Source organism: Capsicum annuum, chromosome 3 (assembly GCF_002878395.1).
Source record: "Capsicum annuum cultivar UCD-10X-F1 chromosome 3, UCD10Xv1.1, whole genome shotgun sequence".
NCBI lineage: Eukaryota > Viridiplantae > Streptophyta > Magnoliopsida > Solanales > Solanaceae > Capsicum > Capsicum annuum.
Window position 1 is genome coordinate 246,204,165 of NC_061113.1, and position 62,947 is coordinate 246,267,111.

Genomic DNA, 62,947 nt, shown 5'->3' on the forward strand with positions numbered 1-62,947 from the left:
AATCATAATAAGAAGGCAATAAGAGCCTACCACATACCACTTCATGAAACCTTATGAGAGGTTCATGTACTTGAAAATAATGAAGTGATGAGATCTCAAAATGTTATGTCGCATTGTGAACCGATACAAAATGATATATCATCAATATCTTTGACACAATATTGGCGCAATATTGTGAAAGATTACGAGGATCTGAATTCTACGTTTATTTAAGCATGTTGACGTAGAAACATTTATCAAATGACATGAAAGGATGTATTTTAGTAAGCTTAAAACTTATTTGATTTGCAATCCAGCACTTGAAGATGTCACTCATGAAATGTTGAATATTGTCATTTGACAAAACTTATGTGAAAACTTTTAAGGATTCAAACTGCTTGAAACATATAAAAGTTTCTGGGAAACTTATTTATAATCCTTATGTTGTATAAGCTTATTGCTTGAACATCATTGGAAATCTTGGAGAGTTTTCAAAGCAATAGATTATTTGCTGAAATTCGAAATATATCGAATTGGATTGGTTATAATGTACCAAATCTTAGTGCAATTGATACACTCATGTACCTTGCAAATACTACAAGGCTTATAGCTTTTTCAGTCAATTTGTTAGCAAGGTATATTTCTGCTCCTACTATGAGACATCAAAATGGGATAAAACACATGAGCTTGTTTTATTCTAAAGATTGCAGTCCCGGTCTTATTGGTCATGCTGATGTTGGGTACTTATCTGACCCGCATAAAGCTCGGTCTCAAATAGGCTATGTGTTCATATGTGGTGGTATTGTCATATCTTGGAGATATACAAAGCAGTCTATCGTAGCCACTTCATCAAATCATGCTGAGATAATGGCTATTCATGAAGCAAGCCGAGAATGTGTATGGTTGAGGTCCATGATACATCTCATTCGAAAAAAATATGGCGTGAAATATGACAATCTACCCACAATTTTATATAGAGATAATTCAGCATACATAGCATATCTTAAGGGAGGATTCATAAATGGAGATAGAACGAAACACATTTTGCCAAATCTTTTCTACATACATGAGCTACAAAAGAATAATGATATTAATGTGCAATAAATTCGTTCAACTGACAATGTGACTGATTTATTCACCAAATCTTCTCCAATTGCAACTTTCAAGAAGATGCTGCACAAGATCGAGATGCAAAGGTCAAGGATGTTCTCATTAAGGGGAGTTAATACGCGTTGTACTCTTTTTTCCTTATGAGGTTTTGTCCCATTGGGTTTCCCTTGTAAGGTTTTTAATGAGGCAGCCGAAATGCGTATTATTAAAGATGTGTACTCTTTTTCCTTCACTAGATTTTTTTTTCCTACTGGGTTTTTTCTAGTAAGGTTTTAACGAGGTACATTATCTACCAATTAGACATTCAAGGGGAAGTGTTATAAATTTATTTATCTATTAGGATTTGAAGCATTATCTTCTTTTACTCAGACTAGGAGTAAATTTCCCCTATAAATAAAGGGTTTTGTTCATTGTATTTACAATCTGATGATCTCTCATGAGGTAATAAGAATTACTCTCTCTATTCTCTCTACTCTTCTTCTTTATTCTTTTTTATTTTATAACATATTTTAAAATTTTTGTACAATTATCATTATTGTTCTAACACTCTACACCATCCATCAAATTTGGAATCAATTCTTGCATGATGACAAAGTAGATCTGTTTTTAGTGAGATTAAAGGTGATGGATAATGATGCCATCTACTTATGACATTTGTGATGGCTTTCACTTTTCATGAGCATGGGGAATATATCTTGTTTTTCTTGCTGAGTGGATGTTATTATCTGCACATCCCTTCGTTACAGAAGAAGCAATTTGCAGTGATAGTGGACGCATGGTCCACTCCACGGTCACGCCCACTATTGCTACAGCTTATGTTATCTGATTTGTCCGCAGGATGGAGATCCAACAAGAAACTCTAATCTTGCTGGTTGACTATAATTTGGGCGGATATAGGCCTTTGGGCGGTGAGAGTTTCCGAGAACTCAAGTAACTTGTGCTGATTTCATATTGATATTGAGAAATCTATTAAATATATAAGAAATAAGTGTTCCTAGTCTTGGAAGACATAGTTATATACACCTGTTGCTAGTTGAAGGTAGCTGATATCCCGTGAAATTAGTCGAGATGTACGCAAACTGACTCAGACACCATGATTATTTAAAAAAAGTGTTTAGAACCTATAACAAAATAATCTCTTGGTTTACTGGCAGAAATGGAACTCACCTAAGTTTTACTGCCCTCTCTTGTGAGGATTTGAATCCCCTTGAGCACGTATAAAGGAAAAATGAGGCGAGAATGCCTCTCAAATCTCTAATTAATTAAAAGGGACGAGTAGATTCTGTAATATTAGTGCGTCAAGTACTTCAAATAACTGCATTAGTTGTCCCGACAACTATTCAATTGTCCAACAACTTTGCACAGTTATCGATTGAACAACTTCTATAGTAGTTAAAATAACTTCAATAATTGTTGTGACGACTTTTGCAGTTGTTGGGGCGAAAGTACAAAAAAAAAATTGTCATTTTTACCTAATTTTTAGAACTTGAAGACTCTCACTTAATTGATAAACTTATTTGTTACTTTTAATTGCAAATCTCATAAATAAACTTCAAATCCTGAATTAGCCTCTAATTTATTGAGTGAAATGATAGACAGGAGGGGGCAACTGGTAAAGCTCTTGTTAACTAAGACAGAACAGTGAATTATTGATTATTACTTCTCATTGTGCCAGCACAAAGAACTAATTTTCGTGATGTCAATTACTAGTTACTAGAGAATATACTACAAGTGGATGGTCCTGCTATAATGTAGTTGCTTAGATTACCCATAAACTATGTTATAGTACTTTGTGCTCTTCAGATGATTAAAAAATTCAGTGAAGTGTGACATTTGCAACAAAATGTGTCACTCTGCATATCTAAAAGTGCCTCGACAGAACACTCTATAGTGGAAACTCGGATGAATAATACTAGGAATTTGGAAAGTAGATGACCAATAACTATGAAGTACATATGCCAGGTGGTTGCTGAAGACAGCATTTGGAGATGTGCTTGTAGAGTAACACTGGTGATTGCTTTTGTTGTACAGTTTGAGCACTTTCATGGTTTGATGTTCTGGTGTCTTACGCGTGGATGAACCACACTAATCCACCCAAATTGGTGGTTAAGTTCTATTGCAGTGACTATATAGTATGGGAGGTCCTACGAAAAGATAGCTTTAAGGTCAGGATGATTCAAAAAAAAAAAAAAAAACTTAACAGTTAACACTTCTCATTCTCACTACTTTTTCAATCTGAATACAAACAAAAGAAAAAGGTAACCTGAGAGGCAGTAGTTTACCATGCAGTGGATGTCAGTTGTTTGAGTCTGCTTATCTACACAACTCATAAAGCTTTTTGATAGCATCCAACTTTGTCAGTTCGGCTATTCGATCTATGATTTTATCATTCATGGACGTCCGTGAGATCTATTCACTTAGCAATACCTTAGGATGACATAGGCTTAAAACTGAATGTCGAGTTCATACGACGAAAAACTTACGCGTGGGAAGAAATGGGTGACAAGAACAACTAGAGAGCATAGCTGAGAGTTGTATGTTGCGTCCGAAAAATGATAAATCGCTTTTTTATGATTTTATTTTTACTATTTTTCCTGTCCTTGGAAAAACCCAAGGAAATCATGTGGTCATGTATTAAGAACAGACAAATGGGAATTAGCTAAGTACATTGAACCAATTTCTAAACCAAGGGCAAAGATAAAGCTTCTAGTTTTAGCTACTCTTTAGTCTGATTGTCATAATTGTTGAAGTCAAATCAAGCATATATGTTTTATACTGGATTTCCACAAACCTCTGCTGATATTCTTTTCTCTATCTTGGTCCAAATGGTACCGTTTTGGATGGGGAAAAAGTTCTGTGGTATACTGGAATTTTTGTGTGTAGAAAAGATTTTTATGGGATATCTGAAGTAGATGGCGGTTGATTAAGGAATACATTGTACAAAAGGATGATTATTAATAAACGGCATATAATACATAATCATGGCCTTTAACTTGACATCTATGTCCTCCAACATTGAGTTTGCACAAATAGGCACTTAAAGTTGTATAAAGTTGAACAAGTAGATACACACATCCTTCGTGTCACCTACATGTCAATCCCACATAGATGTCACGTGGTACACATATGTCTACTTATTCAACTTTATACAACTATAAGTGTCTATTTGTACACACCCAAAGTTGGAGGGCATAAATTTCAGCTGAGGCGAGGTTAGAGGACATGTTTATGTTTTATGCCTTAATAAATCCAAAAGTGAATTAGTTGTACCATACCTAATACAATCTTGCCAGAGAAACTCCTACTCCCACAAATCTTTTTTGCATATCAAGAGAATGTTTGAGTCATCTAACATATGAAAAAAAGATCATTGTGAGGAATATTGAGTGTGGAAAAGATCACCAGCAGGAAATTAAAATCAAATGGTAGTAAGGACAACCAATTGGCATGCATTTTTAGAACATCATAGTATGGTCCAAAACCACTTTAAAAAGAAACTAAATGATTCAATATAGTTCGTTTTCTTAGGTTGGTCCAAAGGGAAAAAAATAGTGGAGAAAGGCATGTTTCACTATAGAAATAAAAAGCAAAGTTCTCTTTATTTTTAAAACAAAAGGCAGATAGAATGTGACATATCCAGTAAGCCAGCAAATGTTGACAAATATAAATAAATAAATAAAAAAGAACCAAACCTTTTTCCTAACTTTATGTCTTCTATTCTATAGCGATGACCTTTACTTCTTTACATCATATTCGGCCAATTCCGTAAGCATTTTTATGATTTGTTTCCTTCTTCCATATCTAACTCCCCTTTATTTAAGTCCACATTGTTTATTCCCAGTCCGGCCATTTTCCTTTTGCCCTTTTTGGACCGTTACGTTAGAGATGGGTAACTGAGAGTAAAATTCACTCCTTGCATAGTAGTAGCATTATTGAGAAAGAGATGTCTTGGGAAATCGAAGAGATCGGAGAAGATAGCAAGAGTGAAATAGTGAGCAACAACAAAGATGCAGGAGTGATCAATGACGTTTATGTAGCTGTTGGCAAGAATGACTTGCATGTTCTTCAATGGGCACTTGAGCATGCCATCTCTCCGGGAATTCGCGTTTGTCTTGTCCATGTTTTTCCTCCCATTACATACATCCCTTCACCAGGTAACTTTTATTGGTCAATTTTAGTTTGTAAATTTGATGCCTCTTCCATATCAGTGGCACATATATAGGAAAATAGTGGTATTCCTCCATATCCTGATTAGTGCGTAGGCCTTCACAGCAAACAGAATGAAAATGTCAAGTTAGGATAATCAATAAATCAAGCAAAATAGGTAATTCAAGACTATGAACTGTGTTTTCTGTCAGAAATCGGGCAGAAATAAAGCAAACCACAAGCAGAAAGAAAACAAGAACACACAGATTTACGTGGAAATCCTTGCGGGAAAAACCCTTTCGATAATACTGGTACAAAATATATCCTACATGTGTCACTATTGTGGGAGTCTCGTCGATGGGAAGATGATGTGCAAAGTATTAGCTCTCGTTTGACCATAGATTTTGAAGTTGAAACTTGAAATATTGAGTTTTTGAAGCTGTATTTGGACATGCGTTTTACTTGGAAGAGTTCTCCGAGTGGTATTCCGAAAAGCTGAATCACTTGAAAATATTTGAAGATCAGAATTTCTAAATCTAATCAACTTTCATAGTCAAACAGTTATTTAAAGAGAAATTTTCAAAATCTATCTACTAACGCTAGCTTAATATCAGTTCTCAGAATTATTGATGAATATGCCTAATTTCTCTCAATGTGAGCCAACAAAAAATCTGGTGGCCCTAACCTTGTAGTAGCTAACGACAAAACTAAAAGCTGCCTACCTTGACAAGAAACTTAGGTTATGTCACAATGTATCTGGTCTTTTGTCAATTAAGAGGTTGGTTGAGGTAAACCAATACTAACTTGCTTCCACATTGCGTCATCTGTATTCCAAGTTTCCAACTACGATTCTTGAACAAATTTTAGCAAAGTAAAAGACAAAAATAAGAAAGGGCATGCTTATCAGCGGTGAGATTCAAAATATAAAGAAGTAAATACGCCAAAATAATTTTAACCCTATATATACGTTATGCTTTTTTTGATCTCGTTGGTTGGAATGAAACCCTTGCGCCCCTAGCTCCACCCCTGCTGCTTACCACCTAGTTAACAATTTGAATTTTGTATTGGGAGTTGGCAAGTTATCAAGTAGCCAATTGAGCAAAGAGCAGGTGCAATCCTACGTCAATGAAGAGAGCAACAGGCGGAAAAATCTCATGGAAAAATACATCCGTCTATGCAATGATGCCAAAGTGAGTACACATTAGTTGCTAAATTCCCAAGAGATAGAATTCTTATTGACATGTTGTTAACTGGGTGGCTGCAGGTACCAGTAGATACTGTACTTGTGGAGAGCAAATCACCAGCCAAAGCATTGCTTGATCTAATTACTGTTGTCAATGTTACCAGCATCGTTATTGGAACTAAGCGATCACTTTCCACTATGTAAACATTGCTCGCTCTCCGTTGAACACCCTTCGTTGGAAAATAATAATGTGCATATAGAAAGTTACTTTTTGTTGATCTATACTAAATCTTGAACAGTCTTAGCGAGGACTAAGAGTTGTATTATATTTATGACTTTCGTTTCAGACGAGTGATGAAGGGACAGGGAGTAGGAGATTATGTTCAAAAGAATGCACCGGCTTTCTGTCGGGTTAACGTCGTTGGTGAAGAAGGCAAGAAGATTAGGAAGGGTCAAGTGCTTCGGCTAAAAGAGAATGGCAATCCTCCGTCTCTTGTGCATAGCCGGAATCAACCGGAGATTTCTAAACAATCCAGCAGGAATTTATTTGAATGGATTTGTTTTTCTCCCAAATTCCATGGAGACGTAGGAAGGAAATAAAACAAGAGTTAGCACCCCGTTGTAAGAGGCGGATTCAAGATTTGAATATCAATATTTGTACATATTTAATAGACTCTTATGGATGCAGAGTTCAGCTGAATCCATAGCTAATGCTATTTGTCCGCCCCTGCATAGCGGTACTTCAGATTTTCTAAGTTAATGATGTTATTATGGCTGTTCGTAAAATGAATTTAGACAGCACAAATGGGACAGGTTCAAGTTGATCTCTTATCTTAAACTTTTAGATTAAATATCTGATAATCTCTATGTTAGCTACCTTCTTTCTGATGCCAAGCTTCCTTTTTGTTAGTCTCCAGCTTAGAATTAAAGGTTGAAAGACGAGAACAAATTAAATTACATAACAGCCATGCATGTAAATAAACTCTACAGCGCGTAGAAAACAATACTCCAAATGCTCAACAACATATGAATTGATTGTATTAATAAGCTGAATAGGGAATTACAATAACGAGATCTCTTGATGGAGAGTGAAGAGATAGGGTAGGGAATGAAAAGCCATAGAAGAACGGGAGGTGAAAAATGAATTTAAGTCAGTTTATACTTTGACTTGTTATGACAAGTTATCTAATTTTTCTTTTTAAATTTTTACGTAAATAACTGGTTGCCTGCAATAGCAGGTCTAAACTCTCTGAAAAATATAGATTTGTCTGAGCACAATTTATCACGTGTTTTCTTACCGACTGGGGTCCCAAGTAAATCCCTTGTTGGGCTTACTAATTCCTTGGCCTTTTTGCATTTTAGTTCCTGGCCCAACAACTCGGCCAGATTCTATCCAAATAACTGGCCCATAAGAATGATGTGAGTTATCCATATTCGCAACAAAGAAAGTCTCTTAAATTCCACTATAATGAACCGTAAGTATATTGTAAAAAAAAAAAAAAAAAAAAGAGACCAAGTTGTAGATTGCACTCCTACCACAAATCTACAACGAATCATAAGTATCATAAGTAGATTGCACCTTTATCATAAGTTGTAGATTGCAACCCCTAATCTTTATCATAAGTAGATTGTAATATAAAATAGAGACCATGTTAGAAAAGGGCTTCAGCCATTCATATTTATTATTAGACTCTGGGTTGAACGTTTGTCCCTTACTATTGTACAATATATAATTGTAAAAAGAAAAATTATATATCAAACTTATATTAAACCTATTTTTTCATGAAAAATCTTTTGTTATTTTTCATCAAAAAAGCACATATTGTTTTGTTAAAAGAAACTTTGTGTCTTCACAATAAATGAAAGTATAATAAAGGATAAACAAATAATACATTATTTTTATTAATAGAAAGTACATGTCTTTAAAATTATATAAAAATATAATAAAGGATATCATTTGATGCCTACCTTTTTAAGTTGGTGAATGCACTAGTTTATAGGATGAGAGATTGTTTTAATTAGATCCTTAGCTCGAGAAATAATAATAATTAAAAAAAAATAACAAATTTATAGTAAAACATACTTGTTTGAGATGACCAAATGTTATAAAAAACAAAACAAATCAATATATTTAATTGGCACAATATGTAGAGTTGGGAGTAAGACTTACATACACTCCATGCTTTTAGACTCATGAAATATATTAATATATTATTGTTCGTAGTAGTATATTTGCCTATGAATAAAAGAATTTTTTAATACACTGAGAAAAGAATTTCATACACACAGAGAACTGAAAGTGAAAAAAAAAATTGAGTGTGAAAAAATACGATAAGAAACATGTAAATTTACGAGGGTGAACGACAACTCCTTTAATTATTTGTCCAATAAATTCACGGAATAATGTGATTTTTTTGTGTCATTCTATTTAATAAATATATTATATTACTCGTACTTTTTTTTGGTTATAACTATTATTATTTTTGATAATAAAATTGTAATTATACAAAGGGAAAATAAGTTGGATGACAAAATTATAGTAATTTTTTTAAAACCTCATAACCGTAAAATTTATGACTTGATTATTACACAGAAGTCCTAATACAATTCATACTTTGAATTTAGTTAGAAAATATATGCATATTAGCAAGTACATATATGAACGCAACAAAATTTAGAGTTGTCACGATACGGTAAACTTAAAATACCAAAAGGAGAAAAATATAAGTGGAAATTTTCTAGATTGTTTTGGGAAATTTGAGTAATCTGGCCTAATTTGATGGAAACACTTCTTATAATCAGACAGTCATGAAAACCACATTTAGTATGACTTATCTTTTCAGTCAAAGAATAAGTTATTTGGATTAGCTCAATTCTCCAATAGAAACTTTCCCAAATATTATCACCAAACTACTGAAGTGCCATTCACTTCATTGTGATTTTTATTTTTATTTTTATTTTTAAAAATTTTCATTTGATATCTGATATTCATATTAAAATTAGATCATCGTAGATAACTTTTTAAATAACATTTCTAATAAGATTTTTTCTCTTTACATCAACGACGGTGACCGCAACTGTATTCGTACTTCTCTTCTACTACTGGTAGGTAGCAGAACAGAATGTTCTCAAGAGGAATTGTCACACAAACGCATACACATACGTATAAAGTAGAGGTTGAAATTAGCACATCACATGGTTATATTCCCAAACAGTTGTCTGCTCTCTACATTTGCCAACACTCTGCATTTGCAACTAGACAACCACTTTTGATTATTTATATCTTCAACATTTGTCACAGGGACATCTATTATATAGATATATAGAGAGAGAGAGAGTTCCTATTTGGTCAATTAAAATCGAGAATTAAATTATCACATATGGCGGCCTCTTGTATTTCAAACAACGCGACTGACTGAACGAATTGAAATGTGCCAGAAAGTCTTAAAAAGTGGTTCAGATTTATATCGTAATCAAATTTATACGCACATAATACAGTATATTCAGAGGCGGAGGCAGAATTTCAAGTAAGGGGTTCAATATTTAAAGAAAATTAAATCGAAGAGGATTCAATACCTACTATAACTATATAAAAAAAATAATTTTAATCATATATAAATAATATATTTTTCCATCAAAGAAGATTCGGATAAGGCTAGCTCAGCCTCTTAGTGTATTAATGCAATAATGGTTGATGACACTTCTCACCAAAGAATAGAGATTTCGCTTTTGTTGCAGTGAATAGTATAATGGAACCAGAAAGCAATGTGACAGTTTGAAAAAAAATTGAAATTATTTTATCATGCACAACAATCAATCAAAGGTGGTTTTTTATACAGGAAAAAGGTCAAAACTACTATTCCTAGAATAGCTTTGTCATATGCTTCGATTGGAATGAAAGTGTCTTCGCAGGTAATCAAGTAATTTAAAAAGTATCCTTCCACATGTTAAGTAGCTCAAAAAATACTCTTCTCATAAATGATCCTCTGGAATAAGGAAAAAAGTTAATTTTGTAATTTGTCGTTAGACAATGCAAAATAGTATTGATCGGACATGAATTTAAGAAAGAAAGATAAACTTTTAAAATTTGTGGGTTGAAAAACTCAACGTCACAATTTAAAATGGTATTGATCTGACATGAATTTAAGAAAAAAAGTTAAATTTTAAAATTTGTGAGTTGAGAAACTCAAACACCACAGGCCTTCTTTTCGCTCTATTACGAAATAAAAATAATGGTTAAAAATTTAAGTGTCAACTGATTCTATTGAAAATCGAATTGATTATCAAATATCAATTCTGAAAGAATGAACTAGAGTTACCTTCTCTTTTCCATAAAAATCATGCAAGAAAATTTACAGAGTTAATTCCTCATATTATCATAGAACTATTGACAATATCTTACAAAAGTCACTTTTGTATTTTTTATGACAAAAATGTCATTAAACTATTACTTTGTCTCTCATATTGTCATTCTAACATATTAAACTCACTTAATTTTCTTAAATGATATTTTAAATTCAATTTCATTGACACATTTATTAAAATATACTTACAACTCAATACATAACCAAAAATGATCTTAGTATAAAGACAGTAAAATCTATTCAATTTTATAATAAAAACAATAAAATTCACCAAAATAAAATAGATTTTATATAAAGACAAATTATACATGGTGAAAATAATTTTTAAAATTAAAAAGAATATATGAGATTTTATAGGACCCTTTTTTAAAAAAAAAAAATTTAAGGAGTTTCTCTCTCCGTTTTATATTATTTATCCACTTTTCTCAACGCGTCTCATAAAATATTATAAATAAGAAGGATAGCTTACTAATTTACCTTGTAATGTTTTTAATACATTCTATTAGCGTCTTCATAAATACTATATTAACAATATAAGAATTTTTTCGGGAATTTCATTTTATTTATATTTTCAAATGAATTAATACAAGGATAATAATAATAATTTAATTTCAGTCCTATAAATTGATAAGTAACTTAAAATATATGGAACAAAAAGATTAGTTAATACTCTCCTTATTCTTAGATAAGTGAAAAAAAGTAAAATATAAATTAAGATAATTTAATATATATGTTTTAAAAATTTTATATCTATTTTAAAAATTTATTAAATGTATACATATTAATAAAAAAATCAGAATTCATAAACTTTAAATTCTGATTTCATAAGTAAAACATGTAAAGATAAAAGTCTATAAAAAACATGAAATGGAGAGAGTACACTTTTCTTTTAAATGGTCCTATAAAATTTCAAATATTTAGAAAAAAAGAAATCAACATCTCAATATGTCTAATTTTTGTTTATTTAAAATGTATATTTTATTTTGGTGGATTTTATTGTTTTTTATATTAGACCCATTTTTTGTTATGTACTTGGGGTGGTATAATCTAATGAATTGTCATTAAATTTAAATTTAATTATGTGAGTTTAGTAGCTTAAAATATTAGAATAACAATCTGAGAGATAAAATAATAATTCAGTGACATTTTTGTCATAAAAAAAAAAAAAACAAAAGTGACTTTTATGGGATTTTGACAATAGTTCAATGACAATATAAGGAATTAACTCAAATTTACATAATTTCATGTTTAAAAAAAATAACCCCACCCCATACCTAAAGCATAGGAATCAACAGAGAAAAAAAAACTACATTTTATACTTAATTTTTGCTGGAGTTGGAAATTCTTATACTAGCTATAATTTTTGCTAGAAAGTATAATATTGTTGTTATAACTTTCTCATACTTTAAACCCACCCACCCACCCCCCAAAAAAAAATCAAAGGCCAAATCCATCGGAAATATCCTAAACTTAGCACCATCTTTCACTTTGCACCTTAAGTGAACGTTATTCACTTTTGACACCTCAAATAGTTATAAAGTGTGTCACACTTTTACTGATTCAACAAAGAGAGTGTATCACACTCACTTTTGAATGCGTAGCAAGAATATTTTCATAATTTTTTCATCTTTCTTCTTCACTCTTTCAACCCATTAATTTTCCATCATTTTTTCCCTTTTCTTAACACATGTCTATGCTAATTTTTTCTTGATTGATTGAATTAATAAAGGAAAAAAAAGAATGATTAAACCAAGAATCATCTTCTTTAACCTCCATTAATGAGCTTTTTTAAGTGAGAAATTTGCAGCTATGGCAGTCTTTGGAATTCCTTGGTGTCACCAAAATTTGCATTTTCTTGAACTTTATTGACATATTTGAGCCTTAATTTTAAAAAAATTAAAAAATTAATTAACAAAAAAAAAACATGGATACTGTTGAGATTTTGCAGCCATGGAATGTCCGAAAACAAGTTGTAACGAGTACTTAAGAATTGTTGGTTGTTGTAACGGTCTTATTTGTTTGTCTAATGATTATGATAAGTACAAGGATATTGTTGTGTTGTGGAAGCCTGTTATCCGTTCACATGTGAAATTATCGCGATTAGATTTGAAGGTTTTAACCTCCATTAATGAATTAAGAAGGTTAGGTGGAGAAGACATTATTGGGTTTTGTTTTGTAATTATTTGGTCAAACAAACACGCGTCATTAATTTATTGGACATAAATTTCATGTGTTTTAGTCTTTTTTTCAAAAAAAAATAAAATTATAGGTGCATATAGTGATGTGGCAATTTAAATGAGCTGGCACAAATCAATTGCCCGTTTTATCCACGTTGGCAGCGAGTGAGATATACGCACCAGTGTTGATGTCGAAAGGTGCCAAAATGACACTTTATGGCTACTTAAGGTGCCAAAAGTGAACAATGTCTACTTAAGATATCAAAGTGAAAGATGGTGTCAAATTTAGGAGGCTGTCTATGAGTTTAGCCAAAATGAAAAGATTAGGGTAACTTGTTTCATTTTCAATGGTATAACACATTAAAGAAATCAAACAATATTTACAGAGATTGAAGATAAAAAAGCATGAGAAGAAGAAACTCATCAGCGATGAACTCGAGCTTACAGTAAAAAGCCAGGAGTATTTTGATTAAGAGTCGTTTAATTGAAAATTACAACAACAACAATATACTCAGTGTATTTCCACCTAGTAGGGTCTGGGGAGGGTAGAGTGTACGTAGACCATACCACTACCTCAGGAGAAGTAGAGAAGTTGTTTCCGATAGACCCCTGGCTTAGGATCGATACCTATATACCAACCCAAATATAAGTGTATATAACTAGTATGATACACAAGACAAACTAACAGAATACCAAACACAAGAGACAAGTACATATATAAACTAGTACGGTAAGCAAAATAAACTAACACCGCTAGTCACAAACAAAAAACTTCAGCCCCCGAGGGGCGCACCTCTACTATTACTGACGCCCTCTCATCCCTAACCCTCTACCCTAATCCGCTTTCTCCACACCTTCCTATCAAGGGTCATGTCCTCCGTTAGCTGTAACTGTTTCATATCATCCCTAATCATCTCCCTCCAATATTTTTTTGGTCTTTATCTACCCCGCCTAAAATCATTCATAGTCAGTGTCTCACACCTCCGCACAGGAGCATCTAAGCCCCTCCTCATCACGTGCCCGAACCAACGTAACCTTACTTCTCGCATCTTGTCCTCCACCGAGGCAACTCTACCTTCTCTCGAATAATCTCATTCCTTACCCTATCTTCCTTGGTATGCCCACACATCCATCGCAACATTCTCATCTCCGCCACCTTAACTTTTGGATTAACTGGCCAACACTCCGCTTCATACACCATAGTCGGCCGGACTACCACTCTATAGAACTTACCTTTAAGCTTCGGAGGCACCTTCTTATCACATAGAACTCCAGAAGCGAGCCTCCATTTCAACTATCCTACCCCAATACGATGCGCGACGTCCTCGTCAACCTCACCATTGCCCTGAATCATAGACCCCAGATACTTGAAACTCTCTCTCTTCTGAATGGCCTGAGAATCCAGCTTCACAACCACTCCAGCCTTCTGCGATACATCACTGAACTTACACTCTAAGTACTCCGTCTTGGTTATACTTAACCGAAATTCTTTAGACTGAAGCGTCTGCCTCCACATTTCCAACTTATCATTAACTCTACCCCGAGTCTCGTCAATCAGAACCACACCATCTGCGAATAACATACACCAAGGCACCCCCTTGAATATGTCGCGTCAAAACATCCATCACCAAGGCAAATAAAAACGGGCTAAGAGTCGATCCCTGATGCAACCCTATCACGATTAGAAAGTGCTTTGAATCTCCACCTATCGTCCTCACCCGAGTCTTCGCCCTATCATACATATCCTGAATCACCCTAGTATACGCCACGGGCACCCCTCTAGCCTCCAAGCACCTCTACAGAATCTCCCTGAGAACTCTGTCATATGCCTTCTCAAGATCAATAAACACCCTGGGCAAGTCCTTCTTCCTCTCCCGAAACTGCTCCACAATTGAAAATTAATTTATCTTATTTACTAACATACACAAATTAGTCCAAACAGGATAAAGTGGGTGTAATAATTAAGATAAAAATTGTGAGTTAGATTACGGATTGGACACTCCAATTAATTTTCCCTTTTATAATCCAATCAAAATGAATGATGAGCAGCACACCCAAATTGAATTCTGTAGCAACTTTAACTCAAATAATAAATACAATTGGTCTAATAGATAAGCGGCAGTTTGGTAGAGTGTATAGGAGATCAAAATATGTTGATCAAAATCAGTTTGGTATAATATTAAGGCTAAATAATATAAATATTCTCAGTTTGAAACTTAATTATTAAAAAAATAACAATTGCATGATTACTAAAATCTCAATTTTAAATTTATCGAAATATATAATTAATTCTCGATACATTATATGAAGATATAATTTTTCATTGTAAAGATACATAATTAGTTTCGGATATATTTTTCAGATATTGGGTTTATCAAAATATATAATTAGCTTCAGATATGTCCAACGAAAATACATAAGTAGTTGGGGTTTTGTAATTACTTTGTAAAGATAGAATTTGTGTAAATATGATAAGTTAAGGTGTATGTTTATGTTCCTTTTTCAATTAATAAAAATTGCATAATCTGTGAAAGAAATTTTTTTGTTTGCAAAAATACTCTCCACAAATATAATGTAAAAGATATGGAAAAAAATTGAGGGGCTATTTTATCTTTAAGCACGCTAACGCGTACGTTAAAATTCATTGGATTATTAATAATACTACTATCTGAGCATATTTAATTAAAAAATTATAAATTGAATGATGAAATTTACTATTTTAATTTATCCACATCAATAATATTCATTGGACTTACGAATAGACATTAAAATTGTTATTGTTACTATTAATTATAGAGGTAAAATGAAAAAAATAATTAATTCTATCATAATTTAGTAAATGATTAATTAATATAAGAAATTTACTTTTAGCTAAGATGATCAACTAAAATGAGATGAAAAGAATATAAATTTTGATGCATTAATTATACATACTCTAATATTAAATAAAATATTATGTATAAATTGAAAAATATACCAAGATATTAGCATACACAAAATTAATAACTGCATTAGGTAGTTTAATGCAATCTAATAAACCACACAATTAATCATTTTAAAATAATCTCCAAGAGCATGAGCCACCCAATATGACCATAAAAATTCAAGTTCTAGAACATCCAAGCAGAAAGTCTTCTTAAACAGATCAATCCAAGAAGCTGCCTTCCTTCACCCATTAGTCAAAATTCTCCCCCATCTTTTTCCTTCTCCAAATAATACACTCTTTTATATTCTACAGCTGACTTTTCCATTCATCTCTTTCAATTATATATAAACCAAAAATACTTATCTCTCCAAGATTCATTACTCCGCCTTCTCCGCCCGGTTAAATTTCCCACTAAAAAATCTACCATGGTCAACTTTAAACCTCTCGTCCTCATCCTCGTCCTCGTACTGTTATGTCGGGCGTCAGCGCAGGCTCCTGGAACCGAAGACCGGTTCCAGTACCCGAGTGTCAGCCCAGCAATGGCTATTATCATAGTAGTACTTATAGCTGCTCTTTTTTTCATTGCTTTTTTCTCTATTTATATTCGTAACCGGGGTGCGGCTAATGGAAGCATCCGGCAAACCTTCTCCATGCGACGTCGTGCAGCTGCTGCTGCTGCTACTCGTGGACTCGAAAACACGGTTATCGAGACTTTTCCGACTTTCACGTATGCTGAAGTGAAGGATCATCATATTGGGAAGGGCGCGTTGGAATGTGCGGTGTGTTTGAATGAATTTGAAGATGATGAAATGTTGCGTTTGATCCCTAAGTGTGATCATGTTTTTCACCCTGAGTGTATTGATGCTTGGCTTAAATCTCATGTAACTTGCCCGGTTTGCCGAGCTGATCTTACTCCTAAACCGGATGAACCGGCACCAGCTCAAGCTACTGATCAGGTGAACGGGGATTTAGGGGAACAACAGGGAGATACGGAGAATTTGCAGCAAAATAATGAAGTTTCGATACAAATTGAGCAAGAGGAAAGCTCTGTTAGACCAGAAGTAAAGAGAAATCTGAGTTTCAATGCATCGAACCGGCCGCCGAGGTCTTTTTCTGTAAAGAGGCCGAGGATTTTTAGCAAATTTAGGTCACACTCGACCGGCCACTCATTGGTGGTACCAGGGGAGAATTTAGACCGGTACACTCTTAGATTACCGGAGAATGTCAGGAAAGATGTAATGAACCGGGCACTGCTGAACCGGGCAAGGAGCTGCGCAGTCACGCTACCAAGACACGGTAGCTCTAGAACCGGTAATGGAGAGGGAAGCAACAGGGGTACGAGATCATTCAACCGGATTGACCGGTTCGAACCGGAAGGAAAGTCAGACCGGTGGGTTTTCAAGATGGCACCGCCATTCTTCACAAGAGGTCCATCAATGAAATCACCAAAAGTAAGAGCGGATAACGAAGAGGCATCCACATCACGCAGTGTGAAAGTGGCAGTAAAAATGCCGTCGTTCAGATGCCTTGAGCCAAAAGGTGATGAACCCGGTTTGTTAGCCAATGACTCGGCTCGATCGCCGGTTTAAGGAGTTTGGTGATTGCTGAGCCGGCTAACGGTTTAAAGAGTCCGTCTACCAGACATTAACGGAAGTGTTTGTTTAATGGCGCGGCGTAAAGTGAAAACTTTTTGTGCGCCGGCGAATGAGGCGAATGCGTGGGCCCGCCAACTATGAAACTTCCGTTTTTGACTTTATTGCACTGCACATATATATAATGCCAAAAGTTGAAATTCAAGGCTTTCGACTTCTAGAAAATTCATTAAAATGTTGATTAATTTTATTATTTAAAAACAAATAATTTTCAACTTTTGGGTTTTTTTGGGGTGAAGAGGGTGTTCAAAGACTCCCTGGTTATCTAGTTGGGTGATGTAGTAGTACTCTAAACGCGATGTAAATATGAATGTTTGTTTTGTTCTTGTTTGATAGAGATGTGATGATTTTCCTCCTACAACTCTACTGCTTTTTGTTGAATTTTTATCCGCATGACATTAGTATTTTATCACTTCCGCAAATGCATTTTTGGAATTGGAATTGCGTATATCGAAATGCATTTTTCATCTTTGTTTTATCTTTGGAAGATGAAACACTAATGCAGATAAAACTTTTGGAATGAATATGAATGTGACGTGGTGTTATGGCCCATTGCAAAGTCTCACATCGGTACTACAAAGTATTGGTGTGGGGTTTTATAGCCTTAGACTCTTCCATTTTAATAACTAGCTTTATGGCCCATTGCAAAGTCTCACATCGGTACTACAAAGTATCGGTGTAGGGTTTTATAGCCTTAGACTCTTCCATCTTAATAACTAGCTTTTGGGGTGTGGTTCTCCTAACGTTGTAACACATGGATGAGAGAACAAAGCAACAATGGTGGATTAGGAAATTATCCAGCTTAGGGAGGCGAAATTATTATCTTGGTAGACATGCCGAGTTTGTACGTTGGACGAACAAAACCAAGAGACTTGCACAAATGCTGTCATAATGCTTTCAAAATTTAAAAAAGACACAGTAATTATTCAAGCACATCAAAATCCACAATCATAACAGTGTAACCACCTTTTAGCAAAAATCCACAATTCTAAAATTGTAACCAGAAATAATTTGGATTTTCATCCAATAGATTACTTCCTTCCACAAAAAACTGAATATAACAAGGATTGAACAGCCTATAACTGGCCCTCTAGTGAATTGTACTATTGAGGACGCTCTATGTCTTAACGTGAATAGAGACATAGATATTGGACCAACATTAAAATAGCCCAGTAAGGAATTATGTTGCTTCAGACAACAGAAAGGACCTGGTCCATTGTCACAGTGTGACACCACTTAATTGGATCCTCAACATAGTGCTCGTACGCACAAACATAAAAGCACGGTGCATTAAAACAAGGCACTCTATTGGACTCTTGTACTATGTCAGTTTTTTAAGTTGGATATTTTTACTTACATGTTTGTGATCTGCAACTTTAAACCCATCAAATAGCAACATTTCGCATCCTTTGACCGTTGACCTTGCAAGATCATGGTGACTAGGACAAAGAGAGTGTAACCACTCACCTAGGGGTGCGAGTGGGGGTCAATTTTTGATCAATTTTACATTAAAAAAATTAAAAATAAATAAAAATAATATTAAAATTAAAAAAAATTAAAAATAAAAAGGGTCCTTTTTTCCCCACCATCTTTTTAAATTTAAAAATATTTTCAAAAATTTAAAAATAATTTAAGAAAATTAAAAATAATTTTAAAATATTTCAATTTTTTTTTAAAATAAAAAATATTTTAAATTTAAAAAAAAATTAAAAAAGGATCCATTTTTGCCTCCATATTTTTAAATTTAAAAATAATTTTAAAATATGTTTAAAAATTAAAATATCATTTTAAAAATTATTAAAAAAATATTTTTTCCCTCCCCACCCCACCCCATCCCGTCCCCACACCCACACCCCCAGCCCCTCATTTTTTTTCCTCTATCCTTTTTAATTTAAATTTTTTTAAAAAAAATTTAAAATATTTTTAAAAATTTAAAAATAATAAATTTTTAAAAAAATTCTCACCCCCCCCCCCACCCCAGCCCGTCCTCACCCCACTCACCTCTCTCCCCCAGCCCTTCCCCACCCCCACCCCAGCCCGTCCTCACCCCACCCACCTCTCTCCCCCAGCCCTCCCCCCCCCCCACTCACCCCCCTTCCTCCAGCCCCTCACTCCACCCAACCCCTCCCCCAGCCCCCCACCCTACCCCAACCACACCCAGTCCTTCCCCCCACAATTAATTTAAATTAAATATTTTAAATATGTAAATCATATTTAAATTAATTAATTATCTAAGTAAAATTTATTTAAATTAGGTAAAAAATTTAAATTTGATAAATTAATTAATTTAAAATTTAATTAATTTAAATAAATTAATTATTTAAAATTTTAATTAATTAATTTTTTACTAATTTAAAATTTAAATTAATTAATTAAATTAATTTTAATATTGAATTAATTTTAATGTAATACTTTTTTTAATTGTTTTTTATTTTCTTATTTTAAAAATGATTATTCAAATTTTAAAAGCATGATTATTCAAATTTTTCTACAATTTATATTTTTTTTATTTAATTAAATTAATTTTAATTTTTAATTTGTTATTTAGCATTTTAAAAATGACTTGAAATTTAATGTAATACTTTTTCTATTTTTTTATTTATTTTTTAATGATGTGGCAGATGGGCACACGTGACAGATGACATGACACACGTGGCAGTTGATGTGGTAGCTGACATGGGAGAACGTGTTACACTCTCCAAAAAAGTGTTTGAATGTAGCTTTCTCGTGGGTTAAGGGGTCCAGATGACAAATATGTAAGTAGAAGTGTCCAACTTACAAAACTGACATAGTACAGGGGTCCAATAGAGCATTTTGCCTTAAAACAGGGATAAATTAGACCAAACCCAGACTTAATAGACTATATTATTTAATATCCTCTATCTTTTTAAAATTTACATAAAATTTCGATTTTCAATTTTAATGTTGATACTTATGTTGTAACTCATTCACTTGATTTTCTCTCCTCCATTAACGCATGTCGCTATTTTTTTCTCCCACAATTTCCTCCCCTATTATTTCTCCCTATTTTCTAAAAAAAAAAAATGATTGATACATATATAAATTTATTTAGTTATTCATACATGTTTATGATTTAATGGTGATTCATATAAATGATAAATATGATATCATTATATGGGTATTATGGTGATTTCTACGATAAATACAGTTTGTATGATTTTAATGGGTGATACATATGGTATTATAGTGATTCATATGGTAGATACAAATATTATTTCAATTATTGAGTGATTCATATGCTATTAATGGGTGATACATTTTGTTCACACTAGAGGCAAAAAAAGCAGTCATCCTCATCACCGGAGCTCACTGTTCCAGTGAAACAGCTCCGGTCTACTAAAAAATACCTCACTCACCACCAGAAAATCCCATAACAGCTTACCAAAAAAAATCACCCCACCGACGTCACCAATAGTCCACCAAAAATGATCCATTCGCATCAATTCCGGTGAAATTTTCAAATTTAAATCTCTGGTAATGAGTGATACTTCAAATTTGAAATTTGGTCGAGGGAAATTGCGAATTTTCGGTATATAGGAAATCCAACTTGTAATTGATTAAGCTTGATTTGCTCTGTATAATAAAACAAAATCCGCTACTTTCTAAAATAAATATCTGGTCAGTTTTAAATGTATCACTTTTTATATGTATCATGTTATAACAGATGTATCACAATTTAAAAAAAAACGAAATATAATGTAATTACCCAAATAGTTGAGTAAAATGTAATAACACTTAAACATTCAGGATATATGTAAGTTACTCTTAAAATAGTGTCAAGTAGATTCAACTTATAAGCTACTCATTCACTACGGCTTAGGGATCGTTTAGTAGAATGCATTAACAGAAATATTAGGTTATTAGCCTTTTATATTATTAATAATATTTTATTTGATACATTTTTCATTTTATATAAAATTAATATTTGTATTAGTTATACACTACTATCGTCTATCGTGCATTGAGGTGTGTGTTGCTAAGGAATCGTTTGGTAGAGTGTAATACAAAGAATGTTTGCATTAGCTTTCTGTATTACTAATAGTTTGTTTTGTACACTTTTTAATCTTATTATTATTGATGCTTACATTAGTTATACACTCTATTTGATATTAAGCAGTGTATTACCAATGCATAGAAATTCATTGTATTAGTAATACAATAGATTCTAACACATGCATTAGCATAGTTAAAGTCATAGTTGTTTATGGAAAAAAAATTCACATACTTTCCACCATATTTATAGAGGGTATTTTAGTACAATTTTTTTTAAAAAAAGAAACTATACAAATTTATGTTATTTTTATACATCAAATCAAACATTGCATCAAAAAAATGCAAGTATAACTAATACAACCAATATTTGCACTGTTCTTATACACCGTTCCAAATGACCCTCAATACCATCCATTTTTTTATGTATTAGTAATACAAGAGTTTCAACACATACATGCATTAACTTGATGAATTATAAAATTACCCCTCAAATCATTTTATATCTCTTTCTTTTCTCTGTACTTTGCTATGAAATTGCAACAGTGACCCACACAATGACTATTGACAAAATTTAAAGAAGATTGAGATAAGACATAATCACAAAATTAAGTATAAGTCATCTTCATTTTTGGCTGCCTTCTTCATCTATCGAGCACACTCTAGCCTCTTACTTGTTATGTGCCTCTGCACTAAGCTTAGCCTTATATCTGCACTTTGCTATGAAAAAACAAAAGTGATTTTCATCATCGCTTCTTTTTCCTCCATTTAATTAAATAATGATTGCTCTACAGAAAGTGAATCTGTAGGTGAATGTTGTCATTCTTCCTAATTGTCATCTTTGAAACTTTTAATGAAAATAAGGGTATTTTGATAAACAAATATATTTTTAAAATAATTATGTAAGTATATATTATTTCTCATATATCAAATCAAATATTTTGTAAGAAATAATGTTTGTATAACTAATACCAACAAAAATAACAACATTCCCAGCGAATTTCCACATAGTGGGGTCTGAGGAGGGTAAAGTGTACGCAAACCATATCACTACCTCTGAAGAAGTAGAAAAGTTGTTTCCGATACACTCCCGGCTTAACATAGATAACAATATAGTAAATCATAAAACATATATGCGTACAGACTAGTACATCATGCAAAATAAACGAACACCGGTATTCACAAGGTAATATACCAGCCACCAGATACTATTAAAAAAACTATCTAACCGAAAACATAGACAACTCTCAATACGCACGAACAAGAAACTTCAAACACAAATAAAGAAACGCTCCCACCCCCTAACCCTCAACCCTAATCCGCATCCTCCACACCTTCCTATCAAGAGTCATGTACTCTATCAGCTGTAGCTGCTCCATATCATGCCTAATCATCTCTCTTCAATATTTCTACGGCCTACCTCTACCCTGCCCTAAAACTATCCATAGCCAGTGACTCACACCTCCACACTGGACCATCAGAGCCCCTCCTCATCACGTGCCCAAACCAACATAATCACACTTCTCACATCTTATCCTCCCCAGAAGTCACCCCCACCTTCTTTCGAATAATCTCATTCCTCACCCTATCCTTCCTGGCATGGCCATACATCCATCGCAACATCCTCATCTGTGTTACCTTTAACTTCTGGATGTGGGAGTTCTTAACTGTCAATACTCCGCTCCATACATCATGACCGATCGGAATACCATTCTATATAATTAATACCAGCATTACTAATACTTGCATTAGTAATGTAAGTATTACAAAGACACATTACTCATCATTATTCTTAAACATTACATCAAACGACCCCTTAATGACTTGAAAATGCTCAAATTAATGTTTGTCCAGCTTTGGATGTTATTGCAATCACACAATACACTGTTTGCAGTATTTAAGTTTGACTAATATCCAGTCTCTTATGTCAAACACAAGTTTAGCATGAGGATTATCTTTCAGTTTCTTCAGACGTGTCTGTGACTTAAAGCAGACTGAGCTTCAAATTAGTAAAGGCTTACGACTTGTTACTTCGATAAGAAAAGATAAAAAGAATACTTAATTATACAAATTACAGAAATTTGAAGCTTGTGTATCTGAGAAGATTTAAACTCGGATATAGCGTCTGATCCTTCCATCAAATAAAAGAACAGTGAAATTTCACATTAAAAGAGCATGTTGCAACAACACGTTGAACTCGATGCCTTGTATTTTTCAAAAAATACAATCATGATTTTAGTATTTAATATGTTTTAAAATTATTGTAAGTTAAGTTCTGGTCAAAAATACTAATAAGGCACAATCAAAACCTATATCTCGTACTGTTTGTTTTAGCTCTAATAGATTTCACGAAGGAGAGCCTTGGAGTAATTGGTAAAGTTGTTGCAATGTGATTAAGAGGTCATAAATTCAAGCCTTAGAAATAGTCTCTTGCAGAAATGCAAGATAAGGCTACGTACGATACACCCTTGTAGTGGAGCTCTTCCCCGGACATCGCGCATAGCGATAACTTTAGTGCACCAGACTGCCCTATTTTGATCTCATGAATTGGCCTTTTAGTCTATGTTAATTGAACCCAACAATGTGTTGTTACGAGACTTCTGCTTTTTCTTATACTAGTTTAGGTATACGTGCCTTGCGCGTGCACCTCACTTTAATGAGTTCAAATATTACTCTAAATACGATATTTGTTTAAATAATAAAGATGAATATAATAATTAAATTTAATATCTTTTGAGTATGTAAAGATGAAGAATTTATTTATTAAACCTAATCTTTACCAAAAATATTTTTTTAAAAGTCAATCGACATTCAATTGCCATATGTAAATTGCAACAAAATGAGTCAATGATAGAGACATAAAAATAATACAGTTAAATCTAATCTTTACACATAAATTTTCTCAAAGTGGTCTGACACTCATCTACCACCTGTAAACAATAACAAAATACTATGATAGTAGAGATATTAAAATAATACAACTAAATCTAACCTTTACATAAAAAGAACACAAAATCGACCAACATTCATCTACCACCTGTAAACTACAACAAAATAATACGATAAAAGTGATATCAAAATAATATAATTAAACTTAAATTTTACATACAAAAAATTCTCAAAGTCATAACAAAATAATAGAGATATTACGATAATACAATTAAACATAACCTTTGATTAAAAAAAAAATTCAAAGCCGATCCACATTCCATCTAACATCTTGAAATTAAAATAAAACAATAAGATAATAAATATATCAAAATAATACAATTAAACCTATCTTTACACAACAAATTCTTCAAAGCCAACCGACATTCATCTACGACCTTTAAACTCTAGAAAAAAAAATAATAGTGATCACAAAACTTTGATTTTGATCCAACTAATTCTTGTCTGAGCGAAGAAGTTGAGGGTTAGAAAATCAAGCATCCACCAATCTGGACATGCAATCGAATCAACTTATATGAGTTCTCTAATTTAACATATAGTTTTATTTTAATATTTGGTAGATTTGTCCCCATAATTAATACTGAACCACTCTTTCTAAATACTTTTTAATAAGAAAAAAACTTCAATTTCACGGGAAGAAATAGAGACACGGCTAATTAATTGGTAACATACATATAGCCTTCTATTAAAAAAAAAATTGAATAAGAGTTTACTTTAAGTAGCTGTTTGACCATGAAAACTAAAATTTTTAGAGTTGGAGTTTAAGTTGGAGTTGAAATTGGAGTTGGAGTTGTGTTTGCCATGGCTTTTTTGATTTTTTTTTTTGACTTTTGAATTTTTTTTTAAATATGATTTTATGCCCCAACTTTTACAAACTATCAAAATCACCCAACTAAAATTTACCTACTAACGGGAAAAGAACATAATTGACCACTTTTATAAAAATAATTATATATACATGATCATATTTAATGAATTTCAATTATGACATATATAATATTTACATTAATAGTCGTTTTCTCATTTTTGAAAATTTTAAATATGGATGTTATATTAACAGATCACTACTTCCTATTTTTTAGGTAACAAAAATTATCTTTCAAACAAATTTATTTTTTTAGGAATTTATTTAATTTATTTTCTTTATTTTTCGTTCTTAAAAAATAGAAAATGATGAGTTGTTATTAAATTTTAGGGTGTCGCTAATTTGTTTCTTTAATTTTTTCATGCATGAAAGATTTTACTGTGTGTGAATAAATTATTTCTATGTAAAATATACTTTGCATATTTATGGTATATTATACCATATACCATAAATATATAAATATGCTTAATATGTTTCTTTATACTTTGTATATTTATATATGTGTGTATATGGTATATACATGGTATAAACTTCATATATAACATACTTTGTATATTTATGTTATAAATATAATACTTTATATATTTACGGGTATAAATATAATACTTTGTGTATAAAGATACCAAGTATTATGGTATATAAAGGTAGCAGTGGCAGTTTGAGGTATAAATTTGTTAAATTGGACATATATTTTTATGAAAAATATGTATCATCGATTTTATTTTTAGCATATATATGGTATAAATTAAACTATTTATATCTGAACAGTATAATAAAGATGTACACAATATAATATATATAATCAAATTGAAAATGAGAATAATTTATGGCAGCGGTAAACTAATCTACTACAACTTTATTAGTTCCATAAATATAGAAAACGATTATCCATTATTAATTACACGACTATAATTCCTTAAACGTTCGTATGACAACAAAAAATTATTATTATTATTATTATTATATAGTAATTAGGATCATTAGCAGTAAAATAATGTCTTAAACAAGGGAGTAAAATAATGATGAGAGAGAAAAAGAGATATATATTAATTAGGATAACATTAAATTTGAAATTATAATTATCTTATCCTTTAAAATTGCTATATACGTAATATTGAAAAAGTAATGTTATAAGAAGAGTTTTATGTAAAAATTTAAAAGATTGAAGTTATATGTAATAATAATAAAAGTTGAAATTGGAGTTGGAAAATTGAGAAAACACCCAAAAACTGTTTTCCTTCTTCAGTAAAAAATTCAAAATTATTTTTTGAATTTTCATGGCAAACACCACAATTTTCAACTCCGAAAAAAAATTCTGGAAAAAATAAAAAAATATTCATGGCCAAACTGGCTCTAAGCATTGTTCCTTATTTTATATATTATTTTCATTTTTTTTCTTATAGTGTTTTCACCTTTTTCCTTTTCAAAAATATATTTTAAAATATTCACTTTAGCACAAAAAAATAAAAAAGAGTAAGGTCGATCAAGATATTTCCTCCAAAATTATTAGTTTGTCTCCTTTTTTATTTTGGATACGTGATTTTTTCCAAAAATATAATCAATGATTTTTTAATTTATGAGTCATCTACTTTATATATATATAACATATATTTTAGGAAATCTAGTAGAAAGAAAAAATATTAATTAATTCTCTTATCATATATTTTAGGAAGTCTAGTTAATATAATAAATAATAAATTTAAAAATAGTGAAAAAATAATTTTGTCTAAAGAATAGTCTTTTAATGAAAGATAAAAAATTCAAATCACTTTACATTTTTAATATTTATAGATTATAGATAGATATAGATTACAAATATAGATACTACACTTTATTTTTCTCTTTCAATACTTTCATTTTGACCTTTTCTTCGTAAGCGATGTCACATGTTGCATAACTTAAGAATTCATCATTCTCACTACTAAAATCTAATTTTGATATCCTATTTGTCTAACTTAAATAGGTAACACATATTTTCGCCTTGAATAAACGTTCATAAATATTTTTTGAAAATAAAAATGTTCTAAGAAAAAGTAATACTTAGCAATGTACGTATAACTTTTTTTGAGGTATGGTGTTAATTTCTGCAGTATTTGTTTAAAATTTTGGGGAAAACTTAAAAATACTAGTAAAATATTAGTACCAAAATATTACCGACATTAATAGAAATTCAGAAAATATCTGGTAGAAAGTGCTAAAATATTTACATTTGTGCGAAAGAAGAAAAGAGAGAGGAGCGCAACGCGACTCTCCCACTTTCTTTGCCTCCCAATTTTAGCTTTGAAATCCGTAAAACCCTAATTCTCTCTTTTGCGAAGTATGAGCTACCCTAATTACGACTCCAGATACGGCGATTCCAGCTCCTATCGCCAGCGACGCAGGTACATATTCTCCTAAAAATTCTTCATTTGTACGTACTAATTATATTTTTTTAAAATAAGCTTTAAATCATGTATTGTTTGTTTACTATTTGTTTGTGTTTATCGGATTTGTAGTGACCTAATAGGGGGTCCACAGCCTTCCATGTATCCACGGCCTATGCCGGGTGGAGCTGCGGGTAGTTACGGTCGTGGTGGGCCCCCTCCTCATGGTGGTGCTCCACCGCCTATGGGGGTGGGTGGATCTGGACGAGGTGGCGGTGGGTATCCGCCTTTTGAAGGCGGGTTTTCGAGAGGGCCGGATAGGGGATTTGGAGGTGGAGGAGTTGATAGAGTGGGTAATGGTGGAATAGGGGACCGGGACCGGGGTGGGAGATTTGGTGGTGGTGGGAGTTACAGTGGAAGTAGGAGTGGTGGTGGTAGGGGTTTTGATGGAGGGTATAGTGGTGGACGTGGTGGTGGAGGCGGAGGTGGAAGGTTTAGCTCGGATGGAGGTCGTGGTAGTAGTGGTGGGAGAGGAGGAGGTAGGCATGGGAGATCGCGTGATGATTTAGATAACCTTACTCTACCAAAGCAAGACTTCGGGAATTTGGTACCATTCGAGAAGAATTTTTATGTTGAAAATCACTCTGTGAGGTCAATGACGGATCAGGAAGTTGCTATTTATCGTGCACGTCGTGATATTACCGTTGAAGGCAGTGATGTCCCTAGGCCAATTCAGATGTTCCATGAGGCGAACTTTCCTGGTATTACTTCTTGGGCCCTAAATGTATTGATTAGTTTAGTTTAGTATCTTGAAATTTTATCTGATTGAAGTGGTTCGATAGATTATTGCCTTGAGGTTATTTCAAGACTAGGATTTGTTGAACCAACACCTATCCAGTCACAAGGATGGCCAATGGCTTTAAAAGGCAGAGACTTGATAGGAATTGCTGAAACCGGTTCTGGGAAGACTTTGGCATATTTATTGCCGGCTTTGGTTCATGTCAGCGCGCAACCCCGGTTGGGTTAGTATCACTTTTCCTGTTTTCTTTTAGTCGCTTAAACAGACTGGCTGTTTTTTTATTGACACCTCCATTTGGATCATTTTCACCTCAAATCCAGCACATGGTGATGGTCCAATCGTACTAGTATTAGCACCTACAAGAGAATTAGCTGTTCAGATTCAAGAAGAAGCTGTCAAATTTGGATCGCGTGCCAACATAAGAAGTACTTGTATTTATGGTGGTGCCCCAAAAGGACCTCAAATCCGTGATCTTAAAAGAGGTATTCAGTTTTTCTGATCAGTAACGTTTTAGTATTAATTCCTCCTTTGCCAACCTGATTTTAAAACGTGAATCTTCATTTCAGGAGTTGAAATTGTGATAGCAACCCCTGGTCGGTTAATAGATATGCTGGAAGCTCAACATACTAACTTGAAAAGAGTGACTTATCTGGTACTGGACGAGGCTGATCGAATGCTGGATATGGGATTTGAGCCTCAAATAAGGAAAATAATTTCCCAGGCATGCACCATCTTTTCTCTCTTATTTCCTTTATGATTTTAATTGCATGACTATCCACAATTTAGTTCAGTAATCTTTTGTGCCCTCATTTTTTTTTTTTTTTTTCGTTGAGAAAATGTATCTTTGCATTTGTGCCCTCATCTGTGTTAATACTTCATCATTTTCGCTCACTGTAGTGAAAAATCAGAACATTTTTTTGGCCCTGTTTCAGTCAGGCCACTACAATTTCTTAACTTTTATTGTTTGTCTTGCGAGCTTCAGTTGGATGAATACATCGAGTGGAACTGTCTCTGACAGTTCAGAATGAGTATCTTTCTGTTTGACTTGGTCTGCAGCGGTTTGGCATTTCTTTCTGCGGTTGGTATATTAACCTTCGGGGCCATTATATGAACAGAAAACAGAATGTTTGGTCAATTTCTTCATATTGCTCTTCAGGTTATACATTTTACTAGAACCATAAATAATATGTGAGAGAAAGAAGTTCCCTTGAATAATTTGCTTGCTTGATTTTACAACAACAAACTCAGTGTATTCCCACCAAGTGGGGTCTGGGGAGGGTGAAATGTACGCAGTTCATACCGCTACCTCCGAAGAAGTAGAGAGGCTGTTTCCGATAGACCCCCGGTTCAAGATAAAGAATAGCAAACCCGTTCGTAATGAAACGTGAAACAGAATGGATGACATAACAGAAATAAGAAATAAGACACCCACATAGTAATACCATACGCTCACAAACCAAAAACACTCACCACACCCAAACTCTCCTAACTAGCTGCTCCTACATATGGACACAGTCCTAGGATTACTAACCCGGATGCACCAAAGCTGTCCTAACTACTTGCATGACTCACCCACACACACTAGCCTTCTACTCTTATCCGTGACCTCCACACCTTCCTATCTAGGGTCATGTCCTCAGTAAGCTGTAATTGCTCCATGTCATGTCTAATCACCTCCCTCTAGTATTTCTTTGGCCTACCTCTACTCCTTCTGAAACCATCCAGAGCTAGCCTCTCACACCTACGAACTGGGGCATCTGTGCCCCTTATCATCACTTGCCCAAACCATCTTAGCCTCACTTCCCGCATCTTGTCCTCCATCGAAGCCACTCCCACTTTCTCCCGGATAATCTCATTCCTTACTCTATCTTCTCTAGTAAGTCCGCACATCCAACACAACATTCCCATTTCCACCACCTTTAATTTTTGAATGTGGGAGTTTGACTGGCCAACACTCCGCTCCTGCTACTCTATAGAATTTGCCTTTAAGCTTAAGGAGCATCTTCTTATCACACAACATTCCCGAGGCGAGCCTCCACTTCATCCAATCTGCCCCAATATGTTTAGAGATGTCCTTGTCAATTTCTCTATTCCCCTGGATCATAGATCCAAGATACTAAAACCGTCCCTCTTACAAACAACCTGAAAATCCAACCTCACTACCTCCTCATCCTCCTGCCTCAAGTCCTCAAACTTGCATTCTGTATGCTCCGTCTTGGGCCTACTCAACCCGAATCCTTTAGTCTCAAGGGTTTGCCTCCAAACCTTCAATTTATCATTCACACCCCCCACATCTCATCAATCAGCACTAAATCATCCGCAAATAGCATACACCAAGGCACCTCACCTTGAATACTCCGTGTCAACACATCCATCACCATCACAAACAAGAACGAACTAAGAGTCGATCCCTGATGCAACCCTGTCTCGACAAGGAAATGCTCTGAGTCTCCTCCTACCGTCCTCACCCGAGTCTTCACTCCATCGTACATGTCCTTAATAGACCTAATGTACGCCACCAGGATCGCTCTCACCTCCAAGCATCTCCAAAAAACCTCCCTAGGGACTTTGTCATACGCCTTCTCCAGGTCAATGAACACCATGTGTAAGTCCCTCTTCCTTAACCTATACTGCTCCACCAGTCTCCTCACAATGTGAATTGCTTCTGTTGTCGAGCGACCGGGCATAAATCCAAACCGATTCTCCGAAATAGACACGATCCTCCTCAACCTCCGCTCAACCACCCTCTCCCAAATTTTCATAGTGTGACTCAACAACTTAATACCCCTGTAGTTGTTGCAACTCTAAATGTTTCCCTTGTTCTTATATAACCGAATCATCGTACTCCATCTCCAAGCCTCAGGCATTTTCGCAGTCTTGAAAATGCCGTTAAACAAATTAGTCAACCACCTTAAACCTGCCCTACTAGCATACTTCAAAAATCCACCGGAATCTCATCAGGCCCCGTCGCCCTACCCCTTCGCATCCTGCGAATCCCCTCTCTGACCTCCTCAACCTTAAAACGACTACAGTAATTGAAATCACGACACTCAGTGTGCTCCAGCTTCCCGAAATGCCTCTGTCTCCCTCATCGTTCAAGAGTCTATGAAAATATGGACTCTTAAATATGGAAATTTTATTAATAGCTTGATTTGGGGAGTGTTGAAATGTTTAAAAAAGTTTGAAGGGGCAAGGGAGATTCTACTCTTTTATTAAATGGGCAATGGAGATGCAACACATTCATGGAACTTTTCGCTTCCAAGTCATTGAAGAGGTTTTAAGATAGATTTATCAATCCACTGGAGTTCAGGTGATCTGATGACAGTAGTCGGCAGTTTGCTCTTTACTTTGGGAAATTATGTTATCTTTGACTTGTTGGACATACATATCAGATTACTTCTGACTCGCCTTATGCAACTTAGTGCAGTATTTATCCATGTGTCGCACGCTCCTCATACTAAGTTTCTGCATTTACTTTTGACTAAGTGTGAAAGACGGATATTGCGTATGTGTTAGTTTAGTCCCACTTTTTTTGGGTGTGCAATAAATTGGTTCTACTGCTTCAAGAATTCTCTTAATTGCATTAAATGTTGTTCAAAATAGGTTGAAAACGTAATCTTTCTTTCTTAATTTCGAATCTGAGACTCATGTTGTGTTACCCTGCATTTGTCCTACTGTTTTTCTGTTTTGTTGTGAGTGTGTTTGATTTATTGCATCATTATGGAAAATTCCTTCGAGAGAAGTTCAGAGTTCGATGTTAAAATATATCATCATGATGCTGCAGATTAGACCAGATAGACAAACCTTGTATTGGAGTGCCACTTGGCCCAAAGAGGTTGAAACCTTGGCTAGGCAGTTTCTACGTAATCCTTATAAGGTAAGTAGTGAAGCCATATTATAACAATTAACTCTATATTTTGTTAGCATTTCAGTGTGTCATGAGCAACGTCAGTGTTTTTTGATGAGGATTTGGAATGTGTTTAAATGTGCTTAACTTGTCAGGTCATCATTGGGTCTCCAGACTTAAAAGCAAATCAATCTATAAGACAAGTCATTGAAATTGTCACAGATGTAGAGAAGTATAGTAGGTATGATCTAATTGCCACCTGTATGTCACTCGATGGGTATCCTGTACAAATTTGATTGCTCATGGTTTTCTGATTCCACAGGTTGATTGGGCTTTTGAAAGAAGTGATGGATGGAAGCAGAATCCTAATATTTGTAGAAACAAAGAAAGGATGTGATAAAGTCACAAGACAGTTGAGAATGGATGGATGGCCAGCTTTATCCATTCATGGTGATAAAAGCCAGGATGAGAGAGATTGGGTCCTGGCTGATTTTAAAAGTGGCAGAAGTCCTATAATGATTGCCACTGATGTTGCTGCACGTGGTCTTGGTAGGACCAATCATGTTAAGGATTAGGATTTTCTTTAGTCTGTCCGTTTAGGTCTTTCACACTAGAGGTAACGAGTCTCCGGCTGCTGTCAACTTTCATGAGTAAATAATCTGTGGTTTGGGACGATACCCAAGGGCACGTTAAAGAAGTCATGGGTGATCATTGGTCCGATGCTTTGGGCACACAATATCAGTGTTTTTGCACCCTGAGGAAGAGCGAATATAGGATTTATGGGAAATTTCAATAATAGAACCATTAGTTGAATTACAATAGAACTTTGGCAGGAGCTTAATTAAACATTTCACACTTTAGGTCCTCTTTTCTTTTCCTTTAAAAGACAAGGTTAAAAAAAAACTTTAATTCTAGCTGCAATTTGATAGGGTTTTGTTTTTAGCCGGTGTTTGATCACTAACAGCCATTTCTTAAATTGGCCATTGTTTCAGGTAATGAGTTTTATCTTTTGATAAGATTTAAAGGCTGAAGTTTGATAGTGATCCCTTTGAAACTTATTATGTAATCAACACTTGAGCTCTCTCAAAAAAGGGATGTTTAAATAGGTTGAAACCGCTCTTATTGAGGGCATTATAGTGATGGATAATGTATCGAATTGGAAATTAAAAGTTTTCACACTTCTTAACGGTGATAATTCCTTTTTATTTTCTGTATTGGATAGTTTAGTAGCATGTCATGAACTTTTTTTTTTTGTTGAGGGTGGGGGGCTACATTGGAAGTTTGGTGTTTGTCACAAGAAAATGAGAGGTTGGACACTTAATTTGAAACTTGGGAATGTGCATTTAGATAGATGTCATATCAGAAAACCTGAGATTCATCAGTAGCTTGTAAAGGCTGCATGGAGAGAGCCCTATTCTCAGTAGTGGTAAACAGCCTTTGAAGTTTGCCATACAATAACCAGTGGTGTTCAATGTCCGTTTGGCATAGCATCACACCAGAAACTTGTAGGTTGCTCTTTTTATTATCTTATCCTCAAATTAGAGAACCACTGATGACACAAAGTTGCATGGCTTTATTTCATCAAGAATCACCTGTGCAGTGCCTTTTACATCTATGGTCTATGTATGTCTTTTTTTGTTTAGTTGGTGGAAGTTTTCTACTTCTTCGGATGTAGTGGTATGGACTGCGTACATTCTACCCTCCCCAGACCCCACTGTGTGGGAATATATTGGGTTTGTTGTTGTTGTTGTTGTGGTGGTGGAAGTTTATAGGAACTTGCGAGTATTATACTCATCACCCACCATCATTGGAGCATTTGATCATTCAAGCCGAATGAATGGCCAGTTGCTCTTTCCTACATTTAGAAAGTTAGGTTGTGGGTACAAAGGGGATATGTGGGCTCTTTCAGCTGAATTGATTTTGTGGGTTTAGATAATATTGCCAACTGCCTTTGTGAAGAATAGGTATAAGAAAGGAAAATGGTAATTGGTAAAGAATGTGACATTTGAAATTCTTGCTGGCCATGTCAAATGAAGGTGTTAACCTATCATATCCAAGGCCTTTTCTCCATGTGATTGGAAGAATATTTGTGTTTTGTTATATATTAGGAATTATACGAATAGGACAGTGACCTTTTCAAGTTCGACTTCTTCCCCGAAGGGTATCAATCACATCAATTTGTCTAAGGTTAAGGTTAACGTTACCCATCCACAGTTATGAAGCTGGTTGTCCTGACAGCCCGGTAGACTCATGCAAGATTATTGTGTCACTGGATTTGATTTTGGAAGTTCTGGTGGAGCTGCTCCTTATCCCTGCCAGGTTAAGGTGGGCACATTTATGTAAGGAATGTGTTTCATACATATGGTCACTTGGATCTCAGTAGTGCAGGGATAAGGTTGCAAGTATCTACTTTTTCACCAGTTTGGCGTGACTTGAGTTCTTGTCTCATTTTTTGCAGATGTGAAGGACATAAAGTGTGTGATCAACTATGATTTCCCTTCAAGTCTCGAGGATTATATTCATAGGATTGGCAGAACTGGACGTGCTGGTGCAACAGGAACTGCCTTTACATTTTTCACCCACGCAAATGCCAAGTTTGCCAGAGAGCTTATTAAGATCCTGCAGCAGGCAGGACAAATTGTTCCTCCTCAACTTTCTGCATTAGCAAGGTCTAGTGGTCCTAGCGGAGGTTTGTGTTCAAATCCGGAAGTTTTTAAATATCGTATGCATGTAAACCCAAACTATGAACACAACATAGATATAAAGATGTGATTTACTTGGCTTTTGCATTCTTGCTGCAGGAAGCAATTTCAGGTCTAGAGGACGAGGTGGCTTTGGGAATCGGGAACAGCGATCTGGATCTAATGTAATTCCTCTTGGCCATGCCAGAAGACCTTGGTAGTTACTGTGCCTATTCCATAAGAGTGCATTTAGGAAATGTATACTAGACCATGATTTTGGGGTTCTGTAGTTCGCGTCACTTACAGCAAGAAATGTTTATTTTTCTTGCTGGCGGATGGATTTTAGTTAAACTAACCTCTTTCCTTTTTGGTGTTGGTCGAACTGGTTCGTTATGTGAGCACGCACTAGGAATTTGGATAAGTAGATGAAGTTAACGTAGACACATAGTTTGTGCAGGAAGAGTATTTATGTTATCTGGTATGGCGACATTTGTACCCTCTTAAATTTACTAGGCAGGACATAACGTTTCAGTTTGCTTTTAATTGTTCGTTAAATGTGTGTTTCTCTCAAACTGTGATTAAATTTGGTGGTGGACTCTACAATACTCCATTATAGATAAAATTTGTGTTACTTAAGACATTCATTCGACATTTTAGGTACATTTTAATTAAATTGTGACATGTTGACAGCGTATTTCCTTGGCACTTGGAATTCTGCAGGAAGTCTGAAATTGGTTTCTTTAAGGAGTTCCTGTGTATGCCTGAAAATCATCTTCTCTTAACATTTCTCACCTTAACCAAGTTATAATCTTCTACTTGTGATCTTTTTGTGGGAAGTCAAATAAACGTGGTACCCTCTAATTCGATCACAAAATCATTAAAGTGACTTGATATGTATCATCTACAGAAATATGCTCCTTTTCTATGGCTAAATTCGACATAAACTTCATACGATTGCTTCTTTTTTTATGTCAAGAGGCAGTTAAATAAAAAAAAAATACAGTATAATCGTTTTTTATACTGTATAAGCTGTCATCCAGAATAATTATCGATGCAGAATGTATAATACACGTAAACTTAAAACTTGTATAATAATTAGAACACAAATAATGTGTCAACAACAATATACCGGGTGTATTCTCACAAAGTGGCGTCTAGTGAGGATAAGTGCATGCAATCCATCACAAAGTGGCGTCTGGTGAGGATAAGTTTATGCAATTCATACCAACTACCTCTGAGAGGTGGTTTCCGATAGACTCCGGTTCATGACAAATAACGGTATACTAAATAGAGAATATAAAAAACAAACAACAAAATAAGGTAACACACCACCACCAGATAATAACAAAAAATCAAGGCCCCAACATATTAATACTATAATTATTTAACATAATTCACGTATAGTTAATTAAATATAATTATTTTGACCAATCGATTAAATGTGCAATTTGCTCAAATTTTGAAGAAAAACACAGATGGAAAACATGTGGCTATTGAGGCAGTAGGCCTAAGCCCCAAAAACTGGATCTATTAAAGCCCGAACATGATAAAGCCCAAGCCCAATAAACTACTCCATCTCTCTATAAATCTCTGAAACCCTATTCTCCCCACACTTCTTAGGGCTTTTTAACCTAGTTCCCATTCCCACTCCCCTATCCCATTCCCGCCGCCGCAGAAATGACTACCCGTTTCAAGAAGAACAGGAAGAAGCGCGGCCACGTCAGCGCCGGTCATGGTCGTATAGGTAAGCACAGGAAGCATCCCGGTGGTCGTGGTAACGCCGGAGGTATGCACCATCACCGTATCCTTTTCGACAAGTACCATCCAGGTTACTTCGGTAAAGTCGGTATGCGTTACTTCCACAAGCTCCGCAACAAGTTCTATTGCCCTACTGTCAACATCGACAAGCTTTGGTCACTTGTTCCACAAGAGGTGAAGGATAAGGCTGCTGCAAGCAAAGATAGTGCTCCGTTGATCGATGTGACTCAGTACGGGTACTTTAAGGTGCTGGGAAAAGGTGTTTTGCCGGAGAATCAACCTGTTGTGGTGAAGGCGAAGCTGATTTCGAAGAATGCTGAGAAGAAGATTAAGGAGAATGGCGGTGCTGTTGTTCTCACTGCTTAGGTTTGGTTTTATTTAGTAGTTTTTGGTATTCGTGTAGCCGATCTTGACTTGTTTGGGATTAAGGCTTAGTTTATCTTCAGTTTTGGATTTTGATTATTAAGGTATGTTTAAGCCTGAGTATTACTGTGTTTTTTCCTTTGCAATACATTCGGATATTGATTATGCATTTTGCTTGTTCAATTGGATGAAATGCCTTATAAATCACTTGTCATCTCTATTATTTGGCATATAAAGCAACATTTCATAGCTACTGTTGCGATCATTTTGTGGTGTTGTGCCTTTTGCCATATCATTTTTGTCAATCACTGTGTTTTCATTAGTGTGGTTATTTTCTGAAGGTGGTGTTTATATTTGTAATTGGATTGCATCATTGATTATGCGAGTGTGTTGGATTTAGCAAGTATCATTTTCTCTTTGGCAATCCTATTTAGCAATTCATTGTTTTGCTTGCAAGTTATCTTTGCTGGTTTATTTTGCCTTGTGGCTTTAACCTATGAATCCAGTGATTGTGCTTGCTCAAGTAGAGTCGAAAAATATGTCCAGGAACCATTTTTCAGTGCAAGAAATTCATTGATGTTATATCCAGGCATGTCAATCCTGAAGACTTCATAGTTATTACTGGTAGAGTTATAAGCCAATGTGTAAGTAGATCCAACATAATTTTCATCGTCAGTATTACTAGTGTCATTTCCCATCCGTTCATCATCATCACTAGTACTAGAGTCATCATCATCACCAGTACTTTAGTCATCATTACTTGAGCATTCCCCTTTCTACCAATGGACTTGCGAGCTGTTTTCTTAATTTGAATGCATCCGAAAAAGCAAAAAGGTTTACGAAGAAATACTTGAGCTATGCTGCATTGTCATTCTGTGTTGATAACATTTGTGTTTTGTTATAAGGAAATGCTGTGTGATATTCCTTTTGTTGTGCTTTCGACACTTTGCTTTTCGGTTACAATGTGTTGTTACTTCAGATTTGATTGAAATCTATTCTAATTTGTTCAAGTAATGTGAAGCGAGAAGTTATTGCTTATTATATGTTGCTATGCACTTTGGACATTGGGTGATTAAATTAAATATATATCCTAGTTTCCATGTTCTATTCATTGAAACCTATGTGCAATTTTGGGTAGACTCATCTGTTTCTATTAAACGAGTTTATGGTGTGCCGGAGTTCACAGTATATCCTGTTCCATTTGTTTGTGGTAAAGGTGCAATAGCCAGTGGCCATTAAATCTATATCTTCATTGCATGCCTTTAAATGTCTTGTTCTGTAGTCCATGTTTGAAGGTTTCTGTTTTTGTTTAAATTGCACAAGGGCTGCTCCATACTAAGATATCGAAATCCTAATATGAAATGCGATGGCTAATTGAATTTTAGGCTCTGAGAATGTGATGGTTTCACTATATTAACACACCTGACAGTATTGGGTTTCAAAATCCAATAGAAACAGAAAAACACACTAGGTGAATTCTATGTAGATGTATTGCTGTGTAAACTAGGTCGCCTTGTCTAGTTGTGCATCTGTATCGTATTATATATGCATTCAAATTAGAGTTTGGTGTGTCTTGTTATTTGTGTAAAAATGGTCCGTATATTATATATGCATTTCATTTTAGAATCTACTTTTTAAATGGAGGATGCGTGCTGCTGTGACTGTGTAGGATGGGTCATCGCTAGTGCCTATAAAATATGGCTTCCGACTTTACCCTAGGCTTTGAGCGTTACTCGAGTGGAAAGCAAATTCCACCTCCTGACACAAAGGGAGCCTGGAGAGGGTTTAAAAAATGCAACTATGTTCTTGTTTGTTTTAATGATAGATAAACACCATTTTTATTAGTTAGATTCTGTTGAGTTTCTTCATTCATGCTATAACCGATATATTAAATTGCTCTTTCATCAACTATCTGTGGCGTGAAATACTCGCACTATGTTAACGTCTTTTTTCATGCTGTTCCTTTGGATAATTTGTTTGTGCCTTCAATTTGTTCGATTTAAGGAGTCCATTGAAGCATAAACCAAAGTCAGGTTAGATAGTGTTCATCTTGAAGCAACTTACGCAAGAACAAATCACCACCTGTCGAAACTAATCAATCCGGAAGAGAAAAATGTTCCTCTTAATTGGTATCAGGTTCAATTCCTCAGGGAGACAAAACACTATGTGGTGTCTTCCCATTTGTTCTAACTTTGGTGGATAGAGTTACTTGTTACACGATGCTGGTGGGAGGTGACACATGTATACTTACTGCAGATGCCATCAAAAATAGAATAAAATTAAGTGACTGGTAAATCCAAAAGACAAAATAGACTTCCACCTTTCTGAAATTATTGGTTGTTGCTTGGTCAATAATTAGGTATTGAAATGGATGGAGAATCTGAAGTTGAAAGGGAAATACAATTTAAATGATCCTGGATTTTATAGGCCACTCTAATAATTAAGAACCCTGTTTGGGCCCCAATCCTGAACTGTGCAACGGAGTCCATTAGCCACTCTAGTTGGGTCGGTCCGTGGACTTGAGCTCCAGCGAGTTCCCTAATCATAATCCAATTATATTGATGAAAGAATAGCAAGCCCATCTATGAGAAAAAGTGACTATTATTCTCTACTTGATTTTGTCCACAACTGTTATCAGTCCTACAAGGAGGGATTCGGAATGAATTATTAGTAGCAATGTAGTATGTAGTGCCTAGACATAACTACCTAAACATTCTCCTTTTACACTAGGATCACATATCTGCTGGCCAATACCCAACATACAAATCTTGGCTTTGTTTTAGTGATAAAAATAAATGGTTCTTTTCGAAAATGCTGGATATGTTGCTAGAGAATTCTGTTTAAATAGACCTTATCCAACTAAACCTCACACATTGAACGCTGATAGGAAAAATATATATTTAGCTGCTTAACTTTTGGATGCATCTGTTGTGAAGATTCATTTAATCTGCATCGCATGTGATGTTTATTCTATATAATTGAAAGTACCGTGAAGATTCATTTATCTGCACTCGCATATGATGTTCCAATATTCTATATATTGTAACCCACGACCAAACAAGTATTTGAGAGTTGATAAGATCCCGTGGAACAACTCGATCGATTTAGTAAATCAAAGATCCTTCTTTTTTTTGAACCCACCCAAATGAGATACTAGTAATATATAATAGCTAATGCATGTATTATTTTTTTTATGTTATGAATATATCAATTATTTTTCAAACATTTATTGAAAGAAGAGTAGGGGTAAAGGATACTCAAGAGTAGGAATGACGAGATAATAAATTACATCACAAATTTATGACAATATTTAGGAGACTATGGAATAATAATGTATTTGAATTTACAGTAGTTTCTTTGAATTCGGTGTTGTTAATTTTTGAATATTTCAGAAAAAAGACTCTATCAAACGACACCTTTAACTAACTCAATCGGCACATCAAGCAGTTTATGATGGTGGAAATGAGCAAATATCTGATAGAGAATCGGTGAAATAAATATTCTCTCCGTTTCATATTAGTTGACCCATTAAGAAAATGATAATTAATGATTTATTTTATCAAATTAACCTTGTTAATTATATTTTGAAAATATAAATTTAAGTAAATAAATTTTGTTTAGTCATTTAATGTTAAGAATAATATTGAAAGGATATAATAAAATTCTCTTGATTTCATTAAAGAAACAACTAAATTAAAACACATATATAACGAAACGGAGCGAGTACTTCTAGCACTTAAAAAGCCTTGGTGGCGACTATCATGTAGTACGCTGGCCAAGTCCACTGTTAGTAATTAACGTTTTAATGACTTCGTTTACGGTCAATGACATCTAACTAACCGTATTAAAGTTTGCATCTTTTTCTTAATGGTGTTGACGTAGACTCGATGGTTTACCACTTTCCGTTAACATAGTTTGGTACAACTAGACAAGTGAATAAGATGCTTAAAATGTAGTTAAAAAAAAAAAAAAAAACAGGTGGGCTGCGCAATACCTTGATTCCCTCCGTCTCATTTTGTGTGTGCTATTTTTTTTTAATTTATTTCAAAAAATATGTTATTTTCTTATTTGATAACTTTTAAGGATATGATTTTATTTTTATTCTTATTGATCCCACTTATAAGGTCTCGTTTATAATAGTAGTATTATATTTTTTTAATAAAGAATATTTGATAAAAATTACTAAATTTTTTTTTATTTTTTCATACCCCACCAAAGTATGTCTAGGGAGGGAGTACTACTCTAGCATTTCAATGCAGGTTCATAAAAATAAAAAGGTTACCCATCAGTCAGAAGCTGCAGGTCAGCGCATTTGACAAAATGTGCACAATTTCGTATCGTTTCGTTGCTACATAAACATCTTATTTTGCAAGGAAGTTTCCTTTTTCACCCTTCAAGTTTCAAGCTTTCAACACTTGGGCTTTATTTTGTTAGGTTTGGAACCAATCAAATGAATGTCGTGTCATTCATTATATGTCTTAAACCCAAAAAAAGGACATTCTGATAGACTTAACTCCTGCATATCTTTTTCATTTTTTGATGAAAAGTTAGTGAAGTACGCGTATATGAATAGTAGGTGAGAACAGTCATATTTTTGACGCGGTTTGTGTTTGGTTTTTTCCCCTCAAGTAAACTAGACGGACTGTACAAACGACTGGTTGGTAGAAGGTATAAAAATAATATTGAATAAGATATATTATTAATGTTGAAATTATTTTGTATTTATTATTTTATTTGATGAATTAAGAACAATTCTGTATTTAATCAGTTTATTCTTGTATTGATAACCCTTTATTGTTGATAGAGTATATAACTAATGGTTGAAAACTCTATAAAACAAAGGTTTAATAATACCATAGTTAATACATATAATATTTTCTCTAAATATCCTGCCAAACTATTCTTAAAATTCTTATCTTATTATACCTTTGTTTTTATTTGGATTAGAATGGAAACTTTTTTAGCTCATTGTGATTTGTGTGGTCTTGTCATGTGAATACAACTTTACAAGGCATCACGGGTTCGGTTGTCAATTCTCAATATGCCCCGACTCCTCCAATTATTAAAGATAATGCGTTAGAAAACGTAACGTTCATCAACACATAAGAAGGGCGTTTTTATTTATAATAATTAATTCTAATTTATTTTTAGTTTTGGACATATCTAAAGTGCAGAAACATTTGATTTAAAGTATGTTTTTATTTCTCACTTATAAAATTACATTGTCTCGATTAGTCGATTTTATAATACTATCATAAAAAAATGTGGTGTAGTAAATATGATTATTTTTCTCTTAATCAAAGTATTTTTAAATTCGAATCCTGAATATGAAAAAATAAAAATTTTTGACAAAGAATGCTATCTCCGAATAGGCTTTGTGTGACGTAAATCCAAATTAATATTGGACACTGAATAAATAAAAAGAAAAAATAGACTGTATAGTACTAATGCTATCTTCTTCCCACAAGCTCTTTGACTCATTCTTCCCTCTATCAATATTTGGTCTATCATTTCCTTACCACATGAGGGAAATACCCGCTGACATGTGGAATTCTGATTCACCTACTGTTCGATACGACCATACTTTTAAGCAAGTACTACGAAATCCATTTAACAAATTTTAATTAACACAAGTTCCATTATGTTTCTGTGAGTTAAAAAGGGAATTATTACTATTACTATATTAATAAAAATCTTCTGTTAGATTTCTCTTACATTACCTAAATCCCTTTACCAATTCATTAACAACTGAAATTAATGGCGGAAGAAGAGAAATCAGTACAAGAAGAGCTTTCACTGCCAATTCTACTAGCTGATAGAGTAATCAAATCTGCTCAAGAAGCCGAATCATCCAAAATAGACTGCTCCGAGCTCGCTCGCCACGCTACTCAGCTGAGCCAACACCTCCGATCAACTGTTCGGCTCACACAATCCCAGTCACTGTACGATCGGCCCATACGCCGTATAACTTCCGACGTCACAAAAACTCTCGAACGAGCACTTACGCTTGTACGAAAGTGCCGGCACAAGCCGAATTTACTCCGTCATGTTCTTGCGATTACTTCCACGGCGGACTTTAGGAAAGTATGTTCGCTTCTAGAGAGTTCTATTGCCGATGTGACGTGGCTGCTTTCGATATTCGACCCGGACGCTGGCCCGACGCTTTCGTTGCCTCCGATTGCGAGTAATGATCCGATTATGGCTTGGGTTTGGTCGTATATTGCGACGATTCAAATGGGGAATTTGCAGGATCGAATTGATGCTGCTCAGGCGTTGGCGAATTTAGCTATTGATAATGACCGGAACAAGAAGATGATTGTGGAAGAGAATGGGATTCCGCCTCTGTTGAAGCTGCTGAAGGAGAGCAGTTCAGCAGAAGCACAGATTGCTGCGGCTACGGCTCTGTACAATTTGGCTGATGATGAGGAAAGAGTGAGGGCGATAGCGAATGATCTTGGGGTTCAAATTATTGTTAAGGTGCTTGCGGAATCGCCCATGAGAGTGCAAATTCACGTGGCAAATTTGGTGGCACGGATGGCTGATTTGGACGAATACGCGCAGGAAGAGTTTGGGAGGGAGAATATAACGAGGCCATTGGTTATACATTTGGGAATGGATGTAGTTTTGGATGAGCCGACAGATGCACAGCCGCGTAAGACACCTAGTTTGCATTCTTTAGTTCAAATAAATAAGGAGATGGCTAGGAATAATTTTAGTTTGCATTCGAATTCGATGGATGGGAGTAGTAGGGGAGGGAAGAAAGAGAAGGATAGGGAGTTGGAGCCTCCTGAGGTGAAAGCTAAGCTTAAAGTAAGCTGTGCAATGGCGTTGTGGAAATTGGCGAAAGGTAGTTTGTTGAATAGCAGGAAGATTACTGAGACTAAGGCTTTGCTTTGTTTGGCGAAGATTATTGAGAAGGAGAAGGGGGAACTGCAGATTAATTGTCTGATGACACTAATGGAATTGGCTGCCGTGGCAGAGTCTAATACTGAACTTAGACGAGTGGCGTTCAAGCCTACTTCACCTGCTGGAAAAGCAGTTATTGATCAGCTATTGAGGGTAATAAAAGAGGAAGCTGACCCTCTATTGGTGATTCCGGCTATCAAGGCGATTGGGTCATTGTCTAGGACATTTCCTGCAAAAGACACACGAATTGTCGGGCATATAGTGGCTGAACTTGAACATGGAAATACTGATGTTGCTATGGAAGCATGTATTGCCTTGGGGAAATTTGCATGTCCGGACAATTTTAATTGCGTGGAGCACTCGAAGGCAATTGTTGAATTTGCTGGAGTACCAAAGCTGATGAATTTGCTGAGGTACGACCGAGGGCAGTTGCACGGGCTTCAACTGCTCTGCTACCTTGCTTTGCACGTTGGTAATAGTAAGGCCCTTGAACAAGCAAGAGCACTGAGCATCCTTGAGGGTGCTGCTCGTCATGTAGTTGCTCTACATCCTGATCTAAGGGAGTTATTTGCCAAGGCGATCCACCATCTTACTCTTTATCAACCCGGAGGTCATATGCACAGACAGGCTTAATGCTTCATTGTTTGGATTCCTATCCAAGTAGAATGTCCTTAGCACTCCATGCTTCTCGAATAATCAGGTTTGAAGCACTGTCCTGACAAAGTCTTGTTTTGTATTCGTGCAGAATTTCAGCTTCAAACCTTTGAAACTGCTGTGCATTTTGGGTCGAAGCTATTAGGTAGGGTTCAGATGAATCCAATGGCTTGTGCTTAGACTGTATTTGCATTAGGAAATTCATTAAATATGTATAAATATTTAGTTGAGAATCCAGTAACCAAAATGAGTTATGCGCTCGGTGGCAAGTTCAGAACGCATAAACTTCAGTCCGTCTATGCGTACATTGTGCAGATTAGGATTTTCAAACCTAAAAAAAATGTTACATTGTTTTTCTAAAGGTAAGTAGTTTTGAAGGTCACCTAGGTTAACTAGCTGATTATGCTCAATATTAGAGAACCAAAATCTTGGTACATATTGCTCTCAAAACAATGATTGTCACTCTCCTGCACCATGTTATGGAGATGCGTCAGGCCAACTATTATCATTATTCCATTAAAGTAGCATCCAAGGGATGCAACTAATTTCAAAAACAGAGCAAGTTTCCTATAAAGCATTTAACAAAGTTTGCTCCTATGGACATTTAAGAGGATAAAGCAGTTCTTGAGTAAATCTTGTCTGCTCATAGAGATTCAACATCGTCATTCTGGTGCTCTTATTATTTCCAGGACAGGTGTATCATAAAATGATGTTAATTGGTTTTTGGCCATAAGTTTTCTTCTGCGATCTCATTTTTATATTTGAAGCAAAATAACTTCTCACATATCTTATCCAGTGCTTGGTAAGCGAGCTTAGAGGATGCAACAATAGACAATTCCATTGTAAGGGTTACAGCTTTTAGATTAAACATTCAGCAGCTTGATTTAGTATGTGTTTAAGCGAACACTGTTTCCTGGAAGTTAATCTTTCCTGCAACTCTTCTGCTTGACTCTGTGTATAGTGCTTTTATTGCTTGGGGGGAGAGTATTGCAGTTCTCCAGTTTAAATTTAGTGGGATAAATGATAATGATAAACTCCTACCGAAAACGTAATCACGCCAGAACAATTGTAGCATAAAGGAAAAGAAAAAATTGTTAACAATCAATATCATGTGGGATTTATTGAGACTGGCTATATAATTTAAACGTATGTCTACCTTGTTGTGAATCATTCTTTGGAAAGCAATTGGTCTCATGATAAAGATGTGTGCTGCTTCACACATCTTCTCCTAGAGTTGCATGGCTGCGGAGAGAACAATGCTTCTATTCTATGCGCTAATTGGCATATTTGTAGAAGAAGTACAATGCTGAATTAATCAGCAATAGGCTTGTTTCAAATGAAGGGCGCGGAGCAGTATTCTCTATCCTTTGAAATAGATCAATGTACAATTTTGTGTGCTTCACATTTACATTTCAAGTCCAGCTATTTGTAAGGTGACCAGACTTTTAATTCACCTTTACTTTTGAACTGAAAGTGTTTTGCACACTTTTATGCCAAGTTCTATAATTGTACTGCTCGTGCCTGATTTTGTCTAATCACACTTAAGCTATGTGGTGTTGCCATTACCTTCTTAAACTAGTACTGTATTAAAATATCCCTCGGAGTTCCATGTGGTAGAGAAAATGGATCCAGTTTCTAACTTGCCTGTGGCTGTGTGTAAAATTTTAATGTGCTGACTTGTTTCCACCCTGCTATCTAAACTACATTCAATTATTCCCAACATATTTAATTTGTAGCCTGCTGCATGCTACTCCTCGGCTTCTTCTTCTCTTCCTTCTCCTCCTCCTTGTTGCTGCAGCCGCAATTTAGCAGTGATGAAGGTCGTAAAGCTGCCTTTTTTGTTTCTTGTTTAATATCACACAACAAGAATAACATGGTATGGGCAGGGTGTACGCGAACTTTTCCCCTCTAGTGTGGGGTAGAGAGGTTGTTTCTGATATATTCTCAGCTCAAAAGAGAAAGTTTTTGGAGCACATTTGCCCAAAAATGCCAGCAAAAGAGCCAGAGGTAAAGCAAGGAAGCAACAAATAGTAATATGTATTGAAGAAAGATAATTCGCGACTGCTAAACCTAAATAATAGTACTTACTAATATTGAAAAGTGGGAGAGGAGGGGGCTAGTACCCCTCCTCCTCTAAATAATAGTACTTACTAATATTGAAAAGTGGGAGAGGAGGGGGCTAGTACCCCTCCCTCTCCAACAATGAAGATGATTGATTCGATCGATTGGATATTGATACAGAGGATTGCACTTCGTTGTAATACATTCACCCAACGGGATTAGCTATCAGCCTATCACACCCAAGTAGTTTCATATATATTCAGTCCTTGAGCGTTACATATTCAAAATGAGCAAATATTTTATATGTTAAATCTGCTGCAGTTTTACTTTTGTCATGTTCTTGTACACACCAATTGTTTTCTGCATTATTGTAGAAAAGGCAGTAAACATGTCTTTAATTATTGCACACTCCAAATGCTTTCTGCATTATTGGAGAGAAGAGGCAACAAACATGTCTTTTTTAATTATTTCTTACATTCTTTTTTACCAGAGTGACTTGGCTGAAAGTCTTGCAGCAGAAACCCCTATTTTTCTTAAAATGTTTATTGCTTGTTTTTCTTTGTACAGCAGTAGAGTTGCATCTATACGACTATACTACCTATAAAGACATGTCTAAAGTTCAAATAAAGAAGTTTGAAGTTTGCTTGCACAAGCAATATGTGACATTTATGAACAGGACTAATTTTCTTTTAAGGATTTTTTTAACTTTCAGCTCCGCATGTCTGAATATTGAACTCTGAAGAGAATATGATAGTGGAATCTGGAAAAAAAAGAGATAATACCCCTAAAATATACTTAAAAAGGTTATGACACATCTCAACTTAAAGGGATCCTATTACCCGCATGAACTAATTAAAAGTGTAATTTTGACACCTTTAGTGCCTGCGTGGCACAACACACTGAAGTATCCACGTAGGCACACGTGTGTCCACGTATGTGCCACCGAGTCACTAAGGATTTCAAAATTACACTTTTAATTAGTTCAGAGGTAATAGGACCCTTTTAAGTTGAGGTATGTCTTTCTCAAAAGAAAAAAAAAAGATATTGTACTTAACAAAGACATTTTTTCTTATTTTAAATTTGACCACTAAAGAATGTTGTGCTTCTCCCTTATCAGAGGTCTTGGGTTGGGGTCCTGGGTATGAAAAAATCGTTGGTAGGGAGCGTTTTCCTCAAGTGAACCCTAGTCTGAATTAGTCGAGCTCCAATGTGGATATTGACATTGGACACGGAATGGGAAACAAAAAATATATATTTGAAATTTGAAATTTGAAATTTAGCTTTTAAAAAATAGGATTGAAGTAATATTGACCACATAAAACAAGACCCTAATTCATATAATAAAAAGAAGTTTTAGAAAACATTATCCATCTCAATTTTAAAACAAAACACTGAAAATAAAATATTTCACATGACAGCCTATGTTTGTAGCACCTTTGTATATTTTTATGTACATAGGAAAGAAGGAAAAAGGAACTCAAGAATTAACCAAAAAAAAGGACACAGTAAACAAATCGAATTTACAGTTTAAATTTGCTTGAAGACATCTAGATTAGCCCCACTTAATTCTTCTGTTAAGGAACTTAATGGATAATTACTCATGAAATCTCCAGAACTGTGACCATATAGCTCTCTTTCTTGGCTTGGACTTGACCTTAATTCTTCATTCTTGATTCCTATGTAGGGATACTGGAACAGAGATTCCATCTTGTTCTCAACATCCCATGACAAGGCTTCACTGTTCTCCGTCAGAATTCCAGCAGTGTTTTGATTGCTACACATATTTGAACTGTTGCTTGAACTCATTCTTGAAGTTGAGCTGCTAGCAAAATCAGTATCTGTCATCTGTCCATGTTCTAATTTTGTTACACTTGATGCTGAACAAAACACATAATTTGGATTTTCCTCGTATTCGCTCTGATGATGATCATCATGGTACTGAGCTAACGTCTGTGAATTATTCTCATTGGATTGGAATTCATGAGCAAATAGAAGATCAAAGACTTGTTTACTCACATATTGGTCTTTTGAAGAAGCTAATTGTGTAAATGGTTGGTCCATTTCATTAAGAAATGGTACCTCAAACATTGAGGTCTTATTAGTACAATTCTCTTCATCTTTGATTACTTGATTCTCCCTTAATGGCTTGTGGGTGTTTGGATCAATTCCCTGCTTCATTAGCTTCTTCTTCAAACTCGAATTCCAGTAATTCTTTATCTCGTTATCCGTTCTCCCTGGTAGTTGTGCAGCAATTTGTGCCCACCTACCATATAAATAAACCAATTAGTACAATACTATTTAAACAACCAAAACGTAATTATTAGACTTTTTTTTTTTTTTTTTTGGTATGAAGAACTTGATGAACCTGTTTCCAAGAACTTGATGGAGACCAAGTATCCTATCCTCTTCATCTTGTGAGAACATTCCTCTTTTAAGATCAGGCCTCAAGTAATTTATCCATCTCAATCTGCAACTCTTTCCACATCTTTGCAGGCCTGCAACATTCCACAGTATAATATTTAAAAAAAAAAGTACTAATGACCCCCAGTTTGGCCGAGGCGGAATCAGAATTTCAACTTTATGAGTTCTGAATTTCAAAACTACAAAACTTCAATGGTAATAACTGAATTCTAAATTTGATATTAACAAAAAGAAAAATTGAGCAGAGAATTAACTAGTAAAAAAGTTTTAAATTACCAGCTTGCTTAGGGACTGAACTCCAGGAGCCAATACCAAAATTGGTGATATAATTGCTTAACTTTTCATCTTCTTCAGGTGACCACAATCCTTTTCTTAGCTTCTGCTTCACACCACAAGAATGGCGCCCCATTAAGCCAAGCTTTCAACAGGGACTGTGTGTGTTAGCTGAGACAATTTAGTTATGGAATTGCGAGATTATAAAGTCATCTCAACATTGATGTTAGAGAGGAATGAAAATATCAAAGATAATCAATTACTCGAAGAAGTCTAAAGAAAAATCATACTTAGACCTCAAGTTAAAGAAAGAGAGAGAAAAAAAGAATAAGAAGATAGGTGAGCCAAATCAAGTGGTTTTTAAGCAAATTTGGAGCTGCTTTTGAATTGGACTTGATTGAATGTCAAGATATGTTAGGAAAAATGGTTTTCTAATCTTTTTTCTTTTAGTTTCATGATTTTTTTTATAAGAAAATTTCATTTATAAGAGATTTAATAAAAAATCGTTTTCTCATATATCTCTAGGTTCTTGCACAATAGGAAAAGAAATTTAAATAAGATAAAAGAAGAAATCTACAAAAGTTATTCTAGCTCTTTACAATTGTAAGAGATCTAAAACAAAAAAATATTTTCTTCTATTCAATAAAATCAAATTGTAAAAGGGTAAGAGATCTCATTTTTTCTAAAATAAAATGTATATATACTTGATCAAAGTTACGAATTATGCGGAACTCGTAGCTAGACTCTGTATAATGTGGTAGCTAATTGTAATAATGCAAAATTATGTGTATTCAATTCTAGCTTAATAATCGCAATTATACAATATAATTGAGTTTATGGAGTGTTATTCTCATTTGCATAGTACTAGTATCATTTTCCTTCACAGACAATCGTATAGACGGATGTCACAAATTAATTGGAACCTTTCATTTTCATTACCACTAATAATCATGTGTTTAATTTTGCATTAGCTATAACACCTATATCTAATCTTGTACCCTCAAATTCAGCACCATCGTCACTAGATATTCAACTATTTTTTTTTTTGGCTAGTTTTCTTTGTTAGTCATTGTCTTTGAACATTTCGACCTACTCCCTCCCTCCCACGTTTAGTTTCCAGAGTCAAGCTATATAAATTTTAATTAATATTTAAGATGTATATTTGATTATATTGATATTAGAGTACATATATTTTTTCGCTTTATACAATTAAAATCTGTTGAATTAAGTTGATCGTTCGATTTTATTTAATTCTCAATCCATTTTAAAAATTGAATCGCACAAATTATGTGATTTCTTATAAAACCAAGCATCTGATCTACCACTAAATTTTAGGACCATTTTTTAGATAACCATAAAAGATACTCCTAGTACTTCAAAGAAACAAGAAAGATAACAGAAAAGGAAAATGAAGACTTATGAGAAAAGTTTTTTGGCATCTTTATACTTTGGATGAAATTGAAAAAGAAATATTTAGAAGCTCGACCGACACAAAGATTTTAGGAAAGGGTAGGGTCCAATATAAAGTTTGACTTTTAAGAAAACACTTATAAATGTAACATTTACTTTGTGGGTTAAAAATGCAGTGAAAACTACGTACCATCAATTTATTTGGAAATTTTCCAAACTTATTGCTTTTGAAAAAGTTTCATATTTGCTCATGTATTTTTAATTTTTTCTTTTTGTAATCACAACCCCTTTCACAATCTCTATTCTTCGGATGAATATTTTGTGATAATTTATTCACTATTTTATAAAATGTAAACTATATCAAAGTTAGATAAATAAATCACAAGTGATAGCTCATGACTGGGTAATAGTCAGAGACTGATTCAATACCAGGTCTCCTACCTAGGAGACTCGACTCGTAACCATTTAACCATGCTCTTGCGATGTCATGTGTTTTGACAAGCAATTATTTCTCATTTATCATATTTTATTAATAAAATCGTTCTTATCATCTAGCTTTAGATGCATAAATATCCTTAAGTAGCTAATTCCATGTCCCTTAACTTTGTTATTTTTACGTGGTGTCCATGTAAATATATTTTTCTGTCGATTAAATAAAAATCTGCTCAAGGAGTATTTGCTTTTGCATGCCATGTCATTCTCCAGCCTATTATTTTCAAGATTCGTCATCACACAGCTTCAAATTACACGGCATATACCTAAGCAAATTAATTTGTGTCATTTTCGAAAGATTTCTATGTATTTTAATGAGACATTATTAATACACAAGTGGCAGTATACATAATTTCTCTGTGAATGTCCAAAATTGTCAATTACTTTTCTTTTCAAACATTGTAACATATATAAATTGCTTTCACGTCCAACTGTCAACTCTGTGTGTGTACATTTCATGGAACAGCTTCATCAAAAATCATACTCTATAATAGTTTCTCACATTATTGTTGTGGCCCTGCCTTTGAAATATATTTAATTTCGTGGGAATAATTTCGAAATACTTTTTTTTTTTTAAAAAAAAAAAAACTAATACAGTCGAAAAATGTTTACCGAGTCCACCATTTTGTTATTCATATGTACCTTCTTTCAAAATAAATACTAGTATTTTTATCTTTCTTTTTAAAAAAATAAAATTATTTGTGTTTTACATAATAAAGAGAATTATTTTTTCTTTTAAAATTACCCTTATCTTTTATCAAAATATTTAATTACAAATAAGATGATAAACACTTTTTATTTTTTAAGAGTGAGTTATTTTCCTGAAGAATATGTTCAAATTTAAAAATTACTAATTTAGAAACAGAAGAAATTACTACTAGTGTGTACATTCATTTTCGTAACGTTTACATTATATATTATTGTTGTTGTCGGAGACGGAGGAAAAGGAAGAGGAGGAGGCTATTTCGGAAGTACTTTCTCAATTTTATTTTACTTGATCTTTGTTAATTGTTTCATTTTAATGTGTTTCCGTATTGATATTAATTATGTGAAACTCTTTCGTAAATTATTTCGGAAGTAATCCCCCAGTTTTGTTTCTTGATTTATAAAACAACAAATAAAAAAATTGAATTTTAATATAAGAATCAATTAAAATGAAATAAATGAAGTACTGCTTTGAAAAGTTAAATAGTTTTAGTTAGGAATTTTGTATTTAAGCTTATAATATAAAAATCACTTTTAATAGAAATCGCTTATTCTTAAAATAAAATTTTTGGTATGAATCTCGAATAGCAAACATGGTGTGAAATTAAAAATAAATTACATTTGGTTCTTTTAATTCTCTAAATAAAGAATTAAAAGAAGGAATTAAAAAATAAAAATAAAAATAAAAATAGGGAGCAGCCTGGACAGTGGATAAAATGAAGAATCAATGATTGGTGCTTTGATAGATGTTAACGTGTCCCGACAGTTACACGTCGGATTACATAAAATTCATTTGTCTTTTCAAATTACACTTACCCTCCTCCACTTTTCCCTGTTTACATTTTCCTACCTTATATTCTTAGAATTTAATTTTACTCTCTCCATTTATTTTTATTTATTGAATTTACTAAAAGTAATTGTTCAATTTTACTTGATTAGTATACCTTATCTATGCGTGTTTGTTTTAACCTTGATATTAAAAATTATTTATTTTTAATATTTAGATAATTTATAATTAATACGAATAATATAATAACTTTTATTTTATTTTATTATTACTTGAGAAATGTGTCAAATCAAAGATGGAGAGAGGGCTTATAATATAGAGAGGCACATGTTACTGTTTTTTAACCAATCAATGCGATACAATTTAAAGAACTATTTAATCTAATTTTAAAATTTCTAGCTAGTCAGAGTTGTTATAATTATACTTCATCTGTTTTATTTTAGCTGGTCATCTTACTAGAAAGAAATGTCACATATTAGTTGATCGCTTATTAAATCAGAATAGAATTAATTTATTTTTTAGTTATTTTACCCAAACAAGTATACATTAAATGTAAACAATTACAATTCGAATGTCCATTCTTATGTTCAATGAATATCATTGATATGAAAAAAGGTAAAATAATAAAATTCATTGTTTAATTTATGATTTCTTAAACACCATGTAACATAAAATGTTTCCAACTAAAATGGGATGAAGGAAGTAATAATTATGTACTGATGCACCTGATATGTTGTTGTATGTATTGCTACACGTCACTTAATTTGATCGAATACAGGTAATTATGTGCCTACATATATAGGTTGAATGAATATTCATGATATAGATAAATATTTCATTGATTCTTAAGTTTTACTAAAAAAGTTCGTCGATACAAATGAATCATTTTTTTGGTCTCTTTTTTGCACCTCACCTCGAAACTGACCCGACCTATTCTCTTTTTTTTTTTTAAAAAAAAAAAACCATCTTATAAATTGTGTAATGCTTACTCTCAAACTCATCATTTATACTGTAGTGATATTTTTTTATTTCTCTCTTCAATTTTGAATTTCTATGTAATGATCCGAATATAATGCTTGCGTGAAGAATAAAATAAAATAAAAAAGTTTTTTTCTTACTTGATTTTCGAATTTTCTTAGAATTTGATTAGTTACTACTTCATCATACCATTAAATCACGTGTAAATGTTTGACAAAGGTAGCACATAATATAAAAGAAGATTTTCTCTTTTGAAACTTATAGTGTTAACATGCCATAAACATAATGACTATAAAACTATATATGTCATTAAAAGTAAAACAAAAGTTTGGAGTTAAAATTACATATAAAATAAAAAAATATATTTTATTGAGACAAACTAAAAGATGTCACATAAAATGAGACTGAAAGTATAAATGAATCTAACTTCATGTTTTAATTAGCATATGTGTGCACAAGTTGCTATTTTTGTATCCTTTTGTTCCATTTTTATTTGTTCATTTCACATAAATTTAATTCTATTAGCAATGTTAACGAAGGCCCATCTGTTCAGGCACAGTAGTGTATACAACTGGAGCGGCCCATTATTATTATATTTTATTGGTCCATTTATATTGATATATGTACATGTATATAAAGGAGAGGGAAAGGATGAGATCTTCTAGATGATTCATTATTTTCAGAATAATCAAGATATTTTCTCTCTCTTTGTCTCTATATCAGTTAGGGTTTTATTCCTCCATTTTCATGGCGACTTTGAGCTGAAAGGCTCTAACATGGTATCAGAGCACAGATCGGTGATCCTTACGAGTTCCTCTACCTTTTGATACTACCCTTGAAGGGTTTCTGGTTAGGTGAAAGGTCATCGCGATTGTTATTTTGGAATTTTTCTTTTTGAAATCGGCATTTTCAAGGCCTTGTTTCTTCAGGTTATGAAGAAGGGCAGTAATCGTTTCTCTTTCATGAATTTGTCGACTGTTTGTTTACAAATCTGACCCTAATTTGGGATTTGGCCGAAAACCCTAGCTTCTGACTATATCAATGCTATTTTTCTAATTTTTTATGAAACCCTAGCATGTGCCTCTATCGATGATGTATATTTTCTGATATATAGCATGTGTGCTCATAGATATGCTGTAAAATTTTGCTTTTATCTAGTTTGACTAGGTTTTTGACTCACTGAGAGTTATTTGTTAACTGAGGTCGGTTGGTATGGCTATAACTACGGAAAATATGACTGTTCCTTCTGGTTTTGATGAGTTTTTCGTCCTCCAACTCATCCTCTGTACCTGCATCCCTCTTATAATCCTGGTACACATTTGGTAACTCCGCTATTTGATGTCATCGATTTTGTTGTCTGGCGTAAGAATATGATAATAGCTCTATCTGCTAATAACAAATTAGGTTTAGTTACTGTATCAGTGTCCAAACCTAAACCTAATTCTCCTTATTTCCCTTTTTATGAGAGGTGCAACAACGTGGTTATAGCATGGCTTTCGAATTCTCTGTCTACTGAATTGACAACTAGTGTTATGTATTTTGATTCTGCAAAAGAGATTTGGTCTGATATAAATGAATAGTTTGGTCAGTCGAATGGTACTAAATACATTTAGATCCAGAAAGAGATTAACTCTATTGTACAAGGATCTTCTAATATTTCATCCTACTTCACTAGATTACGAACTCTCTGGGATAAATTGAATACTTCTTATGCAGGTCTTGTGTGCACTTGTGGGGCTTTAGGAAAGTTTATGGACAATAAAAACTGTTCCAATTTCTTAGTGGATTGAATGATAAGTACTCTCTTTGTAAGAGTAACCTTCTGATGATGCCCACACTGGCTTCCCTCAGCAGTTCTTATGCTATGTTACAACATGTTGAGAAGTAGAATGAAACCCTTTCCATTGCTGGCTTCTCAAATAATTCAGTTGTTTTCAATTCAGCGTCTCAGAACACTTCTTTAAGAAGAGGTTATAGCCAAATATTTTAATTTGATTCAAAGAGAAATCCCTTTTCCACTGTGCCATATAATGCTAAAAGAAATGTAACTGATGGAAGAAAGCCTTCCTCCCCAAATTTTGGTCCTTCCGCTCCTTCACCTATCTTTTGCAAATATTACAAGAAGTCTGGACATCTCATTGACAAATGCTACAAGCTCCATGGTTATCCTGCTGATTTTAAATTCACTAAAGGAAGAAGGTTTGTGTCATTTGCACAAACTGACACCTCTCCAGCTGATCTTTCTGTCTTCTGTGAAGATTGATGATAATAGTTATAGATTAAACAAGTACCAATTTCAACACTATCAACATCTTCACAATACCAGTAATAGCAAGCCCTCTTGTTCACACCAAGGGTCTTCTCACCCAGTTGAGGAGTTTGCTCATTTTGCAGGTGTGTTTAATCACCCTGCTGTACTTTATACTACTTTTCATGCTATTGTAGTGTTAGATCTCGGATTAAATCCTTGGATACTTGACTCTGGAGCTATAAATCACATGACTCCTCACAAAAATCTTCTTTATAACCTCATTCATTTAGACTTACCTATTCTAATTAGTCACCCAAATGGATATAAAGTTAAAGTTGTGTCTACTGGGTCACTAACACTTAGGTCAGATATGACTTTACATAATGTCCTTTTTGTCCCTTCTTTTCATTTCAATCTAATTTCCATTCACAAACTCATTTCCCAACTTGAGTGCACTACTGTTTTTACCAAGTATAATTGTATTTTACAAGGCCCTTCTCTGAAAAAGCAGTTGGAAATTGGAAAAGCTGTACATGGACTGTACTACTTTTCTCCATCTGATCCTATAATCCCATCCGTTTCTTGTAGTTTTACTAATTCTACTGGTTGTATTCCTTCCTCACATTGTGATAACAATGTTGATTTATTTTGGCATCAAAGATTTGGTCATATCCCTTATCACAAGATGAAGTCTATTGCTTTCTTGAATGGGAAAATTTCTTAGAAATAACATTTTATTTGTGATATAAGTTCTAAGGCTAAACAACATAGACTACCTTTTATTCCTAATTCTTCTCATTCCTCTACACTTTTTCAACTTGTTCATATTGATGTTTGGGGTCCATATCATACTCAAACCTACAATGGTTTTTGATACTTTATCACTTTGGTGGATGATTTCACTAGATTGACCTGAACACATCTTCTTTCTACTAAATCCAGGGCTTCTTATGTTATAAAGGCTTTTGTTTCCATGGTTCAAGCTCAGTACAACTTTACAGTAATAGTTTTTAGATCTGATAATGCTTTTAAATTGGGTCATAAGCACTGATTTACAATTTTTTTTTCTGATCATGGGATCCTTCACCAGACCACCATTCCACATACTCCTTAACAAAATGGAGTTGTGGAAAGAAAATATAAATATCTTTTAGAAGTGTCCAGAGTTTTATTGTTCCAATCTAAACTCCCCTTGAAATATTGGGGTGAGTGTGTCCTAACTGCCACATACCTAATTAATAGATTTCCTGTTGTCCCTTTAAATCATGTATCTTCTTTTGAAAAACTTCATAGATTCCCTCCATCTTATGATTATTTGAGAACCTTTGGGTGTCTCGCTTATGCAGCAACTCCTACTCCACTTAGAGATAAACTCAAACCTAGATCTATCCCTAGTATATTTTTAGGTTACCCTTTTGGTAAGAAAAGTTATAAGATTCTTAATCTCTCAACTTTCTCTATTTTTACTCAAAAGATGTTCAATTTCATGAGCATATATTTCCTTACCCCAATTCTTCTCCTTCTTCTCCATTTCCTCCTCCCCCTCCTGATTTTACGGATATTCCCTATTCTATGTCACCTACCCCCACTATTTCTATCCCTGCATCTTTAGTTTCTTCTCCTCCTCTTTTAAGGAGGAGTTCCAGGTCTTCCCATCCACCTGCTCATCTTCAGGACTATGTTTGCTCTTTTGTTTCTCTTTCTTAAGCTCTTTTCCAGGTCAATTCCAAGGTTTCTTGTGCTGACATACATATGCATGAGCCTTCGTATTACCAGCAGGCTGTTTCTAGCCCTGCCTGGCAGAAGGCCATGCTACAGGAATTCAAAGCTCTTGAGGACAACCATACTTGGGATATTATTTCTCTTCCTTCTAATAAGAAGGTTATTCCATGCAAATGGGTGTATTAAATCAAACAAAGGTTTGATGGTACTGTTGAGAGGTATAACGCTAGGCTTGTCATTAGGGGTGACACTCAAAAAGAGGGGATTGATTATCGTGAGATTTTTTCTCCAGTGGTCAAGCTCACTATTATTAAGTGTCTCTTGGCACTTGCTGCTAAACAACACTGGACTGTTTTCCAGCTTGATGTCAACAATGCTTTTCTTCATAGTGATCTCCGTGAAGATGTCTATATGAAAACTCCCCCTGGACTTACTGTTTTTGCATCCTCTCCTTGTGCAACGCCTTTGGTTTGTAAGCTCAGGAAGTCTTTATATGACCTCAAACAGGCATCCAAACAGTGGTTTTTCAAACTGTCTGAAGCCTTGTTATCTCGAGGCTACATTGCCAGCAAAAATGATTATTCCCTTTTCACCGAGGTTTCAGGCGATTCTTTGGTTATTTTAGTGGTTTATGTGGATGATATTTTGTTGGCTGGATCTAATATTGATGAAATGAATAGTCTGAAATCTTTCATTGATCATCAATTCAAGATCAAAGACTTGGGTCTGGTTCATTATTTTTGGGGGCTAGAAATCATATCTCATGATGATGGTTATCTTATGCATCAGCATAAGTATACTTCTGATTTACTGGATGAATTCCAATGTTCAGATTTCACCCTTGTTGCTTCTCCATTAGAACCTTCTGTGAAGCTGGTTCCTAATATGGATGATACTTTACCTGAACCCTCTGTCTTCAGACGTTTAGTTGGTAAACTCAATTTTTTGCAACATATATGGCCTGATATATCTTTTGTTGTGCAACATCTGAGTCAGTTCTTACACTCACCTTGTGTGGTTCGCCTGAAAGCTGGTATACATGTATTGCGCTATCTGATGAATACCCCAGATCAGGGCATTTTTCTCTCTACCTCTTCTTCTTTTTCATTATCTGCTTTCTCTGATTCTAATTGGGCTACTTGTCCTCTTTCAAGGAAGTCAGTCACTGGTTATTATATTGTCTTTGGCGGCTGTCCTATTTCTTGGAAAAACAAGAAGCAGCCCACTATTGCTCTCTCTTCTGCTGAGGCTGAGTATAAGGCTTTACGCAGAGTTGTGGTTGAGATTGTTTGGTTGATCCGTTTGTTTACTGACATGGGCTTTAATATTTCTACTCCTGTTCCTATTTTTTGTGATAGCCAGGCTGCTTTGCACATTGCCAGGAACCCTGTATTTCATGAACGCACTAAACAGATTGAGATCGATTGTCATTATGTTCATGATTGCCATGCTGCTCAACTGATCTCTTTACATCATGTTGCCTCCGTTGATCAGCTTGCTGATATTTTGACCAAATCATTGAATGGTCCTCTGCATCATCATCTTCTTTCCAAGCTGGGAGTGCACACACCCTCCAGCTTGAGGGGGGTGTTAACGAAGGCCCATCTGTTCAGGCCCAGTAGTGTATACAACCGGAGCGGCCCATTATTATTACATTTTATTGGCCCATTTATATTAATATATGTACATGTATATAAAGGAGAGGGAAAGGATGAGATCTTCTAGATGATTCATTATTTTCAGAATAATCAAAGATATTTTCTCTTTCTTTGTCTCTATATCATTTAGGGTTTTGTTCCTCCATTTTCATGACGACTTTGAGCTGAAAGGCCCTAACAAGTAAATAGTGAAAATATTACTTATAAAATTACAAATACTCAGCAATTAGCATAGAGATAGCATCTTGATTAAGTTGCAATTAGGTTGAGTTAATAATTGTGATTAATGATTGTTCAAGACTAGCTAGTATTTTTACGCCATTTTCTTGACATTTGTTTTCTATATATTCCATCTGCTTTTTACTAAGCAATCTAATATTTTGACTTTTGAGATTAACATTCTCTTGCTGTCATTACTCATTAGTCTCTAAACTTATTTTAACAGATTTAGTTACCTGCAATTAACTCTTAAGCCGTCTGATTGTATAAATTTCTTTTATTTGGCATATAACTTAAACTCTTATATACAAGTAAAAGAAGTACAACAAATTATCAAAATTTTACTTTACTATTTTTAGATCTTGGAGCAGCTAGCATGTATAGTGAACCAGAAATGTAGAATTTAGACTATGTAAACAAAACCAGTCAAAGTAAATTATCTGTATATGGACAAATAACATTAGTTTTTTTTTTTTTGGGTAAACAAATAACATTAGTTACTGGATATGGATTTTAATAACTCTACAAATACGTACTAACAATAATTGATTTCTATTTCCCTTTGGTGTAATTCCTTTACCGAACGGCTTAAAACTCTTCCTTTCGAGTACTTTGGCATTTCAATCTATTTAATAATATTACCTGAAAATGAAGATAAAGAGGATTAGATTTCACACGTATGCGCTTGATCTTATATATAAATTTAATAATATTATTTTATTAAAATAGAAAGAAAAAAAAAAGAGAGAGAGAGAGAGAGAAGTGAAAAGCAAGTAATATTGAAATGATGATCTAAAACTTTTTCGAGGGGGTCCATGAAACATCTTAGATCACACGTGAAAAATAACTTGTCGGAATGTTAAAGAAAACATCATGCCATCATTTGTTATTACTACCTTCCTTCCATCCATTTTATTTATCATGTTTTTTTACGCCCCATGAAAAAATATATATTCAAAGTATTATTTCATATTATTTTTATTTTTTAGTACTCTTTGATCTCAATTTAATTTTATTTTTTCTTTAGGTTACTCTCTTTTAATAAAGTAAGCTTAAGGTGAAAATAAATAATCAATTCTAACTTAGTTTCTTAAAATAGCAACTATTTTTAGTAACGTAACTGCGACGACAAAAGTGCGACGGCAGAAATATTTAATTTATTTAATAAAAGAGCTAGAAAAATCAGCATTGATCCAATATGGAAGGTTACTGCCTGCCGGGTCACATTATTTAATATTAGTCTCAACTAACTAAGAAATAAGAATCATTATTTCATTTTTAATGACTATAAACTGCAGTTGAATACAATGTTTATAAATCTTTATTAAGTTTCACTTAATTCACGATCTATACATAATTTCTCGATGCTGAAAAAGAACGTCTTTGACAAATACTGTGAATAATTTTCAGGTAAAAAGTTTCTTTTTTTCATTTTTGATATAGAGATCATACATTTATACATAGGAGTGAAAAAAGAAAAGAAAGTCCGATGCATTAACCTTCCACTATGTGCGAAAATTCTTTCACATTTCATTCTTCAATATTTGTATTTTCTTGGTCAAATAAGTTCATGCATTATATTGTCAATTATATAGTATAGTCATATTAATATATTATCATATACCGAAGCTGTTATACAGCGAAGACAATCTTGATTTACTTCGTGATAAGATACGAAATCATGATTGAAATAAAGATATTTATTATTTAAATACTTGTTCGATCAATATATCATTCAATGTATAAATTAATTTCCATTTGTTGTTTTCTACTAGCAAGCTGTTTAATTAATTCTTTTTTATTAAAGGTATAATTAGGTTGGACCCAACCGCTTTAATACAGGCCACACGGTATGATATGCCAAAATTTGTATAAAATTAGTACTTATAGTAACGTATGACAAATATTAAGGACCATAACATATTCATAAGCTTTGCCGAAGTATATTAGCAGAAACCTTTTGTTACTCTTTATTAATGTCTTTATACGTAAGAGTTTAATTAGTTTTAACACTGACGATGTAAAAATATTGATGGAAAAAAGTTCATCTAGAGTCGATGTAGACACTAATAAGCATCTTAATTTACAATCACTAAATACGAACTTCATCGCTTATTCATCACTAAACTTCTCATAGCTAACATATTTTAATTTCTTGGTAATCAAAAGGATTAGCGACGAATTTACTATTTCGCTACGGAATTTGTCCATCTCTAATTCTTGTTTTTATTATAGTTCATAATTATATTGAACAATCGATTTAGAGAAAAATAATTATTTAAATAATAATCTTGATTCAATGATAAATTGAGGTAACAATACATACTTAACCAACTACTCGCCCTATACTTTATACATGTTTTGCCATGTGCATGACTACATTGTGAATTTTGAGCACTAATTTTTGAATATCTTGATTAAAGTAAGTTTTATACAGAAGTTACTTTGACAAAAAGTAAAAAAATTGTCTTAAATAGGAAAATAGGTACTTGTTTGTAACTTTTCACATCTTTCTGACAGTAATAATGTCAAAACTTTGTTTGGATAGGGACCAATCATAAGACAATTGCATCAACTTGTTCGACAGTACTTTTTAAGAACTCAGAATTTTTTTATTTTTTTTTCATCAGGTCTTCGGTATCCGTATTGGAGTTCGACTAATTCAGATTTGCGTCGCGTAGGCCCCATTCGGGGGAAAGAACTCCCTATCAAAGATTTTTTCATACCCAGAGCTCGAATCCGATACCTCTGATTAAGGAAGGAACAACCTCATCCGCTCCACCACATTTTTTGGTGGTGAAGATTTTATTTCTCTAGCTCTCATCTTCTCTATGTACAAGATCTTTTTCTTTTGGAGGGTTTTCCAAGTTCCAACTAGTGGTGAGGGAGTTACATCTACTTAAATGTCTTATCCTATCCTACAACATTATTCATTTTGGGGTGGACCCTTTTAGCCTTCCTGCCACAACACACATATATATAGAAAGAAATATTACAAAGAAATGTATCTATATGCATATAATATGTATGTCTGTAAGGCTGATCGAATTGTATTGTCATATATAGCTTTTATATTTTGGTCCACTACTCTAGCTAATACTCATGCATGGCTTTATCAGACGATATTTTTGTTGTTTCTCAAGGCATTTATAGTGTGTAGATTTTTTTTTGTTGATTTGTTTGTACTCTATTTGCTTACTTGTTATATTTTGATTTGATATATTCATAAAGAAAAAC

General features: G+C 34.0%; 6 protein-coding genes across 6 annotated transcripts; 5 read left to right on the forward strand and 1 right to left on the reverse strand.

Annotated features, from left to right (window-relative positions):
* Nucleotides 1-4,669: 4,669 nt before the first annotated feature.
* Nucleotides 4,670-7,271, forward strand: LOC107862581 (U-box domain-containing protein 52). Its single transcript, XM_016708202.2, has 4 exons — nt 4,670-5,243; nt 6,307-6,425; nt 6,500-6,618; nt 6,766-7,271. The coding sequence occupies exons 1-4, from the start codon at nt 5,033-5,035 to the stop codon at nt 7,016-7,018; spliced, it is 702 nt and encodes a 233-aa protein (XP_016563688.2). The 5' UTR covers nt 4,670-5,032; the 3' UTR covers nt 7,019-7,271.
* An 8,718-nt stretch (nt 7,272-15,989) lies between these two features.
* Nucleotides 15,990-17,895, forward strand: LOC107862580 (E3 ubiquitin-protein ligase ATL31). The gene has a single exon (XM_016708201.2). It carries the CDS (start codon nt 16,311-16,313, stop codon nt 17,472-17,474), a length of 1,164 nt encoding a protein of 387 aa, XP_016563687.2. The 5' UTR covers nt 15,990-16,310; the 3' UTR covers nt 17,475-17,895.
* Nucleotides 17,896-27,452: 9,557 nt separating this feature from the next.
* Nucleotides 27,453-35,595, forward strand: LOC107862579 (DEAD-box ATP-dependent RNA helicase 20). The gene is made up of 10 exons (XM_016708200.2): nt 27,453-27,743; nt 27,858-28,486; nt 28,568-28,747; nt 28,845-29,006; nt 29,091-29,245; nt 32,309-32,401; nt 32,527-32,612; nt 32,694-32,920; nt 34,830-35,060; nt 35,173-35,595. Exons 1-10 carry the CDS (start codon nt 27,682-27,684, stop codon nt 35,271-35,273), a joined length of 1,926 nt encoding a protein of 641 aa, XP_016563686.1. The 5' UTR covers nt 27,453-27,681; the 3' UTR covers nt 35,274-35,595.
* Nucleotides 35,596-36,234: 639 nt separating this feature from the next.
* LOC107862578 (60S ribosomal protein L27a-3) lies at nt 36,235-37,342 on the forward strand. Its single transcript, XM_016708199.2, has one exon. The coding sequence runs from the start codon at nt 36,730-36,732 to the stop codon at nt 37,174-37,176; it is 447 nt and encodes a 148-aa protein (XP_016563685.1). The 5' UTR covers nt 36,235-36,729; the 3' UTR covers nt 37,177-37,342.
* A 5,093-nt stretch (nt 37,343-42,435) lies between these two features.
* On the forward strand, nt 42,436-45,095 carry LOC107862577. The gene has a single exon (XM_047409687.1). It carries the CDS (start codon nt 42,931-42,933, stop codon nt 44,710-44,712), a length of 1,782 nt encoding a protein of 593 aa, XP_047265643.1. The 5' UTR covers nt 42,436-42,930; the 3' UTR covers nt 44,713-45,095.
* Nucleotides 45,096-48,134: 3,039 nt separating this feature from the next.
* On the reverse strand, nt 48,135-50,153 carry LOC107862576 (transcription repressor MYB6). The gene is made up of 3 exons (XM_016708197.2): nt 49,492-50,153; nt 49,160-49,289; nt 48,135-49,057 (listed from the first exon to the last, which is right to left on the reverse strand). The coding sequence occupies exons 1-3, from the start codon at nt 49,622-49,624 to the stop codon at nt 48,322-48,324; spliced, it is 999 nt and encodes a 332-aa protein (XP_016563683.1). The 5' UTR covers nt 49,625-50,153; the 3' UTR covers nt 48,135-48,321.
* Between the last annotated feature and the right edge of the window lie 12,794 nt (nt 50,154-62,947).

Bases quoted from the DNA above. Each gene is read 5' to 3' on its own strand.
- LOC107862581 (XM_016708202.2), top strand. From the start codon at position 5,033: ATGTCTTGGGAAATCGAAGAGATCGGAGAAGATAGCAAGAGTGAAATA. The intron at 5,244-6,306 runs GTAACTTTTATT...TTGTATTGGGAG, and splicing joins TACATACATCCCTTCACCAG to TTGGCAAGTTATCAAGTAGC. The intron at 6,619-6,765 runs GTAAACATTGCT...CTTTCGTTTCAG, and splicing joins AAGCGATCACTTTCCACTAT to ACGAGTGATGAAGGGACAGG.
- LOC107862580 (XM_016708201.2), top strand. From the start codon at position 16,311: ATGGTCAACTTTAAACCTCTCGTCCTCATCCTCGTCCTCGTACTGTTA.
- LOC107862579 (XM_016708200.2), top strand. From the start codon at position 27,682: ATGAGCTACCCTAATTACGACTCCAGATACGGCGATTCCAGCTCCTAT. The intron at 32,613-32,693 runs GTATGATCTAAT...CTGATTCCACAG, and splicing joins GATGTAGAGAAGTATAGTAG to GTTGATTGGGCTTTTGAAAG. The intron at 35,061-35,172 runs GTTTGTGTTCAA...TTCTTGCTGCAG, and splicing joins GTCTAGTGGTCCTAGCGGAG to GAAGCAATTTCAGGTCTAGA.
- LOC107862578 (XM_016708199.2), top strand. From the start codon at position 36,730: ATGACTACCCGTTTCAAGAAGAACAGGAAGAAGCGCGGCCACGTCAGC.
- LOC107862577 (XM_047409687.1), top strand. From the start codon at position 42,931: ATGGCGGAAGAAGAGAAATCAGTACAAGAAGAGCTTTCACTGCCAATT.
- LOC107862576 (XM_016708197.2), bottom strand. From the start codon at position 49,624: ATGGGGCGCCATTCTTGTGGTGTGAAGCAGAAGCTAAGAAAAGGATTG. The intron at 49,290-49,491 runs GTAATTTAAAAC...GGAATGTTGCAG, and splicing joins TTCAGTCCCTAAGCAAGCTG to GCCTGCAAAGATGTGGAAAG. The intron at 49,058-49,159 runs GTTCATCAAGTT...TTTATATGGTAG, and splicing joins CATCAAGTTCTTGGAAACAG to GTGGGCACAAATTGCTGCAC.